At 45.9% G+C, this 72,089-nt stretch overlaps 1 protein-coding gene across 3 annotated transcripts; it reads right to left on the reverse strand.

The window, feature by feature from the left end:
• Positions 1-23,253: 23,253 nt before the first annotated feature.
• Positions 23,254-57,069, reverse strand: LOC138663280 (oocyte zinc finger protein XlCOF6-like). Of its 3 annotated transcripts, none has more exons than XM_069749454.1 (7): positions 57,020-57,069; positions 45,081-45,225; positions 44,772-44,951; positions 44,565-44,688; positions 44,384-44,481; positions 44,098-44,188; positions 23,254-25,137 (listed from the first exon to the last, which is right to left on the reverse strand). In XM_069749454.1, the coding sequence occupies exons 2-7, from the start codon at positions 45,156-45,158 to the stop codon at positions 23,678-23,680; spliced, it is 2,031 nt and encodes a 676-aa protein (XP_069605555.1). In that variant the 5' UTR covers positions 45,159-45,225; positions 57,020-57,069; the 3' UTR covers positions 23,254-23,677. The 3 variants fall into 3 exon arrangements, with proteins under 3 accessions (XP_069605555.1, XP_069605553.1, XP_069605554.1); XM_069749452.1 differs by having other exon boundaries at positions 44,369-44,481; positions 57,020-57,066; XM_069749453.1 differs by lacking the exon at positions 57,020-57,069 and adding an exon at positions 53,233-53,941 and having other exon boundaries at positions 44,369-44,481.
• Between the last annotated feature and the right edge of the window lie 15,020 nt (positions 57,070-72,089).

Here is a 72,089-nt window from a genome sequence, read left to right on the forward strand (position 1 = left end):
AGTGTAGGCAGAGGTTTCGGCTGGCTCCCACCTTCACCAAACCTTTGGAATCTCTGGTCCTGGTCCCTGAGTCACATGAGGCCATGGAGGTGTCACAAGCGAGATCTAAGTCCCGGACCGCTCGTACACTCAAGGTCTGTCATGTTTGCCAGCAGTCAGGACATCTTGCCACCAGATGTCTAGTGGTAGTAGGTGGAGGTACACTAGACACAGTGACGTTTGCCTCCAAATTGTCCTTTAAGGGGACAATTACTATAGGCTCATTCTCCCACTCGGTAGAGCTCTGCGTGGATTCTGGGGTGGAGGGCAATTTTATGTCTTCTGCCTTCGCCCAACGTCACGCAATTCCCCTGGTAATGTTAGCTCAACCAGTTACCGTACGAGTGGTGAATGGGTCGACACTGCCCTCACAGATTACACACCAGACCATCCCTTTCACTCTGTCCATGTCGCCATCTCATCAGGAGATTATATCTCTGCTCGTCATTCTTGAGGTCCTGTTAGGGATACCTTGGCTACGGTACCACTCTCTTCATATTGAGTGGTCCACAGGCAGAATTCAGGTTGCTTCTACTGAGGTACCCGCAGATCTATCCTCTCTCCCCAAGCAATATTGGCCCTATGCAGACGTGTTCTCCAAAAGGGCTGCAGAGACCCTTCCGCCTCACCGCCCCTATGACTGTCCTATTGACCTCTTGCCTGGGGCTGAGCCTCCACAGGGTCGAGTCTATCCGTTATCTCTCCCGGAGACGGAGGCAATGTCACAGTACATCCAGGAAAATCTGGCAAGGGGATTTATTAAGAAGTCAGTGTCACCAGCAGGGGCCAGGTTCTTCTTCGTGCAGAAGAACGGGGAACTACATCCATGTATAGACTACAAGGGTCTTAACGCCATCACCAAGGGTATTTACTAAACTAGATCTGCGGGTTGCTTACAACCTGATTCGCATCCGTGAGGGGGATGAATGGAAGACGGCTTTTAACACCAGAGATAGGCACTATGAATATCTAGTGATACCCTTGGGCTCTGTAATGCCCCAGCCATTTTCCAAGACTTTGTAAACAATATCTTCCGGGATATGCTCTCCACCTCGGTCATAGTCTATCTGGATGATATTCTCATCTACTCTCCAGATATTGACTCCCACCAGAGATGTTTGCAAAGTCTTCGACCTCTTACGAGCTAATTCCCTCTACGCCGAGTTGGAGAAATGTGTGTTTGAGCAGGAGTCCTTACCTTTCCTGGGCTATATCATCTAAGCCCAGGGATTGGCTATGGATCCTACCAAAGTACAGGCTTTGATGGACTGGCAAGAACCCCATTCTCTTAAAGCGGTGCAGCACTTTATGGGGTTCATTAACTATTATCGCCAGTTCATTCCTCATTTCTCAACTTTCGTAAATCAAGTTTATTAAGTGGCAAATGAAAACATAGTTGAAATCAGATGTTCATATGCAATTATAGGCACATACAAGAATGTAAAAATGATACAATATATGGATAACTGTATAATAAAATGCTTTAACACTTAAGCATTAATCAACAAGTTAGCATAGTTGTAACTTTGAGAACAAATTACATCTAACTGAGTCAGAGGTCTATTGATTTTGATAAGATTTGTTTATGATGTAAGTATCAGATGCTCCCACTATTCAGCCGACAAATAGACCGAAGTGAAACTAAGTTGTCAGATGAAAGTAAGAATGTCTAGGTTCATCATAGCTCTCAATGTCAACTAAAGAATCTAGAAAAAGCCTAGAACAAGCAGAGAGCAGAGAAGTAGAAAAGAGAGGTAGAGAGAGAGAGAAGAAAAAGAGAAAGAAAGAAGAGAAGAAAAGAAAAAAAAGAGGGGGGAGGGGGGAAAGGAATCTGGTGTTCTGTCCCAACTGATTTGAAGCTGTTATTCTTTTATACAAAGCTATGGATGTTATATTGATGTTTGCTTTCTAAGGAAGTTATGGATATGGGCCTCAGGGGGTCAAATAAGATCGATCAATGTAGCCAAGTATTCAGCTCCTCAGTTTCTCTGAAAGCAATCCAAGGAGACCAAGTGTTAAACACTTTGTCTGCAGTTCCAGTATCCTGGCTGATCAATTGTTCCATTCTATTAATATGGTTTAATTCTATGATAAAATCAACACGTGAGGGGGATATTGACTGTTTCCAGAACCGAGGGATCACGTTACGCGCTGCTGTTAGGAAATGTTGTAGTAAGCTTTTTTTGAATTTGGCGATGGAGAGGTCACATACAGACAGCAGGGCCAGTCCCATAGTAGGCTGGACTTTTTGGAGAGATAATTTATTGTAGAGTGCAAAGATGCTCACCCAGAAATTGTGTATGGGCGGGCAGGACCACCAGATGTGGGGGTATGTACCCCTATCTCTCCAGCACCTCCAACAAGTATCGGGGGTAGTGGGGAACATAAGATGAATACTAGATGGACATCTGTACCACCTGGTCAAGAGTTTATAGCTTCTTTCTTGGTAATCTGAGCAAAGTGAAGATCTGAAGGTAAATAACAGACTCTTGAGGCGTTCCTCTGGAGTCAATTGTTTGCTCAGTTCATTTTCCCATTTTAAGAAAAATGTAGGAGGATCAAGTGAGGTTGTTTGATGTCCCAGAAACATTTTATATAGCAGTGATATCGTGTGAGTCAGAGGGCCTCCACCCAGGCACGTGGACTCAAAGGGGGTCAGCTGTCTAAAGATGTCAGCCCGCCCAGACAACTCCATGAGATAGCTTTTGATTTGCTCATAAAAAAACACGAACCCGGTGGCGGCTCCGTATCGGCAAAGATAGTTCCCAGGGGCTTAATTGAGGTTTGATCTACGTAGTCATGGACCACTGGACAGCTATCTCTATGTTTGTGTAAGAACATAACCTTATCCTGGCCTGCTGGAAAATCTGGATTATCAAAAATTGGAGTCAGGGGTGTTATGATCCGGTGACCTTGGAGCCACATGAAACTTTCTCTGGAGTAGGTGGTAACTGTACTGACCGCAAATCCTGAACTAACACCGCAACTAGAAGTAGCCGTGGGGTGTGCCTAACAAACCCTAGACACCTCGACACAGCCGGAGGACTAAATACCCCTATAGATGAAAATAGGAATTCTACCTTGCCTCAGAGCAGAACCCCAAAGGATAGGCAACCCCCCACGAATATTGACTGTGAGTAGGAGAGGAAAGACACACGCAGACAGAAAACAGGATTTAGCAAAAGAGGCCACTCTAGCTAAAATAGGAAAGGATAGGACAGAATACTAAGCGGTTAGTATTAAAACCCTTCCAAAAATATCCGCAGCAGAAAATACAAAAAATTCCACCATCTAACTAAAGACGTGGAACGTATATCTGCAACTCCTGAGAATCCAACTAGACTGAGTAAATACTGACACAATCTAAGCTGGACAAGAAAAAACCAATGAATAGCACTGAATTATAAAGCACACAGAATGTGTGCCACAGAAACAAAACCAGACACTTATCTTTGCAGATTTGGCAGCAAGGCAAGAGGAACCAGATAGAGGTCCAACACCTCCCAGGACCATGGACAACTGGCAAGGACTAATGAATCCTGCACACCTAAATACCCCAGTCAGAACTGCAATCAGCAGATACACCTGACCAGGACTGCAACCCAGGGACAACTGCATTACCACCTACAACCACTGGAGGGAGCCCAAAGGCAGAATTCACAACACAGGGGGCCTGGTATGGAGGAGAAATTTAATTTTTGAATGCCATGCTTAACGAACTGAATTAAAGGGACTCTGTCACCTGAATTTGGAGGGAACAATCTTCAGCCATAGAGGCGGGGTTTTCGGGTGTTTGATTCACCCTTTCCTTACCCACCGGCTGCATGCTGGCTGCAATATTGGATTGAAGTTCATTCTCTGTCCTCCATAGTACATGCCTGCACAAGGTGCAATCTTGCCTTGCGCAGGCATGTGCATCGCCCCCAGACACAGGGCCACAGGTTACTCAGTACCGGTCCTTTCTTCTCGGTGCTGGGGTTGTCACGGTGGCTGGACCCGGTCGTGACCCTGCTAAGGGGCGTCCAATAAAGGTGATAGTACAGTCTTTCAGGGGTTCGTGACGCCACCTGTGGTGTTCGTTCAGGGTGACCGACGCTGCTGTGGGGTCTGCTGGGGTGATGGAATGGCAGCTGGATGGTATAACTTCCCACAGGTGAAGTATGTCCCCAGGGCTTCCCAGTAAGGTGGATGGTGATGGTGTGAGGTGCAGGCAATAACGAGGACACAAGGTTGCAGTCTCTTTACCTCTTTACTGAAGGCTTCAAGATCCTCAGTCCAGAGCACGTTCAACCAGGCTATCGGAGACCGGCCGGTCCAATGGGCACATCCAGAGTTTCCTTCGCAGATGGAAATCGTTGCCTACCAATAGCGCCTGTGTGTTGTAGTCCTACCCTGCTGAGCATTCGGAATAGTCCTCACAACTGCTGTTCTCGTTCGTTCGTTCTCTACAGCTTTCGTTCTCTCTCTCTCATTCTTTGGTTCCAGATGTTACTAGTTTCTAACGTCCCCCAGATATATTATGGCTAGGACGCCACCCGTTTGACAGGAAGGCTTGGAGGTCTTCCGGGACCCTAGAGACGCCCCTCTCCCAATGTTGCCCCCTATGTCTTCGTAGGTGTAGTAGGTAGACAGCCAACCTATAATTAACTGTCCAGCGGAATTTGAAGTAAGGCCTTGAGTCAGTTACTCCTACGGTGATCCGGCCACCAACTACGCGCCTCAGTAAGATGTTGCCTCTCTCTCTCGGCACGACTCTTACTGGCTCTCCTTTGTGCTGATCTCGTTTACACTGTTCCACAATATCCTTCCCTTCGTGTCTCTCTTTTAAGATACCGCTGCAGGGTGTGCAGGCGCGGTTCCGTTACGTTCTGTTCGCTAGGCACCTGCCAGGTTCCCACGCCTGACAGGGACCCCCTTGTGCCTTCTCCCTGCAACACCCCCTGCCACGGGATGTTGCCTGGTTCCAACCCAGTCAGCTTCTAACTAACTTCCTCCCCAGCCCCTAGTTTTACCAGTGTGAGGAGTGGCCCAATAAATAAAGCCTTTTTCTCCCCCTAGTGGCCGGAGTGTGAAGTGTAATGTGTTCTGGTGATACCTGGTCAGGAGAACTCCTTAGTGCCATCAGACGTACCGCCACTCTCCTTAGCGGCAGAGTGCCATACTGCAACGACCAGGTCTCTGGGGCGCTGCACTCCCCCCCCGGTTAAATCCAGTACTCCTGGGCTGGGAAGAAGAACAACAATATAATACAGTGAAAGACATACAAAATTTTAGAATGCTAAGAACAAGTAAATAGAAAAGGTGCTTCCCTTTTTGGGAGGTGAGGACGCTTGAACGTTACAAACAATAACAGGATTAAATATTTTTAAATAACATTTAGACTATAAATTACTTTCAGTACCCAGCCGGGTATTCTACTAAGTGCAATTTTTGAACAATAACTAACTCTTCCTTTGAGGGCGTATACGCTGACCCACTAAAGGCCTACCATAGAATGCTACATAACTCAACTTTTCTTTCCGTTCCAACTTCCCCAATGCAGGACCGCCTAGCTCCTTGGCTGGGCCTACTGTCATTGTGTCGACCATCTTTCTACATCTCTCAGGAGGACTCTCTCTCTAACACCTATGGGTTCACTTCCAGGCTTTCCTGTCCTCAATCTTTGTCAACATTATTAAACTGTCTAAATTCTTCAACATTATTAACGTTTTAACCTTTATTAAAGCGATCATCAAACATTCCCTTTAAGAGGGACCCAAGTCTCTGGTGCAGATTCTCTTTCAGCAAGCAAGTCCTTCTGCATCATGTCTTCGCAAAGTCTTCTTTGGCTTATAAAATCAGTAGGGAGCACCTTTAAGAATGTGCAAACTATATACAAGGCAGTTCTGAATCATTCACCGTCCATGATCCGGCAGTCTTTTAAACAATGATAAACGTGGTGCAACATTAGAAAAACAGTAGAAACAATAGGGACCCCGGGTAAACAAAGGGATCCCTAGGAGTTAACCCTGGACGGGTTGAAAGTAGCAGCAGGAAACAGTGAACTATGTACAAATCAGGTCTCCGAGGTTTATTTCCTCGGCGTTAGTGACGGTGACATCTCCACTGGCAGCATTGGGCGGGGCCACCCACCCGGGTACTGGTGGACACTCGGTGTGGTCACAGGAGATTCTGAGCTCCAATCCGGGGTCTGAGTGGCGACGGTTCTGAAGCCCGCAACAACTGAGGAACTGAACACCCCAGAGGCGGAGCTTTCGGTCACCACCGCGACAGTGTCCACAGTGCAAGTAGTAGTTTCCACAACAGTACATGTGGGGATCACCACCGTGGTTTTGGTGACAGTCGTGGTCCGGTCACAAGGGGGCACCCTCGCTATGGGGGACGACTTCTCCGCCGCCTTGATGGATGATGTCATGGGGGCTGGCCGCTTGCGCACATTCAGGGCGAACCAACCCCTCTCCCCGAAGTGCCGGGTGTAGGTGACCTCGTCCCCCTTGTATAGATCCCGATCCGGGTGGCCCTCTTTGAGATGGGACTCTACATCCCTTTGGTTTACGAAAACCTCGGAATATAGGTCTGGCTCCTTGATGAAGCCCCATCCTCCACAGAGCCGGAACTCGACAACGGTGCCCTGCCTGCGCGGGGCCTGGTGGGTGGTACGGTCTTTGCGGGCCCGGTCCTTCACCTCAAGGTCTCGCCGGTAGTGGGCCTCCCGCTGGGCCTGGTGATGCCTCTCCGACTCCTTCCACCGCTGATCCAGCTGGGCCTGGTACTGCTCCCAGCTAAGGGCCTCGACCAGCTCTCCCTCCTGCGTCTGCACCCGGGAAACCCCATGATGTTCGTCCCCGGGTTCACCCAGCGGCACACCATACGCTCTGCGTAGACCTCGCCTGGCGTGGTAAGTGGCGAGATCGGGGCCTTAAGGAAGTGCTCCATGCCCGTGGGTTGGTCCCATTGTGGGAGACGCTGAAGTCTATGGGTCCCAGGGAGAGGGGGCGCTTCAATGGGGCCGATTAACAGGTCCTTCGCCTGTGGGATGGGGTCAGCAGACTCACCAGTCGAGGCGACTTCCTCCATTGCGGTCGGCTCCGGTGATGGCAGAGGATCCGGGGTCGGGAGTTCCTCCGACGGCGTCTCCTGGCACGGGGCCTTGGTCTCCAGCCGCCACTGGAGAAGCTGTTCCATGAGATCCTCCATCTCACTCTGCAGGAGACTGGTCCCAGTGGTGGAGGTTTGGCTGCTGGGCTCGTCCGGGTAGCTGGGGGAGCCCTCTGCTTCAACCCCGCAGTCTGGGTCTGAGCTACTGGCCATGGCGTCCTCCACGTGGGTCGCTTCCTGGTCTTTCCCTCTCTCTTCTTCGTGGGCGGTTTCGTTTCTTGTTCCTCCGCCCCCATTGAGGATCAGGAGGTGGATCTCGGCTGCTGACGGACACGTCCTCAAGGTGCAGAAATATTTAGACTGGGCAGCCATTATCGTTCGCGCTCTTCAGTTCTTCTACACCCACTTCCACGCCTTTCTTCTTCTCCTGTGCTCCTCGTGGCGCGGCAATGGCGGCAGTTTTGGCGGAATCTTGCGTCAGATAGCAATACACAGTCTTTGCAATAAGTCACAGTCCAACACGTTTCAATCACAGTTCCAAGGCACACATGACCCAATTCTTTAGGCTTAAGTACAATCCTGTTCGTGACGCCAAGTTGCATCGCCCCCAGACACAGGACCACAGGTTACTCAGTACCGGTCCTTTCTTCTCGGTTCTGGGGTTGTCACGGTGGCTGGACCCGGTCGTGACCCTGCTAAGGGGCGTCCAATAAAGGTGATAGTACAGTCTTTCAGGGGTTCGTGACGCCACCTGTGGTGTTCGTTCAGGGTGACCGACGCTGCTGTGGGGTCCGCTGGGGTGATGGAATGGCAGCTGTATGGTATAACTTCCCACAGGTGAAGTATGTCCCCAGGGCTTCCCAGTAAGGTGGATGGTGATGGTGTGAGGTGCAGGCAATAACGTGGACACAAGGTTGCAGTCTCTTTACCTCTTTACTGAAGGATTCAAGATCCTCAGTCCAGAGCACGTTCAACCAGGCTATCGGAGACCGGCCGGTCCGATGGGCACATCCAGAGTTTCCTTCGCAGATGCAAATCATTGCCTACCAATAGCGCCTGTGTGTTGTAGTCCTACCCTGTCAAGCATTCGGAATAGTCCTCACAACTGCTGTTCTCGTTCGTTCTCTACAGCTTTCGTTCTCTCTCTCTCGTTCTTTGGTTCCAGATGTTACTAGTTTCTAACGTCCCCCAGATATGTTATGGCTAGGACGCCACCCGTTTGACGGGAAGGCTTGGAGGTCTTCCGGGACCCTAGAGACGCCCCTCTCCCAATGTTGCCCCCTATGTCTTCGTAGGTGTAGTAGGTAGACAGCCAACCTATAATTAACTGTCCAGCGGAATTTGAAGTAAGGCCTGAAGTCAGTTACTCCTACGGTGATCCGGCCACCAACTACGCGCCTCAGTAAGATGTTGCCTCTCTCTCGGCACGACTCTTACTGGCTCTCCTTTGTGCTGATCTCGTTTACACTATTCCACAATATCCTTCCCTTCGTGTCTCTCTCTTAAGATGCCGCCGCAGGGTGTGCAGGCGCGGTTCCGTTACGTTCTGTTCTGTTCGCTAGGCACCTGCCAGGTTCCCACGCCTGACAGGGACCCCCCTGTGCCTTCTCCCTGCAACACCCCCTGCCACGGGATGTTGCCTGGTTCCAACCCAGTCAGCTTCTAACTAACTTCCTCCTCAGCCCCTAGTTTTACCAGTGTGAGGAGTGGCCCAATAAATAAAGCCTTTTTCTCCCCCTAGTGGCCGGAGTGTGAAGTGTAATGTGTTCTGGTGATACCTGGTCAGGAGAACTCCTTAGTGCCATCAGACGTACCGCCACTCTCCTTAGCGGCAGAGTGCCATACTGCAATGACCAGGTCTCTGGGGCGCTGCACATGTACTATGGAGGACAGAGAATGAACTTCAATCCAAAATTGCAGCCATCATGCAGCCAGCGGGTAAGGAAAGGGTGAATCAAACACCCGAAAACCCCGCCTCTATGGCTGAAGATTGTTCCCTCCAAATTCAGGTGACAGAGTCCCTTTAAGGCTCCATAGCTGTTCAATTCCGATAAAATATTAGGTAGGCTGGTGATAGAAGTGACATACATGAGTATGTCATCAGCGAATAGTGCTAGTTTGTGTTCTTCTGATTGGAACTTCATTCCTGCTATGGAAGGGTTGTTACGAATTGCGACTGCCAAGTGTTCTATGGTTAAAACATAGAGCAAAGGGGACAGTGGACACCCTTGTCTTGTGCCGTTTCGTATGCAGAAAGGGTTGGACAATGAACCGTTTACCTTGACCCGGGCCGAAGGGGACTCATAAAGGGCTTTAATACTCCACATTGCTTTTTTTTTTGTAGTCCAATGCCTTTAAGCATTTGACACATGAATTCCCAATCGACGCTATCGAATGCTTTTTCTGCATCTATCGATAGTATACACAAAGGATCACCTTTTTTGTTGGCTCTGTCAATCAGAGAGATAGATCTAATAGTATTGTCCCTTGCCTCCCTTCCGGGTATAATGCCCACCTGGTCCTGGTTAATTAGAAGGGGCAAGAGGCAATTAAGTCTCTTTGATATCATTTTGGCGTAGATTTTAACATTGATGTTTATAAGTGAGATGGGGCGATAGTTGCTACATAGTGATGGGTCTTTACCCGGTTTTGGGATAACTGTAATATGAGCAATTAGGGCCTGGGGGGGGGGGGAAGGAGCCACCTGAAAGAATAAAATTACACGTTGATAGGAAAGAAGGGCACAGCAGATCTGAGAACTGCTTATAGAAACCTGCTGTATAACCATCCGGGCCAGGACTTTTGCCCAATTTCGGGTCTCGAATCACAGAGGTGACCTCATCCAGAGAAAAGTCTTTCTCAAGATCAGCTAAGCACTCTGCAGAAATTGTGGGTAATTTGTTTAGTTGGATATATGAATTAATTTTCTCTTGGAATGAGTGGGTAGGAAGATCTTTGAACAGGCCCTTCAGTGTTATAGAGGGAGCTATAGTAATCAGAAAAGCTAGACAAAATTTCCTTGGGGCTGTGGACTATTTTACCTTTAGCGTTTTTAATGTGTGGGATAAATGTTTGTGGGCCCCGTGGGTGTAGAGCTCTCGCTAGGTATTTACCGCTCTTGTTCCCTAGATGGTAAAATCTGCTTCTAATTCGTTCTCTAAGACAGTGCGACCTCTGGTCTAGGATTGTAAGTAGTTTCTGTCTAGCTGTGGACAAGCTCGATAGGGTAAGCGGGGACAGGTCCTGCTTGTGTTGCGTCTCCAGTTTGTGAATCTGTGAGGAGAGATCAGCTATGTTAGTCAGGCGTTCTTTTTTAAGACAAGCTCCCTGAGAAATAAATATTCCTCGTAGGACGCTCTTCAGGGCCTTCCATTGCATTGAAGGGGGCACTGGATCCCCTGTATGGTTCGCCACAAAACCTTCAATTGAACTTTTCACCGCCGACACACAAATCGGGTCCTGCAACAGACTTTCGTTTAGCCGCCAGGAAAAGCTAGATCTTGTGGAAGGATCCAGCTGTATTGAAAAGTATATGGGTGCGTTGTCGGACCATAGCACAGACCCTATATCTGCCCTCACCTCAAAATCCAACAAACACTGAGAGACAAAAAAATAGTCAATTCTACTGTATATGGAATGTATATGAGAGTAGAAACTGTAGTCTTTTGTGCCCGGGTGGAGGGCCCTCCACACATCCACCAATCGTAAATCGTATATTTGTTTCTTCACTTTTTTAATTGAAGATGGTGGGTAAGAGATCCTGCCCGACGAAACGTCAACCAGAGGGTCCATTGGGAGGTTAAAGTCACCCCCGAGGATTATCGGAAGGGCGCCTGCAAATTTCTCTAAGAGTTGTCTGCATGTGCCCCCGAATCTTTGCTGGCCCTGATTGGGAAAGTATACATTTGCCAGGATGAGTGTACGTGATCCCCATGCCACCTTCAAGAAAACATATCGACCCTCCGTGTCAATTGATGAATCGAGAATCTCAGGGAGAAAGGATTTATGGAAACCTATAGACACTCCTTTAGATTTAGAATGTGGGTTCGTGCTATGGAACCACCTTGGGTAGTAGTAAATAGTGTTGAGCGATACCGTCCGATACTTGAAAGTATCGGTATCGGATAGTATCGGCCGATACCCGAAAAATATTGGATATCGCCGATACCGATATCCGATACCAATACAAGTCAATGGGACATCAAGTATCGGAAGGTATTCTCATGGTTCCCAGGGTCTGAAGGAGAGGAAACTCTCCTTCAGGCCCTGGGATCCATAGGGATGTGTAAAATAAAGAATTAAAATAAAAAATATTGATATATTTACCTCTCCGGCGGCCCCTGAACTCAGCGCGGGTAACCGGCAGGCTTCTTTGTTCAAAATCAGCGCTTTTAGGACCTGAGAATCACGTCCCGGCTTCTGATTGGTCGCGGGCCGCCCATGTGACCGCCACGCGACCAATCACAAGCCGCGACGTCACCGCAAGCTATTAGCGCGTTCATTTTTGAAAAATGAGCGCGTTAATGACTTTCAAAGACGTAGCGGCTTGTGATTGGTCGCGGCCACGCGACCAATCACAAGCCGCGACGTCACCGCAAGCTATTAACGCGCTCATTTTTAAAAATGAGCGCGTTAATAGCTTGCGGTGACGTCGCGGCTTGTGATTGGTCGCGGCCGCGACCAATCACAACCCGCTACGTCTTTGAAAGCCATTAACGCGCTCATTTTTAAAAATGAGCGCGTTAATAGCTTGCGGTGACGTCGCGGCTTGTGATTGGTCGCGGCCACGCGACCAATCACAAGCCGCTACGTCTTTGAAAGCCATTAACGCGCTCATTTTTAAAAATGAGCGCGTTAATAGCTTGCGGTGACGTCGCGGCTTGTGATTGGTCGCGTGGCGGTCACATGGGCGGCCCGCGACCAATCAGAAGCCGGGACGTGATTCTCAGGTCCTAAAAGCGCTGATTTTGAACAAAGAAGCCTGCCGGTTACCCGCGCTGAGTCCAGGGGCCGCCGGAGAGGTAAATATATCAATATTTTTTATTTTAATTCTTTATTTTACACATCTCTATGTATCCGATACCGATACCCGATACCACAAAAGTATCGGATCTCGGTATCGGAATTCCGATACCGCAAGTATCGGCCGATACCCGATACTTGCGGTATCGGAATGCTCAACACTAGTAGTAAAATGTACAGTTAGGAGTCACACCAGTCTTGAAGTGTGTTTCCTGGAGCATTAGGATTGATATGTGTTGTTTATGGTTAGAATACATGAGTTGTCTCCTTTTCTAGGGAATTTTTAACCCTTTAACGTTGTGAGAGCAGAATTTAATTCCAGCCATGTTGAGGGTGAATTTCGAGGGCATGGTAGTGTGGGCCTTGGGACCAGATCCTAGGGGATTTTAGGTGTGGATGTTGAATTGGGTGTAGGACAGGGAGTCAGAAGGAGAGGTGAATGGAAGTGGGAAAGGAAAGGGAAAAAGAGAAGAAATAGTAAGGAAACTGAAAATAGAAGAAAAAAGCTGAATGTGTGGTGAGTGGGCACCTAAGGTGAGAAATCATAGTGCGCATATTTGGTGGGAAGCCACCAAAAAACTACCGGTGGGGTGGGAAGAAGCCGCAGGAGAGAATCTGCCCCTGACCGCCACCCCCGCAACCTGAGCAATAACAAATTATAGCAAACTTTGGTAACTGACATCTGAGCCTGTTCAGACTATATTCAGGTTCACCTTGAACGTATGAAAAAAGAAAAAGGAAGATTAATAAGTTAACCAACTATTCTATAACACTATCCCAGAGTCAAGTAGCCAGGACTGTAAACTAATAGGAAATTGTTCACGACTAAGCGTGCATAGTTCATAACCAAATCAGTGTAAGAATCAGTGTAACTTATGACAATTTATGAGCGTAAAGTAGAAAACTTCACAGGAGGAGATAGCGTGCGACGAAGACTCCTCTCATGTTGGATCTGGAGGGGAGCCAGTCTTCTTGCGCTGCTTAGAATGCTGTGCTTTCAGCCATCTTGGAGGGATGTCTGGGAGTTGGGGAGAATGTGGCCAATCCAGAAGGTTGGTCATTGGCAGCTCAAAAGTTCCTAACAGGTTGGCCAGATCACTCAGATTGCGGAAAATGGCTGTTTTCCCGCCTTTTAAGGCAATCAGCTGGAATGGGAATCCCCATCTATACGTAATGTCTCTTTCCTTGAGGAGAGATAATAAGGGACGTAATGCTCTCCTGAGCTGTAACGTACGTCTGGATAAGTCTGAAAGTTATAAAATCCGTGTTCCACAATAGTTAATAGTGCCCCTCTGCCTGGCAGCTAGCATGATGGCCTCCTTGGTTTTATAATAGTGTACTCTGCAGATAACGTCCCTAGGTCTCGATTCTGATGACGGCTTGGGTCCCAGGGATGTGAATACGGTCGAACTCAATTGAGCCTCCATCCTCATCATTTAGGAGTTCAAGGAATATTTTCTGTACAGTAGAGTCCAGGTCAGCGGGATTTATAGTTTCAGGAAGGCCACGGATTCTGATGTTGTAACGTCTATTGCGGTTTTCTAAGTCCTCCATTCCTGTCGCAAACTCCTCCAATCTCTGAGCATGGCTAGCTATAACCTCTGTGAGTTTGTAATTCTTGTAGTATAATTTCCTGGGACTTCTCCACTTCTTCCACCCGGGATGTGAATTCTGATTTGAGAGCGTGGAGCTCTTTTTTGTAGGAGTTTTCAATACGGCAGGCGAAGACTTCCAGGTCTGTTTTAGTAGGGAGAGATCTAATGAATTTGCTAAGCTCATTTACAGACACATCATCTGGGAGTTCATTGTTATCATCCCTTTCATCATTCTATCAGGGGAGCCCGGGTGGGCTGGTGGATCATGTGAGTTAGAGCTATCACCTGAGGTCTAAAGCTTTAGTCACACTAAACGACTTACCAACGATCACGACTAGAGATACGACCTGGCCGTGATCATTGGTAAGTCGTTGTGTGGTCGCTGGGGAGCGGTCACACAGACAGCTCTCTCCAGCGACCAACGATCAGGGGAAAGACTTCGGCATCGTTGAAACTGTCTTCAACGATGCCGAAGTCCCCCTGCAGCACCTGGGTAACCAGGGTAAACATCGGGTTACTAAGTGCAGGGCCGCGCTTAGTAACCCGATATTTACCCTGGTTACCATTGTAAAAGTAAAAAAAAACAAAACTACATACTCACATTCTGATGTCTGTCACGTCCCCCGCCGGCGTCCACAGGGTTAAAACTGCTTTCGGCAAGGGTGCTGCTAATGCACGCACTGCTGCCGAGAGCTTCCCTGCACTTACTGCGTCAGCGCCGGCAGTAACAGCGGTGACGTCACCGCTGTGCTCTGCTTTACGGCCGGCGCTGACACATTAGCAGCGCTCCTGCCGAAAGCAGTTTTAACCCTGTGGACGCCGGGGGACGTGACAGACATCAGAATGTGAGTATGTACTGTTTTTTTTTTTAACTTTTACAATGGTAACCAGGGTAAATATCAGGTTACTAAGCGCGGCCCTGCGCTTAGTAACCCGATATTTACCCTGGTTAAAAGTGAACACATCGCTGGATCGGCGTCACACACGCTGATCCAGCGATGACAGCGGGTGATCAGCGACCAAAAAATGGTCCTGATCATTCCCCAACGATCAACGATCTCCCAGCAGGGGCCTGATCGTTGTTCGCTGTCACACATAACGAGATCGTTAGTGGGATCGTTGCTACGTCACCAAAAGCGTGACATTGCAACGATATTGTTAAAGATATCGTTATGTGTGACTCCCCCTTTAGTGGAAGATTTGGATCTTGTTCCTGTGTTGGCTATTTGTATTAAGAAAACGATCCATGTCGCCAGAGAGTGGATCAGAATCTGGAGGCAGTCTAGTGCATTTTTTGGTTTTGCCCATATACACCTATGAGTCTTTAATAGCAAATAAATGGTTGCGGGGGGGATCTGCAAGGCATGTGTGCCTACATCAGGCAGACAGGTTCCCCAGCAGCGAGTGCCTTTCCCCTATATGAATTTTGGGCTCAGTGGGGGATATGGTTTGGGGTTTTATGGACTGTGAGCAAGTCAATATAAGCAGCCTTGTCTGTAGTTAGGAGTCTGCTCTCTTGTGGAGTCCCTGCGTGTGGCGCCAAAAATAGGGGGGAATCCAGGGGGGGGGAGGAAAAGCCCGAGGAAGGCCACCCAAGTTCCAAACAGGCACCGCACTGCGCCCTCCACCCGAATCAAGTGAAGCAGCGGGATGCGAGGGGACGACAGAGGTAGGTATCAGGGGTGAGCTGAGCGCAGCCGATGCCGAGAGCTGGCGGCTTCCAGCGAGGTGGTAAGATGGCCGCCACCATGAGCGGCGTCTTCCCCTATACCTCCGGCACTCCCACACACCGGAGCCTTCCGTGCTGTGCCACGGTCTCCCTCCCTGCCTCGCCCTCGACACCTGCTGTGTAGACTCGTCCTCCGTGCTCCATCTGCCTCTGGAGTCCTGCAGAGAGGCAGTAATGGCGTCTCCTCTCCTGGCTGCTGTAAATGCTGTCCAGCGTCCTTCTGCCTCGGAATTTCTCCAGCCGCAGGGAAGGCAGGGAGAGAAATCTTATGCTTCCCTATCTCGTAGGGGTATTTTCTTGGGGTCAGATGCCAGTTAGGGGTCTCAGAACGGGAAAGTCTAGGGAGCTAAAGCTAGACACGTCCGCTCTGCTCAGTGTCCAGGCCACGCCCCTTATTTCTCAACTTTGATAGCTCCCTTGATAGCACTCACCAAGAAAGGAGCAAATCCCAAATTGTGGTCTGAGGAGGTCTCCAAGGCCTTCACTTCTAATAAGTCGCATTTTGCTAGCACTCCCATCCTACATCGCCCCGATGTAGATAAGCTTTTTATCATGGAGGTGGATGCCTCTTCCGTTGGTGCTGGAGCAGTCCTCTTTCAAATGGATGCTCAAGGTCAGAAGCATCCTTGCTTCTTCTTTTCCAAGACCTTCACACCAGAGGAGAGGACTTATTCCATCAAGGAAAGGGAGTTGCTAGCAATGAAGTTGGCTTTCTCTGAGTGGAGACATCTTTTGGAGCGGGCTCGCTTTCCTTTCCAAGTATTCACAGACCACCAGAATTTGGTTTACCTACAGACAGCCCAGTGGCTAAATTCTCACCAGGCCAGATGGTCCTTGTTCTTCTCCCGGTTCCATTTTAGCCTCCATTTCTTTTCCGGGGAGAACATTTGTGCCGAAGCTCTCTCTCGCTCCCTTGTATCATGTGGAGGAAGATGAGCCTCGATTTATTGTTCCTACCGAGAGTCTGAGAACTGTGGCCCCGGTTCCGCGAGAGTCTGTGCCTCTGGGCAAGACTTTTGTACCATCCAGTCTGCGTCTGGAGGTTCTCTCTTGGGCTCACTCATCCAGGGTGGGTGGACATTTTGGGTCCAAAAGGACATCTGAGCTACTGGTGAGGATATACTGGTGGCTGCATATGCCCGTGACATCGCAGACTATGTTCGGGCGTGTGTCTCCTGCACCAAGAACAAGTCTCCTCGTCAATGGCCAGCTGGGTTGCTTTACCCCTTGCCGGTGGTGGACAGGCCCTGGGAGATGGTCGGGATGGATTTTGTGGTGGGCTTACCCAAGACTCGTAGCTGCACCATTATTTGGGTGATCACCAACCATTTTTCCAAAATTCTGCACTTGGTGCCTCTTCCACGGCTACCTACTGCACAGGCGCTGGCAGCGTTGTTTATCAAACATATCTTTCGGCCACACGGTATGCCAGACAAAATTGTAAGTGACCGGGGTCCCCAGTTTGCGTCTCGATTCTGCAGAGCTTTGTTGCCTACTCAGCATTGAGTGGAATCTCTCCTCGGCATATCATCCTGAGACGAATGGGTTGGTAGAGAGGGCCAACCAGACTCTGGTCACATATCTTCATTTTGTTTCTGGCAGGCAGGATGACTGGGCATCGTTGCTACCATGGGTGGAGTTTGCGCCTAATGCCGTAGCCGACTCCACCGGTCAGACTCCATTCCTCCTTAATTATGGCCAGCATCCGTGTGTCCCTGTGCCCATGCCCGTGTTTTCCGCCGACTCCAGGGTGGCAGACTGGGCTGTGGAGGCACGGGACATATGGGACTGCACTCAGGATGCCATTCGGGCCTCCAAGGAGAGAATGAGGTCCTCCGCCAAAGCTCATCGGTGCCCCGCCCTGACCTTTGCTTTTGGCGACTTAGTGTGACTCTCCGCCCATAACATCAGGCTGCGTGTTGAGTCCGCTAAGTTTGCACCTCGCTACTTGGGTCCCTTCAAGGTCCTCAAACAGGTTAATCCTGTGGTCTACAGTCTGGCCCTTCATCCACGCCTAGGTATCACCGACACCTTTCATGTGTCCCTCTTGAAGCCCATATACATGTCCCCGTTTTCCGAGTCATCTGCCGGGACATCGGGTTCGTCTACGGACTATTACGAGGTGAACGCTATTTTGGGATGCAAGGTGGTACGTGGCAAGAAATTTTATTTGGTGGAATGGAAGGGTTATGGCCCAGAGAACAGGTCTTGGGAGCCTGCTGAGCACATTCGAGCTCCGCAGCTCATTGCGGCCTTTGAGCGAGGTCCAAGGAGGGGGGCCCAAGAGATGGGTAATGTTAGGGGTCAAATTCCCACCTCTGCACAGGGGGAATCTCAAGCCATCTGAACTGCGGTCTCCCATTCTTCTCCAGCCGCAGTGGAGCCTGCTCAGCGGAGACGTCGGTCCCAGCGTCTGGCTCACCCTAATATGGTGCGGATGGTTACTGCTGCCTTTCCAGGCTCAGCCATTGTAGCCAGTGCTGGTCAGCGGCGAGCAGACGTGTCTGGGACTAAGTCCTGCTTTTCCCCTCTGAGCATGCCCAAGGTAAGACTTCTCATTGGAGGTCAGGGGTCACATGCTCAGGTACTGCAGCAGCTCCCATTGGTCCTCTAGGAAGGTCCTGAAGTTGCTCAGATACTGTAGCAGCTCCCATTGGTCTTCTAGGAATGTCGTGAAGTTGCTCCAGCTATAAAAGGTTTGCATGGCCACACGGCCATGCGCTAGTATCAACTAAGTTGTGTGTTCAGCGCCAGTGTGGTCTTATGCATGTGGTTTCAGGGTTCGGCTGAAATAAGCCCCTAGAATACCGGCACCTCTGGTGAGGTGTTTTGTGTGAGTGATTCAGGGCCTAGTTGAAATAAGCCCCTAGAATACCGGCACCTCCGGTGAGTTTTGCGTGTGCTATTCTGACTGCATGACCACTGTTCGCTCTATTTGGTAGCTGTGCTCCTCTGTGAGGTTAACAGGGCACAGCGTTCTCTTGTCTTAAGAGACTCTGTGAAGTAAGAGTTCACTTATACCGCCATATAGCACGTCACGTACTAGCAGCAGGTTATTACTCCTGCACGGTGGACCCTGGGTTGCGAACGCACCTATTACTTTATAAATATTTGGCGCATTCCGCCAAACCCTAACAGCGTCTTGGTGCGCAGCGTATCATCTGCATGTGCAAATGCATGCCAAAACGCATTCAAATGCATGGCTACCCTGCGTTTTTTATCCACATCAGCTCCCGCATGGCACCCAAAAAACACTGCGTGTGCATGCATTAGTATGAGTTTTTGCATGCGTTTCTTTTTTCAGCGCATTCATTCGAAGTTTCAAATGCTGTTCCACGGGAATATCCTTGACAAAAGCCACACCCACTGGGCATGTCTCATGGGGATTCTGTATATGTAGACCCTACACAGATGAAATCCTCACCTTTTGCTGCTGTATACAGCTACAAGATGGATCTTGGAATAGAGAGCTTCTATCGTAATCTGGATTTGAAATTGGTTTTTGCCTTTGCTGTGGCTTGTGAAGAAAGATGAGCAAGACTGAGAAGATGCTGTTGTCGCTACTGTCAACACCCCATCGTTGAATTCATAGAGAGCCGTGGAGCCTACCACTCGTTGAACACCGAGCTGCGTGCAAACCCAGAGAAGTTTTTCCACTACACAAGGATGTCTGAACAGAGCTTTGATGAATTGCTGCAATGTGTGCGAGGATTCACCACCATGCAGGACACGCAACTCCGTAGAGCAATCCCTGCTGAGAAACATCTGTTAGTGACCCTGAGGTACGTAATTTTGAAAAATAAACAAGTCATTTGTATTATTGATAGAAAAGCCATGCACTGATTTTTTCCCTATTTTCTGTTTGTCAGATTCCTTGCTTCCAGAGAGACCTTAAGATCTCTACATTTCTAATTCCGGATTGGAGTGTCCACCCTTTTTGGGATTGTTGGAGAAACCTGCCGTGCTTTATGTGACGTTACTCATGCAGAATTCCTCCCCCAACCCACAACTGAACTCTGGCTGAAAAATGCAGAAAAATTCAATGACATTTGTAGTTTTCCTAACTGTGTGGGGGCTGTGGACGGCAAACATATTCGGTTTCTGAAACCTGCTGGAAGTGGCTCTGAATATTTCAAGAACAAAAAATACTTTTCGATTGTTCTCATGGCGATTGCAGATGCTGAGTGTCGATTTGTCGCTTTTAACATTGTGAGTCATTTCCTCATCCAAATAAGCCAGTCTTTCAAAAACTCTGACATGGGACGTTTTTATGGTAATAATTTTAATTTTCCACCGCCACAACATCTTCCGAACACAGAAGGACTGCCAATGCCGTTTGTTGCGGTTAGGGATGAGTCATTTCAAATGTGTGCCAACCTTGTAAAACCCTACTCGAGTCGGGACTCAACTACCAACTGACAAAGGCACGAAGAACAGTGGAGTGTGCCTTTGGTTTGCTGGCATCAAAATGGTGTGTTTTGGTAACACCAATCTAAAAACTGAGACAATTGATGATGTGGTCGAAGCATGTATAGGCTGAACTGGATGGACAAATGTCTTTTTTCGGCCTTACTAACTATGTTACTATGTTACTATGTCTTGATATGCACAATTTCATCCTAGAAGAAGAGCGACTACAATTAAAACTTGACAAACCCGTTGATACCACTTTGCGGGATTACCGTGATCACCCTCTGAGGACTACAGTGGAAGTTGCCCACATGAGGGACAAGTTTGCATCACCGCTTCTGTAACGACCCGACCTATAAAACTGTCCCACTAGTTAACCCCTTCAGCTTAGGCTGGTTTCACATTTGTGTTTAAATCCGCAGCGTTTAAAACACATCTGCAAGTGGTGGAAAAAACGCATATAAACGCAGCGTTTTTTAGACGCATGCGTTGTCGCATGCGGTTAAAAAAACGCCGCGTTTGTACGCGTTTTCATGTGTTTTTTCCTGCGTTTGCGTTTTTGTTGCGCATGATGAGAAATTTCACAAGAGAAAAATCAAGATAACCAGACACCGCCAATGGGACTACAGAGGGCATGTATGATGGGATCTCTATATATAGACCCGAGGGCTACCGAAATTTTAACAGTTTGCTACTGTATCCTGTGTCATGATGGATCTTCGCATGGAGAGCTTTTATTTCAACATGGATTTCAGCTTCAAGCTGTTTCTTGCCTGTGCTTTTGCTTGGGAGCAAGACAGAAATCGCGAAAGATGGAGGAGACAACGTAGACGTTTTTGGAGGCACCCCATTATCGAACTACGTGAGAGCCGTGGAGCCTATCACACGCTCTATGCCGAGCTTAATGCCAACCCGGAGAAATTCCAGGAATACACACGAATGTTGCAAGACTCGTTCTGGGATTTCATTTCTCGTGTCCAAGAAGCCATACGGCGACAGGACACCCAGCTCCGTAGAGCGATTCCACCCGAGGAACGTCTGCTGGTTACATTAAGGTACGTTCAAAATCTAAACCAATGACATGTATTTTCCTTTCTTTTTTATCGTAACGACACCATAAAAAGAATAGATTGTAATTTTTTTTGTGTTTTTCTTCCAGATTTCTGGCCACCGGAGAGAGCTTATCATCCCTCCACTTCCAATACCGGCTTGGAATATCCACCCTGTCCGGAATAGTTACGGACACCTGCCGGGCTTTGTGGAATGTACTCCGGGATGAGTTTATACCCCTACCCACCTTGGACATGTGGCTTGAAATTGCGGAAAAATTGTGGAATGTGTGATTTCCCCAACTGTTTAGGAGCGGTGGATGGAAAGCACATTCGCATTATCAAACCAGCCAGGACAGGATCAGAGTACTTCAATTACAAAAAATATTTTTATGTGGTGCTCATGGCAATAGCCGATGCGAACTGTCGCTTCATCGCCATGGACATTGGAGCTTTTGGCCGTGGCAACGATTCCCAGACTTTCAAGAACTCGGATATGGGCCGCCGTGTGTATGGCAACAATTTCAATTTTCCACCACCACAACCTCTCCCCAACACTCAAGGTCCACCGATGCCATTTGTTATGGTTGGGGATGAGGCCTTCCAGATGTGTGAAAACCTACTGAAGCCCTATTCCAATCAGGACTTGAACCACACTAGAAGGATCTTTAACTACAGACTGACCAGGGCCCGAAGAACAGTAGAGTGTACCTTTGGCATTCTGGTTGCTAAATGGCGCATTCTTGCATCAGCCATAAATCTAAAAGTGGAAACAGTCGACGAGGTGGTCAAAGCCTGTGTGGTTTTCCACAATTACATAATGACTAAGGAGCGACCCAACATTGAACTAGATGAACCAGTTGCACACCCACTGCCCGATTTCCAGCATCACCCGCTGCGGTCAACTGCAGCCGTTGGTCACATGCGGGACCAATTTGCTGCCTTTTTTGATTCAGATATTGGACGTGTGTTGTTGTGTAAATGTCCTGTTGTAATTATATCTGTACCAGTAATTTTCTACAATGATAATATTTCTCATTAATAAACTTTAGTTTTGGTTGTGTTGACCATCTCTCCTATCTTTTTCCTCTCCAAACCAAGGTTGTCCTAAAACTGGCAGTATTTGATCTGTATTTAATATCAGTTTTTGTAATCCAAAACCAGGAGTGGGTGATAAAGGCAGAGGTGCTAGTTATTATGTTAATATCATAATTTACCTCTAATTGTTCCACTCCTTGTTTTGGTTTACAAATACTGATATAAAACACTGGCTTGTTGACATCATTGCGTCATGATTGTCTTCTCATGTATCCATTGGACACAAACTGAAGAGAATCACTGTCACCGCGTGCTCTCTCCACTCATCAGGCTGACAGCGCATACCTCCCTCTTAGCCCACAGCAGCGGCGACTCCGCGTGGTTTCATTTCTACTGGGGGCGCTACCTGTGATACACCACCCTGCATCTGCAGATTGTTCTCACCTGCTGGGATCTATATACCTTCAGGCTTCTTTTCTGATAGCACCATCTGGGCCATATTCCCCTGTGTCCATGGACCGATACTATCACCTGAATTTCATATAGCTCCAGGCTTTTTTCTGATGCAATTTAGTTTCAACTATTGGGGCTCCTTCAACATACTAGTCATCTAGCACACTGATGAAGGTCCAGTTACGACCAAAACGTTTGTGTTACTGTATGTATAATAAACCCCAATTTTGCATCACAACTCGTCCGGAGTGTGCCAGTCACTTATTATCTATGCACTAAATTGATGTCTCGAAAAATGCAACATGGTGCGTTTACCACACACCTTGAAACGACGGATGCGTACACATCCACATGCGAACGCATGTCCCTTCATACAGAATGTTAAAAATATGTACGCAAGATGCATGCGGATCGGTACGCAGGGATACGCTTCGCACACATACGCTAATGTGAACCCAGCCTTACTCAAACCTCTCATGCCTGCCCAATCAGCGCTGGCATTACTATCCCCACATCTGCACACATCGAATAATAAGAGGAAGTCAGAAAGCATATATCAGAAGGCAGGGACAGTGAAGCTGGTGCTGACTAGGTGCAGGGCTTGTGTGATGCAACAACCTCTCATGAATCCCGGGAAAGCGATTGCTGACACCACTGGAAAGGCACTGGCTCGGAAGGTGAGTATGAGTGTTTTTTCTAACAATGCCAAACATGAGGTATGATAAAAATATGTCCTACTAGTGGACAACCCCTTTTCAAAGATAAAATTTTTGGTTAAAAAATGTTCAACATTCTGAACATGAAAAAGGCTTCTCTGATGTTTATTTAAAGTTGATTTATTTGTAACACATTTCCCATATTAAGAACATGAAAAAGGTTTGACTTCTCTGGTGGCTAAGAAGAGATGATTTCTTCACAAAATATTTTCCACATTCTGTACATGAAACAGGCTTCTCTTGTGTGGGTTCTCTGATGTTTAATAAGCACTGATTTTTCTGCAAAACATATCTCACATTCTGCACATGAAAAAAAGCTTCTCACCTGTGTGGCATATCTGATTTCTATTAAAATGCGATTTCTGGTTAAAACCTTTCCCACATTCTGAACATGAAAAGGCTTCTCCCCTGTGTGAGTTCTTTGGTGCTTAACAAAATCTGATTTCTGGTTAAAAATTTTTCCAAATTCTGAAGATGAAAAATGCTTCTCTTCTGTGTGAGTTCTTTGGTGATTAACAAGATTTCCTTTCAGTTTAAAATATTTCCCACATTCTGAACATAAAGGCCTCTCCCTGTGTGGGTTCTCCGATGCATAACCAAATCTGATTTCTTGTTAAAACACTTCAGACATTCTGAGCATGAAAAAGGCTTCTCCCCTGTGTGGGTTCTCCGATGCTTAACCAAATATGATTTCTTGCTAAAACACTTCAGACATTCTGAGCATGAAAAAGGCTTCTCCCCTGTGTGGGTTCTGTGGTGACTTTCAAGATGTGCTTTCCGGTTAAAACATTTCCCACATTCTGAACATGAAAAAGGCTTCTCTCCTGTGTGAGTTCTTTGGTGTTCAACAAGATGTCCTTTTAGTTTAAAATATTTCCCACATTCTGAACATAAAAAAGGCCTCTCCCCTGTGTGGATTCTCCGATGCTTAACCAAATCTGATTTATGGTTAAAACGCTTCAGACATTCTGAACATGAAAAAGGCTTCTCCCCTGTGTGAGTTCTGTGGTGGATTTCAAGATTCACTTTTCGGTTAAAACATTTCCCACATTCTGAACATGAAAAAGGCTTCTCCGCTGTGTGGGTTCTCTGATGCTTAACAAAATCTGATTTCTGCTTAAAACATTTTCCACATTCTGAACATGAAAAAGGCTTCTCTTCCATGTGGGTTCTCTGGTGGCTTTCAAGATTCGATTTCCGGTTAAAACATTTCCCACATTCTGAACATGAAAAAGGCTTCTCTCCTGTGTGAGTTCTTTGGTGTTCAACAAGATGTCCTTTTAGTTTAAAATATTTCCCACATTCTGAACATAAAAAAGGCTTCTCCCCTGTGTGAGTTCTCTGATGCTTAACCAAATCTGATTTCTTGCTAAAACGCTTCAGACATTCTGAGCATGAAAAAGGCTTCTCCCCTGTGTGGGTTCTGTAGTGGCTTTCAAGATGTGCTTTCCGGTTAAAACATTTCCCACACTCTGAACATGAAAAAGGTTTCTCACCTGTGTGAATTATTTGGTGATTAACCAAAAATGATTTATAAATAAAACATTTCCCACATTCTGAACATGAATATGGCTTCTCCCTTGTGTGATATCTCTGGTGACTGACAAGATTTGATTTCTGATTAAAACATTTCCCACACTTGGAACAAGAAAATCCATTCTCTGCTCTGTGAATTTTTTGATACTTAAGAAAATAATTTTTGAGACGAAGACTATTGCCATATTGTAAACCTGAAAATGGATTCTTTGCTTTAAGAGCATTTTGTTTTTTAATGCTTATTTTGTGACTTTGATTTTCCTTACTAGTCGGTAATGAATCAGAAGACAGGACCTGTCTCAACCGATAAGATGAGAGATCTTTGCTGTAAAGAGATGATGGTATATCTGGAGCAATGGCATTCACTTCAATTGTATCCTGTGTGATCTCAAGATTATCTGATTTAAATATTGAAGTTGTCAGCTGTCCCTCTGATCTTGTGGTACAGTTATCTGCCAAAAATAAAACCAATTATTATTATTTTGGATAAAATACCCTAGATTTTTTTTTTTAACATTTCTACTTAAATTGTCCATAAAAATGACAAGTTGCGTAAAAAAAGACAATGCCAGATAACAGTCTAATAGAAAACTGTACACCAACATAAATTAAACTACCCAAATTATCAATAAAAATAATCAAACAATAATAAAAATAATAAACAAATATTTTAATCTTTATTACCGGTAAATATATCATAACAAAACATACAGTTAAAAATCTGGAATAAAGGGGGTCAATTTATACAGCGACAGAAGTGGTAATCAATCATATATGCATCTCAGTTAATACAATATGTCACAAAATTGGTATCCATGTGTTTCATGAAGAGACACAGTGCAAAAAGGAGCAAATATGTTGGGGTTTTGTCTATTCTTAAAACTCACATGTGCTGCACTATAATAGAAAAATGCATAGCATGACCCAGTGGAGCATGGCGTTCAACTGTTTCTCCATTCTGCCTCCAAAATATGGAATAAAGAGTCACCAAACAATGTTATGAAGGTGAAAAATCTAAGCTACTTACCGTTAACGGGATTTTATAGCGCCCATGACAGCACATTAGAGAGGGTACACCCACCAAGACAGGAAACCTACTGAATAAAAAGGCGGTACCTCTCCTCCATATCAGATTGGTTTCAGGGCACGAAAAGACATCCAGACAGTTAGTATGTATAACCATCACCAAATACATTTCTCTTAACGCCCTTAATAGTGCACACCACAAGTGAAAAAGCAGGGGAGGGAATATAATGGTGCTGTCGTGGGCCCTGTAAAATCCCATTAATGGTAGGTAACTTTGATTTTTTCCCTTCTCCCATGACAGCACTACGTGAGAGATTTATATAGATTAAAGCACACTAGGGAGGGATCACCGCTTGCAATACCTTCCTCCCGAAGAACTGGTCAACAGAGGAGGACAGTTTGAGACAATAGTGTCTGTAGAAGGTAGAAGACCATGTGGTCGTCTTACATATTTCGTCGATGGACATCTCCACTCTCTCAGCCCAGGAGGTCACCACATCCCTGGTGGAATGGGCTTTCAGATCTCCAGGAACTGGTCTACTGCTAGAAGTGTAGGCTAATCTAATGCTGTTCCTTATCCATCTAGCTATGGTCCCCCTTGTGACACTACACCCCTTCCAGTTTTCCTGGAATGATACAAATAAGGTCTCATCCTTTCTACATTGCCTAGTTCTGTCTAGGTACTGTATCAAGGACCTCCTGATGTCTAATTTGTGAAGCCTGTGTTCTTCTGAAGTCTTTGGTTCACTATAGAAGGAGGGAAGAACTCCCTCCTGACTCCTATGAAACTTGGAGACCAACTTGGGGAGATAGACTGGATCTGGCCTCAACACTACCCTATCTTCTAACACCTGCATGAAAGGATGATTAATGGATAGGGCCTGCAAATCACTAACCCTATGTGCCAATGTTAGGGCTACTAGAATTACTGTTTTTAGTTCTAGTATCTTATCTGGCACCTCATGTATGGGTTCAAAGGGGAATTTTGTTAAGGCTTCCAGGACCAAGTTCTACTCCCACGGAGGCATCTTTGGGGCTGGCACCAGTTTAGAACTCCGGCATGCTTTAATGAACCTGACCACCCACCTGTCTGCCACCAGATTATAAATATAAAGGGCTCCTAAGGCAGATACCTGCACCTTAAGGATGCTGTGGCCAGGGCCATCTCCATACCCCTCTGAAGGAATTCTAGGATATCCCTGATTGGGACCGTACCCCCAACAGACTGCCCTGAGAAAGCCCAAAATATTTCCCATATTGTACCATAAATCCTAGTTGTTATAGGCTTTCTACTCTGCAATAAAATAGCTACCAAGGCCTGAGAAAATCCCCTCTGTATTAGCAGCATCTTCTCAAAATCCAGGCCGTCAAATGAAGACATGACTTCTGTGGGTGTAACAATGGGCCCTGCCTGAGGAGACCTGGACCATCCAGGAGAACCTAGAGATCTTCCAAGGACATTTTCCTCATCCAAGAGAACCATGGTCTCTTGGGTCAGAAGGGAGCAATGAGGATGACATCCGCCGTATCCTCCCGAATCTTCATCAGCACTGCCGGGATCAACATGATTGGGGAAATACGTAGGCCAGATGGAAATCCCAAGGGAGAATCTCCTGAGTTAGCTGCATTAGGGGCCGTGATCTTTTGCCCCCTTGGTGATTGATATAGGCTACAGATATTCGATTGTCCGACAATATTTGAACATGGCTCCCTTCTAAACGGGGAAGGAACTTGTTACAGAACCCCCAGCACCAAGAATATGTTATGCAGTATATATTATGTATAATAGGTTCCACGTGAAATGCATCAGTCCACAGGCTGCATCCCTGGGCAGAGGGGACAAGATATTCTCCTTCTGACCTCCCCCACCTTTGTAATTCCCACAGTAAATACCAGCAGGCTCCGTCCCCCTGCGGCTATTGTAATATATGTCTGGCCTGTTTTTTCTATTGGCCTGCCCTGTGTATCTGTGTTATATATTCTGTGTGCTGTGAATAAAGTGTGTTCTTTTAGACTGGAAATACGTGGAGTAGCAGTCAGCTTTTATATGCTCTCGCGTAATCAAGGAATTCCAGCCAGCGTCCTTCATTCAGAATCCAGCAAAAGCAGAGTGGACCTCCTGAAACACAGGGGGTGCTGAAAGAGGTACTACAGCACAGTAGACCCCGTTACAGAACTCTATTACTGCATTTTTTTATCGCTAGTAGATCCCTGTTATTTGAGGAACTGTCTGCTTGTCTCTGACCAGATTTCTTGCATTATATGGTCTCTGAGATGCACACCCCATCCTTCCGCGCTTGCGTCCATCACTATCACATCTGATATTGGGAGGTACCCTGGGACCCCGCACGATAGATTCCCTGGATCCAGCCACCAGACCATAGAGTCTACTGCTTCCTGGGAAAGTGTAACCCTCCCTTCCCAATGACCATTCAGCCTTTTTTACCCTTTTAGGATATCCTGCTGCAAAGCCCTGGAATGACATTGGGCCAACGGTACTGCTGGAATAAATTAAGTTATTGATCCTAGAAGAGACATGGCTTTTCTGCAGCATCGACTTTTCTATATTTATCATCCAGCCAAGACAGAACATAGCGTTTTGGATGTAATTTAGCTGAGCACTGCATTTGCTTTCTGTCCTGCCAATCACTAAAAAATTGTCCAGATATGGCCCTACCAGAACATTCTTTTCTCGTAAGTATGGTGTCACCTCCAAAATAATCTTGGTGAAGTTTCTTGGGGCCATGGACTGACCGAACGGTAGAGCTCTTTAAGGAAAATATCTGAGTTGTCCTCTTACATACACCACTACTCTTAGGAATTCTATTCTATAATTAATATTGTTCACTGACCTTTTGAATGCATGATATTCATTGGTTTTAAGTTTGTATTTTTGTACTGGTAAAAGATTTTTAATGTTTGTGGGTGTAAAAAATTTGAAACGTGAGGGGGCAGGGTTTTTAATTGAATCCTTGGCCATTATAAAATCCTGACTCACTGGTATAACAATGAATTATGACTAAGGGGAATATTTGTCCCTGAAACGCGTAAACCGGTGTCTGGGACCTCTGCTATTTTTGCCATTTTTCCTATTGTTGGCTGTCTTTTGGTGCTGGACTTTTTCACTATGTACTCTTAGGAATTGCTGGTCTACCTGGTGAATGGGGACATGGTAATATGCATCTTTTAGGGCTAAGACACTCATATTGTTATGGAGAGACTATATGGCATATGAAGATATACTGAAATCAAACTTATATGGACGCTTTGCTGAATATATATATATTAGATTCATGTAGCTTTAAGGTTTTCTGATTCTCTATTATAAGACTAAATTCTGTTGATCACTCTGTACCAGGATGTACCAGGATACACCCAGTATCCAGATGGACTTTAAGAAAGGCTGTGTAAATCCCCTACCCTTATCTAGAGTAAATGTATCTGCACGAAGGTGAATCGATCGCCAATAAACCAAAGATAAGTAGAATACGTGCAGAGACAGATGTCAGCTTGACCCAAAAGGCGCCATTAGGGCGATAATGGTACAGGAATAGATTAAAAGTAATAATCATTAGAATAATGATACTATAGTAATAAAGATAATAACATAGAACATGTAAAGATCAAAAGAGTTTTCTGATAAGTGTTAAGTTGGAAAAACCCAATGATGTAATGTGCTTTACTCCTATAAAAGGAGGCAATCTACAACCATTAAACCAGGGCGAGAACCATTTGAGACACGATCCACTGTGTTCTGTGATTCTTTCCTCCGTGCACGTACTTTCTCTCCTAGAGAACCAATTTGACCACAGACAATTAAGATGGGTCGCACCCTAGTGTGACAGAATTAACAATATAACAGCCCAGGAATAAGATCTTGATTGCTGACTTTATGGACTCCATCTTGAATGGTCTGTAGACCAGTAATCTGTTACGGCCTCTCAGATTGATGAGTCCTGTATGACAGGTCTGGTTTCTTTATCAGAAACAGGGGAAAATAAAATCCCCTCCCCTGCTCCTGAATGGGCACCTCCACTAGCCCCCTCTTTTGGAGAAAGAGCAGCACCTCTGTTTCCAGGGCCTGTTGTTCCTTCCAGGATCTGGGGGATGAGATCCTGAAGCTGTGCCTGGGGATATATGCAAACTCTAGTTTCAGTCCTGATTTTAGTATACTGAGCACCCAGACATTGGCCGAGATCTTCTCCCAGGCAGTTCAGAAGTGGGACAGCCTTCCTCCCACCTTGGACGGCCCATCACTTGGAGGATTTTCGGTTCCTTGACGAGGAACCCCCCAAACATGAAACCTTTGGTGAGCTTTTGAGCCATAGAGCTCTACGAGCAGTGTTAGAGAGGTTTGCTGATCTTGCTGCTAATCTGAGTCCGCCAAGGAATCGGCTAGAAAGGAAGCTGCTTCCTGCAACAGAGGAAGATCTGCCAGGATCTCTACCTTTGGGGTATTGTCTCTCAGACGGTCATTTAGCTGCTGTAGCCACACTCTCAATGATCTTGCCGTGCCGGTTGCTGCTATTGCCGCATTTAATGTACCTACCGAATACTCCCATGCCTGCTTTAGGAAGGTCTCGGCCTTTTTGTCTAAAGGATCTCTTAGCCTCCCCAGATCTTCAAAGGGCAATGTTGATTTCTTAGCTGATTTAACCACCGCAACGTCAATTTTTGGGTTTTTCTCCCATAAGACTGCCTCCTCTTCTTCAAAAGGGTATCTCTTTTTCAAGAAGATGGTAATGGCCCTTTCCTCTCTGGCTTCTTCCATTCCTTGTTGATGAGCATTTTGACGTTCTCATTAACTGGAAAAGAATGTCTCTTCCTCTGACCCAAGCCCCCAAACATAATGTCCTGAACTCACTTGGTTGACTTAGGATCCGAGATGCCCAAAGTCGACCTTATGGCTCTAACCAGTTTGTCAGTATCTTCTGCTGGGAAGAAGGGCCTATCCCCTGTATCTTCCTCCTCAGAGGAAGTGGAGGATGAATCCAGGTCCGAACTCTCCCCAAGCTGCACTGATCCCTCAGACTCTTGAATACAGTGTCTCTGGCTTCCCTTTTTGCCCCATCTGGTCCTTTAAGAACTCCTGGACCTCTGATCTGATGATGGACTTAAGATCCATTAAAAACCCAGGTGTCTAATCTGAGATTGTCTGCTAAATACACCCCGGGCAAAGCCTCTTATGACAAGAGCTAGGTAGATCTACCTTGCCCAGGCCACATTCACTATTATTTTGTTTGGAAGTGCGCTTCAGGGGTATTCCTTATAAAGGAAATAAAGAGAAGGGGGCTGTTTTAGTATAATGTACATTCATGTGGAACACTCACCATCCAGCTGATCAATCTACGGTACCGGAGACGGAGGTTGAGCTGGTTGCGAAGAAGGTGTTCCCCTGGCAGTGGGCTCATGACCTGTCTTACTCTTCAGGCTGGTCCTGCTGCCTGTTCAACTGCTATTGCGCCCTCTATGCTGCTGACGGCACTGGAGGGGCTCCTGTGTTGCTTGCAGTAGAGAAGATGGTGGTATTGGTGGTGGCTGCTGCTGCTGCGGAGGCGTCGGGTGACACTGCTGATGTGGCTCCTCTATGCTTGGAAGCTGCAGGAAATGCCATCATATTCCTGGGCAGTCCCCTTTAAATATTGGTTGGACCTGCCTCCTCTGTCTATTGCCGTTTTCAAGCTGGCGCGCTGTGCACAGGGGATTCCCAAGCTCTGTACATGTGCAGACTCGGATGGCCGCTGACATCTCCGGCGCGCTATGTCAGCGGGACACACTGGATCCCCTCCTATGCGCATACCCGGAAGTGACGTCCCCGGCACGGTACGTCAGTGGGAGGCGCCGGACCTCTTCCTGCATCCAACATGTGCATTGACCCGGGCGACCCGCTTTCCGACGCACTCAGCTTCAGACCATGCCGCCTCCCCCAGCGCTCCCTGCCATGCGCAGCCCAGAAGCGCGTCTCGCCGCACATCGGTGGGACGCTCCTATAATCCTCAGCATGCGCAGACCCGAGACTCGTGCAGGCAGGCGACATTTACCCAAGAGGTCTCCTCCTGCATGGCGCTGCGCCAACCTCCTGGTTGGTGTTACCTCACCCGCGGATGGCATCCTGAATTCCCGGACACCCTTCTAGATTAAGTGTACCACTTGCTTCTGTAGGCTCCCATGAGGACAGGACACCGAACTGATGCAGAGGAGAGGTATCACCTTTTTATTCAGTAGGTTTCCTGTCCTGGTGGGCAGATACCCTCTCTCAGATGGTGCTATCATGGGAGAGGGAAAAAATACTAATATAAACTTCTATCCATCTCAAAAAACAGGTCCCCATTCAGGTTCATCATCTGTCAGTGGAAAAATAATGTCAAGCAATTCCTAGGAACTGTGGGTGCTAACCAGGTCACTAGAACTAGGTGCACCCTAGTCTGTCATTACTCCAGAAGGTGGAGATGCCAAGATCACGTACCTTACTAAGCACCTAAATTAACCGCTTGTGCACCTTCTATCCCACAGGGAGGGTGGAAACTGAAGTGTATAGGAATGCACTAACCAGACAACCAAGGGGTAAATGGACAGGGATAAATGAAAATAACAGTCATACAGCTTTGGCAAAAATTAAGAGACAATCACATCAAAACCCTGTCATAGGCATCCCAATCTCCAGACCTGAACCCCATTGAAAACCTCTGGAATGTAATCAAGAGGATGATAGATAGTCACAAGCCATCAAACAAAGAAGAACTGCTTAAATTCTTGCGCCAGAAGCAGTGTGAAAGACTGGTGGAAAGCATGCCAAGACGCATGAAAGCCGTGATTAAAAATCATGGTTATTCCACAATATATTGATTTCTGAACTCTTCCCGAGTTAAAACATTAGTATTGTTGTTTCGAAATGATTATGAACTTGTTTTCTTTGCATTACTTGAGGTCTGAAAGCACTGTTTGTTTTTAATTTTGACCATTTTTCTTTGTCAGAAAAAAAATACAAAATTTATTGCTTGGAAATTCGGAGATATGTTGTAAGAAGTTTATAGACTAAAAGAACAATTTACATTTTACTCAAAAATATACCTATAAAGAGAAAAATCAGACAAACTGAACATTTTGCAGTGGTCTCTTAATTTTTGCCAGCATAATTTTTGCATAAAATACACTCACAAAACAACAGAAGGGAACATAGAACAGCTAACGGAAACCTGTCATCAGTTTTGGTTGATATAAGTTACGGCCACCATCTTTCAGGGATGATATGCAGCATTTTATGATACTGATATCTGCCTCCAACCTGACCTGAAAGAGAATAAAAATAACTTATTATACTCCTCTGCGGGATGGTCTGGTCCGAGGGGTGTCACTGGTCTTAGTTCGGCGCCTCCCATCTTCATGTGATGCCATCCTCCTTCTTGCTTCTTGTGGAGGACGCGGCCCTGCGTCATCCACACAATCTCCTCGGCATCATGCTCATGCGTACTTCTTTGCCCTGTTGAGGGAGAACAAAGTACTCCAGTTCGCAGGCATCAGAGCTCTTTGACCTTTCCCAGCACCTGGACACTGCACTACTTTGCTCTGCCCTCAACAGAGCAGAAAAGTAAGCATGCACAGGAGCACGACACAAAGCAAGCAGGAGGACGGTATCACATGAAGATGAGAGGCGCCAGACCAAGAAAAGCAACACCCCTCAGACCGGACCGCCGCACAGGTGAGCACAATAAAAGTTATTTTTCTGCTCTTACAGGTTGGGTTGGGCTCTATATACACCCTGAAAGGTGATGGTCATAACTTATATCGGCCAAAACTGATGACATGTCCCCTATATAAAGAAAGGAGAAACCAAATAGGAGAAGATGGGGGATGTGCACGCAAAGAAAACTACAAGCAACGATCTTCTGATCAAATCTCCAAATGCCAACTCCAACCACATCTGCAACTCCACCCCAGGTAGTAAAAGCTAACACTGACACTCCTAAAGGTACCGTCACACTTAGCGACGCTGCAGCGATACCGACAACGATCCGGATCGCTGCAGCGTCGCTGTTTGGTCGCTGGAGAGCTGTCACACAGACCGCTCTCCAGCGACCAACGATCCCGAGGTCCCCGGTAACCAGGGTAAACATCGGGTAACTAAGCGCAGGGCCGCGCTTAGTAACCCGATGTTTACCCTGGATACCATCCTAAAAGTAAAAAAACAAACGCTACATACTTACCTACCGCTGTCTGTCCTCGGCGCTCTGCTTCTCTGGTCTGGCTGTGAGCGCTGGGCAGCCGGAAAGCAGAGCGGTGACGTCACCGCTCTGCTTTCCGGCCGCTGTGCTCACAGCCAGACCAGAGAAGCAGAGCGACGAAATAAAGTTCTGGACTTTCTTCCCCGACCAGCGACAGCACAGCAGGGGCCTGATCGCTGCTGCCTGTCACACTGGACAATATCGCTAGCGAGGACGCTGCAACGTCACGGATCGCTAGCGATATCGTCTAGTGTGACGGTACCTTTAGTGCCAGAGGTGAGCATACATAGTAGAGGGAGGTGGCAGAAACTGAACAGCTGATACATTCCAGATAGGAAAGCTGAAGGAGCTTCAACTGAATATATTAACCCCTTTCTGACATCGGACGTACTATCCCGTCCATGTGGGGTGGGCCCCTATGACCATGGACGGGATAGTACGTCCAGCGCGATCGGCGGCGCTCACGGGGGGAGCGCCGCCGATCGCGGCCGGGTGTCAGCTGCCTATCGCAGCTGACATCCGGCACTATGTGCCAGGAGCGGTCACGGACCGCCCCCGGCATATTAACCCCCGGCACACCGCGATCAAAGATGATCGCGATGTGCCGGCGGTACAGGGAAGCTTCCCGCAGGGAGGGGGCTCCCTGCGGGCTTCCCTGAGCCCCCCGCAGCAACGCGATGTGATCGCGTTGCTGCGAGGGTCTCACCTCCCTCCCTGCTCCCTCCAGCCCCGGATCCAAGATGGCCGCGGATCCGGGTCCTGCAGGGAGGGAGGTGGCTTCACAGAGCCTGCTTAGAGCAGGCACTGTGAAGGCTGCAGCGCTGCATGTCAGATCAGTGATCTGACAGAGTGCTGTGCAAACTGTCAGATCACTGATCTGTGATGTCCCCCCCTGGGACAAAGTAGAAAAATAAAAAAATTTCAAATGTGTAAAAAAAAAATAAAAAAAAATATTCCTAAATAATGAAAAAAAAAAAATATATATTATTCCCATAAATACATTTCTTTATCTAAATAAAAAAAAACAAAACAATAAAAGTACACATATTTAGTATCGCCGCGTCCGTAACGGCCCGACCTATAAAACTGGCCCACTAGTTAACCCCTTCAGTAAACACCGTAAGAAAAAAAAAAAACGAGGCAAAAAACGCTTTATTATCATACCGCCGAACAAAAAGTGGAATAACACGCGATCAAAAAGACAGATATAAATAACCATGGTACCGCTGAAAACGTCATCTTGTCCCGCAAAAAACGAGCCACCATACAGCATCATCAGCAAAAAAATAAAAAAGTTATAGTCCTGAGAATAAAGTGATGCCAAAATAATTATTTTTTCTATAAAATAGTTTTTATCGTATAAAAGCGCCAAAACATAAAAAAATGATATAAATGAGGTGTCGCTGTAATCGTACTGACCCGAAGAATAAAACTGCTTTATCAATTTTACCAAACGCGGAACGGTATAAACGCCTCCCCCAAAAGAAATTCATGAATAGCTGGTTTTTGGTCATTCTGCCTCACAAAAATCGGAATAAAAAGCGATCAAAAAATGTCACGTGCCCGAAAATGTTACCAATAAAAACGTCAACTCGTCCCGCAAAAAACAAGACCTCACATGACTCTGTGGACCAAAATATAGAAAAATTATAGCTCTCAAAATGTGGGAACGCAAAAAATATTTTTTGCAATAAAAAGCGTCTTTCAGTGTGTGACGGCTGCCAATCATAAAAATCCGCTAAAAAACCCGCTATAAAAGTAAATCAAACCCCCCTTCATCACCCCCTTAGTTAGGGAAAAATTAAAAAAAATGTATTTATTTCCATTTTCCCATTAGAGCTAGGGTTAGAGTTAGGGCTAGGGTTAGGGCTAGGGTTAGGGCTAGGGTTAGGATTAGGGTTAGGGCTAGGGTTAGGGCTAGGGCTACAGTTTGGGTTGGGGCTAAAGTTACAGTTAGGGTTTAGATTACATTTACGGTTGGGAATAGGGTTGGGATTAGGGTTAGGGGTGTGTCAGGGTTAGAGGTGTGGTTAGGGTTACTGTTGCGATTAGGGTTAGGGATGTGTTTGGATTAGGGTTTCAGTTATAATTGTGGGGTTTCCACTGTTTAGGCACATCAGGGGCTCTCCAAACGCGACATGGCGTCCGATCTCAATTCCAGCCAATTCTGCGTTGAAAAAGTAAAACAGTGCTTCTTCCCTTCCGAGCTCTCCCGTGTGCCCAAATAGGGGTTTACCCCAACATATGGGGTATCAGCGTACTCAGGACAAATAGGACAACAACTTTTGGGGTCCAATTTCTCCTGTTACCCTTGGGAAAATACAAAACTCGGGGCTAAAACATATTTTTTGTGGGAAAAAAAAAGATTTTTTATTTTCACGGCTCTGCGTTATAAACTGTAGTGAAACACTTGGGGGTTCAAAGTTCTCACAACACATCTAGATTAGTTCCCTGGGGGGTCTAGTTTCCAATATGGGGTCACTTGTGGGGGGTTTCTACTGTTTAGGTACATTAGGGGTTCTGCAAACGCAATGTGACGTCTGCAGACCATTCCATCCAAGTCTGCATTCCAAATGGCGCTCCTTCCCTTCCGAGCTCTGCCATGCGCTCAAACGGTGGTTTCCCCCAACATACGGGGTATCAGCGTACTCAGGACAAATTGGACAACAACTTTTGGGGTCGAATTTCTCCTCTTACCCTTGGGAAAATACAAAACTGGGGGCTAAAAAATAATTTTGGGGGGAAAGATTTTTTTTTTTAATTTTCACGGCTCTGCGTTACAAACTGTAGTGAAACACTTGGGGGTTCAAAGCTATCACAACACATCTAGATGAGTTCCTTAGGGGGTCTAGTTTCCAATATGGGGTCACTTGTGGGAGGTTTCTACTGTTTAGGTACATTAGAGGCTCTGCAAATGCAATGTGACACCTGCAGACCATTCCATCTAAGTCCTCATTCCAAATGGAGCTCCTTCCCTTCTGAGCCCTCCCATGTGCCCAAACAGTGGTTCCCCCCACATATGGTGTATCATCGCACTCAGGACAAATTGGGCAACAAATTTTGGGGTCCAATTTCTCCTGTTACCCTCAGGAAAATACAAAACTGGGGGCTAAAAAAATAATTTTTGTGGGAAAAAAATGTTTTATTTTTACGGCTCTGCATTATAAACTTCTGTGAAGCACTTGGTGGGTCAAAGTGCTCACCACACCTCTAGATAAGTTCCTTAGGGGGTCTACTTTCCAAAATGGTGTCATTTGTGGGGGGTTTCAATGTTTAGGCACATCAGTGGCTCTTCAAACGCAACATGGCGTCCCATCTCAATTCCTGTCAATTTTGCATTGAAAAGTCAAACGGCGCTCCTTCCCTTCCGAGCTCTCCCATCAGCCCAAACAGTGGTTTACCCCCACATATGGGGTATCAGCGTACTCAGGACAAATTGTACAACAACTTTTGGGGTCCAATTTCTTCTCTTACCCTTGGGAAAATAAAAAATTGGGGGCAAAAAGATAATTTTTGTGAAAAAATATGATTTTTTATTTTTACGGTTCTACATTATAAACTTCTGTGAAGCACTTGGTGGGTCAAAGTGCTCACCACACCTCTAGATAAATTCCTTAGGGGGTCTACTTTCCAAAATGGTGTCACTTGTGGGGGGTTTCAATGTTTAGCCACATCAGGGGCTCTCCAAAAGAAACATGGCGTCCCATGTCAATTCCAGTCAATTTTGCATTGAAAAGTCAAATGGCACTCCTTCGCTTCCGAGCTCTGCCATGCGCCCAAACAGTGGTTTACCCCCACATGTGGGGTATTGGCATACTCAGGACAAATTGTACAACAATGTTTGGGGTCCATTTTATCCTGTTACCCTTGGTAAAATAAAACAAATTGGAGCTGAATTACATTTTTTGTGAAAAAAAGTTAAATGTTCATTTTTATTTAAACATTCCAAAAATTCCTGTGAAACACCAGAAGGGTTAATAAACTTCTTGAATATGGTTTTGAGCACCTTGAGGGGTGTAGTTTTTAGAATGGTGTCACACTTGGGTATTTTCTATCATATAGACCCCTCAAAATGACTTCAAATGAGATGTGGTCCCTAAAATAAAATGGTGTTGTAGAAATGAGAAATTGCTGGTCAACTTTTAACCCTTATAACTCCCTAACAAAAAAAAATTTGGGTTCCAAAATTGTGCTGATGTAAAGTAGACATGTGGGAAATGTTACTTATTAAGTATTTTGTGTGACATATCTCTGTGATTTAATTGCATAAAAATTCAAAGTTGGAAAATTGCGAAATTTTCATAATTTTCGCCAAATTTCCATTTTTTTCACAAATAAACGCAGGTACTATCAAAGAATTTTTACCATTGTCATGAAGTACAATATGTCACGAGAAAACAATGTCAGAATCACCAGGATCCATTGAAGCGTTCCAGAGTTATAACCTCATAAAGGGACAGTGGTCAGAATTGTAAAAATTGGCCCGGTCATTAACGTGCAAACCACCCTTGGGGGTAAAGGGGTTAAGCAATGAAACTGATAGCAATGAAAAAACTGCATGATTTAATAAGATGGTGATGTACTTTTAACCAGTGCAGGAGTTTGTGAAACCAGAAGCCATGATCATTTGGCCCCTCTTTGTCGCGGTATCCATGTGACACAGAGGTTTCCACATTAGTGGCTCAAAGGCTCTTGAAAAGTAACATGGTTTCCATAAACCAATCCAGCAATATCCCCTCTCCCAAAGTCAAATCTTCCCCTTGCAATGGGCTCAAACCACATTTAGCATCCATGTATTTGGCATTACAATAGTAAGAAGAACCCACTTAAATTACATTGTGGGTGTCTCTTGGAGCACAATCTGGGCACTGTGTGTTGGGTAATAAAATGGTACATTTTAAATTTTTACTTTCCAACATTCACCGCCTGCTAATTTCCAGAATATGCCTGTGGAGTCAAAATAGTCCTATAGATTAATTCACTGAGGGTTATCATCTCCAAAATGGAGTCACTTTACGGGGATTTCTACTGCTCTGGTTTTCTGCCATTGTGTAATATTAAGGCTTCGGCAAATGTTGTGTCCCATATTCTCTGGGATATGCTCCCACTATGTCTGCTTCTGTCATCAGGCTCAGACATAGGGTGGCACAGCTTCTGTCCAGTCACTAAAACACCCTACTAAAGCTCAAAGCATATTGCCGGAATTTGCTAGATACAGCCTTGTTCTCCTCTGATTCAGTCCTCTGTGCTCAGCTCCCGGCTTGTGTATTTGTTTCCTGTTGTGACCCCGGCCCGTTACTGAATTACTCTTGTATATATTGATTTTGTATTTTCTCTGCCCTGTTAGTTGTGAGTCGACTACCTGATCATTCTTATTCCCATCTCATTTCACAGAATAGCTGGTAACACCATGGTCTAAGCATAGGGGTCTCTCTTTTAGTCCAAATCTATGTAGAGTAGTTAAAGGATGATGGACAAAACTGTGACTATAGACAATAACATATCTACTGAAATGACCAAACAACAATTTTCTTTAAAAAAAAAAAAGAAAAGAGTAACTTATGTTTATGATGTTATTTAAATGAGAAAATTTTTCAAAAATAAACAGTTTAAAATTTTTAAAAAAAAGAGTAACCAGTGGTGGCAAGTACGTGGCTCGCTGGCTCTTGGCAATTAAATTACCGTAGGGGACAATATTTTCTATCAGATGAGTTTCAAGGAGAAATATTAGACATTCGAAGAACTTTTTAGAATAGTACCCAACTGAGGTTTCTTAAATTTAGATCCTGGGGATTTGCAAGATGCAATGGAGACCTTTTTTTAATGACTACCAGGGAGTTACTGACATAAGTGAAGCAGGCCAATCCCACCACAATCAAACTGTCATAAAGAATGAACCTGTAAAAAAAGATATAGAATAAAAAATGTTACATCCCCAACAACAAAATACAGTGGGGCAAAAAAGTATTTAGTCAGTCAGCAATAGTGCAAGTTCCACCACTTAAAAAGATGAGAGGCGTCTGTAATTTACATCATAGGTAGACCTCAACTATGGGAGACAAACTGAGAAAAAAAAATCCAGAAAATCACATTGTCTGTTTTTTTATCATTTTATTTGCATATTATGGTGGAAAATAAGTATTTGGTCAGAAACAAAATTTCATCTCAATACTTTGTAATATATCCTTTGTTGGCAATGACAGAGGTTAAACGTTTTCTGTAAGTCTTCACAAGGTTGCCACACACTGTTGTTGGTATGTTGGCCCATTCCTCCATGCAGATCTCCTCTAGAGCAGTGATGTTTTTGGCTTTTCGCTTGGCAACACGGACTTTCAACTCCCTCCAAAGGTTTTCTATAGGGTTGAGATCTGGAGACTGGCTAGGCCACTCCAGGACCTTGAAATGCTTCTTACGAAGCCACTCCTTCGTTGCCCTGGCGGTGTGCTTTGGATCATTGTCATGTTGAAAGACCCAGCCACGTTTCATCTTCAATGAAGATGATGGAAGGAGGTTTGCACTCAAAATCTCACGATACATAGCCCCATTCATTCTTTCATGTACCCGGATCAGTCGTCCTGGCCCCTTTGCAGAGAAACAGCCCCAAAGCATGATGTTTCCACCACCATGCTTTACATAGTAACATAGTAACATAGTTAGTAAGGCCGAAAAAAGACATTTGTCCATCCAGTTCAGCCTATATTCCATCATAATAAATCCCCAGATCTACGTCCTTCTACAGAACCTAATTGTATGATACAATATTGTTCTGCTCCAGGAAGACATCCAGGCCTCTCTTGAACCCCTCGACTGAGTTCGCCATCACCAGCTCCTCAGGCAAGCAATTCCAGATTCTCACTGCCCTAACAGTAAAGAATCCTCTTCTATGTTGGTGGAAAAACCTTCTCTCCTCCAGACGCAAAGAATGCCCCCTTGTGCCCGTCACCTTCCTTGGTATAAACAGATCCTCAGCGAGATATTTGTATTGTCCCCTTATATACTTATACATGGTTATTAGATCGCCCCTCAGTCGTCTTTTTTCTAGACTAAATAATCCTAATTTCGCTAATCTATCTGGGTATTGTAGTTCTCCCATCCCCTTTATTAATTTTGTTGCCCTCCTTTGTACTCTCTCTAGTTCCATTATATCCTTCCTGAGCACCTTTGCCCAAAACTGGACACAGTACTCCATGTGCGGTCTAACTAGGGATTTGTACAGAGGCAGTATAATGCTCTCATCATGTGTATCCAGACCTCTTTTAATGCACCCCATGATCCTGTTTGCCTTGGCAGCTGCTGCCTGGCACTGGCTGCTCCAGGTAAGTTTATCATTAACTAGGATCCCCAAGTCCTTCTCCCTGTCAGATTTACCCAGTGGTTTCCCATTCAGTGTGTAATGGTGACATTGATTCCTTCTTCCCATGTGTATAACCTTACATTTATCATTGTTAAACCTCATCTGCCACCTTTCAGCCCAAGTTTCCAACTTATCCAGATCCATCTGTAGCAGAATACTATCTTCTCTTGTATTAACTGCTTTACATAGTTTTGTATCATCTGCAAATATCGATATTTTACTGTGTAATCCTTCTACCAGATCATTAATGAATATGTTGAAGAGAACAGGTCCCAATACTGACCCCTGCGGTACCCCACTGGTCACAGCGACCCAGTTAGAGACTATACCATTTATAACCACCCTCTGCTTTCTATCACTAAGCCAGTTACTAACCCATTTACACACAATTTCCCCCAGACCAAGCATTCTCATTTTGTGTACCAACCTCTTGTGCGGCACGGTATCAAACGCTTTGGAAAAATCGAGATATACCACGTCCAATGACTCACCGTGGTCCAGCCTATAGCTTACCTCTTCATAAAAACTGATTAGATTGGTTTGACAGGAGCGATTTCTCATAAACCCATGCTGATATGGAGTTAAACAGTTATTCTCATTGAGATAATCCAGAATAACATCCCTCAAAAACCCTTCAAATATTTTACCAACAATAGAGGTTAGACTTACTGGCCTATAATTTCCAGGTTCATTTTTAGAGCCCTTTTTGAATATTGGCACCACATTTGCTATGCGCCAATCCTGCGGAACAGACCCTGTCGCTATAGAGTCCCTAAAAATAAGAAATAATGGTTTATCTATTACATTACTTAGTTCTCTTAGTACTCGTGGGTGTATGCCATCCGGACCCGGAGATTTATCTATTTTAATCTTATTTAGCCGGTTTCGCACCTCTTCTTGGGTTAGATTGGTGACCCTTACAGTATGGTGTATGGTGTATGGTCACAGATTGGTGACCCTTTACAGTAGGTATGGTGTTTGATGGATGCAACTCAGTATTCTTTTTCCTCCAAACACGACAAGTTGTGTTTCTACCAAACAGTTCCAGTTTGGTTTCATCAGACCATAGGACATTCTCCCAAAACTCCTCAGGATCATCCAAATGCTCTCTAGCAAACTTCAGACGGGCCCGGACATGTAGTGGCTTAAGCAGTGGGACACGTCTGGCACTGCAGGATCTGAGTCCATGGTGACGTAGTGTGTTTCTTATGGTAGGCCTTGTTACATTGGTCCCAGCTCTCTGCAGTTCATTCCCAAGGTCCCCCCGCGTGGTTCTGGGATTTTTGCTCACCGTTCTTGTGATCATTCTGACCCCACGGGGTGGGATTTTGCGTGGAGCCCCAGATCGAGGGAGATTATCAGTGGTCTTGTATGTCTTCCATTTTCTAATTATTGCTCCCACTGTTGATTTCTTCACTCCAAGCTGGTTGGCTATTGCAGATTCAGTCTTCCCAGCCTGGTGCAGGGCTACAATTTTGTTTCTGGTGTCCTTTGACAGCTCTTTGGTCTTCACCATAGTGGAGTTTGGAGTCAGACTGTTTGAGGGTGTGCACAGGTGTCTTTTTATACTGATAACACGTTTAAACAGGTGCCATTACTACAGGTAATGAGTGGAGGAAAGAGGAGACTCTTAAAGAAGAAGTTACAGGTCTGTGAGAGCCAGAAATCTTGATTGTTTGTTTCTGACCAAATACTTATTTTCCACCATAATATGCAAATAAAATGATAAAAAAACAGACAATGTGATTTTCTGGATTTTTTTTTCTCAGTTTGTCTCCCATAGTTGAGGTCTACCTATGATGTAAATTACAGACGCCTCTCATCTTTTTAAGTGGTGGAACTTGCACTATTGCTGACTGACTAAATACTTTTTTGCCCCACTGTATCTATGAGAGGAGAACTACAACACTAAACTGGAATTGCACTCATTTATGGTGGACCATTTGCGCTACTATGAGTCCTGACCAGAAGAGTAGAGAATGTATTAGTGCCCCCATTTATGGAGAGATTGTGCAGCAATCTGAATTCCTTATGATTGAAAATATAATGGAATTTATGTCGTGGAGTGAATCCATGAAACCAGGGCTTGAGTCACGCCAACACATCTCCTGCAGGCGGGAATAATATTACAGCCATCAGCCATGCTCAGCTTAGAGATATATCATGGCACAGGTATAATGTTTTATATGTAGTTTATCACAATCCTGTTTGCAGTTAGTCAGTTTTAAAAGAAATTGAAAAGTCAGGATAAAGGGAAACTCTGTTGTTATTGTACAGAAACTCACACTTGGCCTCATTGCACATTTAATGTTGTCGATCATAAAAGCGAAGTTTGGCCAGAAAGACCGGACCTGGTCTTGTAGGGACCATATGATCACATTCAGCAGCACCGAAGGGAGACAAGGTAGATTCATCCAATAAGATACCAGGGATCTAGGAAGCCAAAAGCATCGTTATCCTCCGCTTTCTCTTACAGGCCCAGCATAATATTGTTCTTCAAGTGATTTTCTAACTTGTCAGCACATTCTATGTACATTCATTTGGCTTTGTAGTTTACAGATCTGGGCAGGTGACGGTCAGCGTCTCCTAATCCCAGAAGGCTGATGGATCTTCCAGGTGGTAAGTTCTATAGAAAAGGGCTTTCAATGACCAAAATTATTTGAATAGTTCCGAGTGGAAGAAAATGTTATGGTGTAGTGACAAAATGGTGATCACACGATTGTGATATGGATTACACCACCGATAAAGCAGCCACAGCCAGTGCCTGAGAAGAATCTATAACTTCTCTGCATTTAGTGGTCTCTACTCACCTGGGTAGTCATATGTGGGAATCTCCTCTTTACATCGCTCATCACCCCTCACATATGTCTCTGTAGTATTAACTTGGGTCAGATCTTCACCCTGAAACAAATATTGTAAAAGTCACAGACAGATGGAGAAGTCACATCTATGATCAGCTCTAATCCTGCCATCTCCACCGTTCTCATTACACAAGTATAAAACATATAATACTGGTGGATAAAACAAGACTGAATGCAAGACCTTCACAGCCGTCTACACATTGTAAATATTTTATGACACCTTCTCTCCATCAACCTGATGATCCTGAGGAACATTGGGATCTTCCCGTTTACAGTCCTGTGGAAGAAGAGGACGGGGACATCTCTCTGGTGTTGTCCTCTTACTGGATTGATCTGGAGGAAACACATACAGGGACTGAATTCATTCTTTACATACAGATAATTATAGGCCGTGTGTATTTAGTCCTGTCTATTACCTGGTGATGTGAGGGGCTGGGGAACCTCCATCTTGACGTCCTTGAATACATCTTTGTGTTCTTCTAAATACTCCCACTCCTCCATGGAGAAATAGACTGCGACATCCTGACACCTTATAGGAACCTGACACATACAATAATACAGTCATCCCCCCGATCCCTTCATAGTGTTACTGTATAATGTCCCAGCATTCCCAGCAGTGTCACCTCTCCAGTCAGCAGCTCAATCATCTTGTAGGTGAGTTCTAGGATCTTCTGGTCATTAATGTCCTCATTTATTAAGGGGTGAGGAGGAGGACCTATGATTGTCTGAGGAATGGGGAGGACCCCTGAGTCCAAAGGGTCCTGACAGCACTCTATAGAGGTCTTCTTCACTACTGTGTAATCCTGGTTATGGAGAGACACATTAATAAATCTCACTACAGACATTTCCAGAGTCCTCACCTCTCCAGTTCTGTCCATCTGTTATTTCCATAGATGAGAATGATGTAATGTGACGTCATCAGAATCTCTCACCTCTCCAGTAAGCCGGAAGAGGATCTCTAGGGTGAGGTGTAATATCCTCTCCACCATCTTTTCTCTGTCCATATCCATCTTTAATGGGTAAATCAAGAAAATTTTCTTCTATAGAATATCTGAGAGGATCCGATATTGTAGATACCTGAATGAGAAGATGAGCCTATGTAACATCAAAAAACCCTGTGTAACAATACAATTACTGGAGAAAGTAAGGGAAACATATCAGGAGATAGAACGTGTAGATGTTCTATTTTCTAGTCTTGTATGGATTGGAGCATAATTGGAATTGCTGACTAAGACATTGCCATTTTCCCAATCACTGGCTATGTTACTCACTGCTTTGTCAACTGATTGGCTGTAGGAAACACAAGATCGTTGGGACTGACCAGAAAATACTGAGACTGGTGGGGATCCAAGCAGCAGTCGTATTTTTATTATTTTACAGTATTTAGTTTTCTTTATTTCATCTACTAATAAAACCTATATATTTTAGGCCACAGTCAACAAGCAGTTACTCAGTCGGAGTCGGCAGCTGAATAAGTTCCTCATTGACTCATTGTCATGTCGGATGCTATTCACACTAGGGCGTCAGACAGACAGCGGTAATTCCACATTTGTCCACTATACGCTCAGTGGCGCCGGCTAGATTTTATACAGGTTATCCGGGGTTAATCTAGTTGGTAATCTAGTTGGAGGCTGGGTCACGCCCATGGCCTTTAAATAGTCATTCTGGACTTTGGGTGTCGCCGATTATAGCTTGTGTCTTGTGCCTGGTGATCTCAGTCTGGAGTGGAGGTGGTGGTCTAGGAGAAGAAATATCGTATCTGGTGGTGTATTATCCTTTGTCATATTTCTCCTTCCTATATTTCTGTTTGTTTTGCCCTGTGGACATTATAGTGTTTTCCTGTGTGTCTGCGGCGTGGAGCGTTTTTTAGTTTTCCCTGTCTGTGCTTTCTGTGGAGGTTGGTGTGTGGTCTTATCACTGGGTGGCGGGTGGAGGTTTCAGCATAGGGCTAAAACAGGAGTTAGGGTCAGGCCTGGCGGCCCAGACAAGCTCACCATCAGTGTAAATTCTGGGAGAGGGACAGACAGGGTTTTCCCTAGTCTGAGGGATATTGCAGGGGCCCGGGTAATCAGCTGTAGTCTACCCAGTACCCCCGTGACATTATAATTGGCCTAAATAAATTTTGGATGTCATGGATCCCATGACTTCCATAACCCGCCAGTTGAAGGTGCTGCCCTTACAGGTCACTGAGTTGAAGGGGGCAGTTCAGCAACAGGGTCTTGTAGTATCTAATGTGCAAGCTGAAAGTGCAGGTAGAGTTGCAGAGCCAGAGATCCATTTACCTGAGGTTTGCTGGGAAACGCAGTAAATTTGTTGCTTTTCGTGAAGCTTGCAAATTGTATTTTCGTATGCACCCGGTTTCCTCAGGTAATGAGGCTCAGCGTGTGGGCCTGGTATTGTCATTACTGAACGGAGACCCCCAAGCATGGGCATTTTCATTACCATCTGATTCAGCTGCATTTAACTCAGTGGAGATTTTTTTTCTGCTCTTGGACTCATATATGATGATCCTGACAGTTTGACTCTAGCAGAGTCTAAAATATGCGCTGCCAGGGGGAGTGAATGGCGGAGAATTATTGTTCTGAATTTCGCCACTGGGTGGTGGACACACAATGGAATGACCCTGAGCTGCGGAGTCAGTTTGTACATGGGGTTTTGGGAAGGGTTAAACAAGCCCTCCTGATGTATGAGACTCCTGCTTCTCTAGAGTCTGCCATGAGTCTTGTTGTCTGCATTGATCGCCATTTGCGTCAGGGGGTTGTAAGACTCATGCTGGTGTGGTAGTTGGAGGCAGGTATATCTCGCCCAGGTGTTTGTCCTATGTGAATTAGGCCACTCAGTATCTTCAGGGTGCTAATGGGTTAATAAGTGCAGGAATAAAAGATGACCAGCTGGGGGTTTCCGTCGTCAGCCTGGGGCACACAGATTGCCTGCCTGTGTGAGACAAACGTGAGTGAAAGAGCTGTGCTCAAGATCTGTGTGATGTTAGCTGGGCGGGAGAAGCCCCCCAGTTGTTGAGATAGCAACGTATTTGTTTAGTTAGTGCCGGACAGGCTAGGATTTATTTTTATGTTTTGTTTATGTTGCTTTCAAGTTAATAAATCTGACCTGAGGTCAGCCTGCTCAGAAACCTGCTGTACGCCTCAGATTCAATGCACAAACCACGTGACCTTTGACCCCAGCAAAGGCGATCCCAGAGTGTTTTGTCACAGGGTGTAAGAGACGCCGCTTATGGGGAGGGCGTAGGTGCACGTGAGGTTGCTGCAGGTGAGCCCACGGAGCCTATGCAAATCGCAGGGGGTGTCACATCATCTAGCCCCCTCACTCAGGAAGCAAGGAGCCTGTTTTTGCTGTGGTAAAAAAGGGCATTATGTTAATGCTTGTCCTCTGTTTTCTAAGAAAAGCGCAACGGCGGAAAACTTCTAAGCTCAGAGGGTGTGGAGGAGGCCAATCTGAGCTTATGCATATCCTCCATGGGGGTCTCTCAATGTATTCTCCCTGCCAGAGTTATGGTCGCTGGCAGAGAGCTGCCAATCACTGTTTTTGTGGATAGTGGGTCGGCCACTAATCTCATTGATGAGGAGTTTGCGCGCACGGCCGGGTTCACGGTCAAAAAACTGCCTCATCCTATCCGGGTGGTCACCATCAATGCTACTCCACTCCCACAGGGGGAGATTACTGAGTTTGTGGCTGAGGTTAAACTCCACATTGGGGTCCTGCATTCTGAGCAAGTTACATGTAGGGTGCTCGGTAATCTTCCTGCACAAATGGTTCTGGGTTTTCCATGGTTGTCTGGGCACAACCCGGTGATTGACTGGAAAACTCAGGATATAATTCAGTGGAGCGGATTCTGCCAGGAGAATTGCCTGGCCACATGTGTGTCCGCTGTGACTCCTTGCATTCCTGAGTCACTGGCTCAGTGTTTTCCTGTGTGTCTGCGGCGTGGAGCATTTTTAGTTTTCCGTCTGTGCTTTCTGTGGAGGTTGGTGTGTGGTCTTATCACTGGGTGGCGGGTGGAGGTTTCAGCATAGGGCTGAAACAGGAGTCAGGGTCAGGCCTGGCGGCCCAGACAAGCACACCATCAATGTAAATTCTGGGAGAGGGATAGACAGGGTTTTCCCTAGTCTGAGGGATATCGCAGGGGCCCGGGTAATCAGCTGTAGTCTACCCAGTACCCCCGTGACACTCATCTTCCATAACGCTAATTCTCGTCTCATTTACCGACACTGGAATCGACATTAGCAATACTGCAGGAGATATTCATTACACGTGACAGGAGAAATAACTACTTTATGATGAGGACGACATCTTCATCTTCTAAGGCTCTAGAAACATATTTGGCCAGAGTCGGTCACTGACTCCATCACCACCGGCCGTCTATATGAAGGTTTCCCGTCTTCCCCGCACTGTAATCTTCTATCACGTTAGATCTCAGGTCTGATTCACACACAGAAGTTTGAGGCTTTTAAAGTACCGTCACACTCAGCGACGCTGCAGCGATATAGACAACGATCTGACCTAAACTAGATCGCTGGAGCGTCGCTGTTTAGGTCACTGTAGAGACGCCAAACACAGCAACTCCACAACGATGCAGGAGCGATCCAGTGATGTAATGGCGACTCACTTATCGTTCTCGCTGGTTGTTAGGTCCATGTAAAACGTTGCTGGCGTCGTTGCTTTTGATGTCAAACATGACGATACACGCCGACCTGACGACCAAATAAAGTTCTGGACTTCTAGCTCCGACCAGCGATGGCACAGCGGGATCCAGATCGCTGCTATGAGATCGCTGCTATGCAATGAGATCGCTATCCAGGACGCTGCAACGTCACAGATTGTTGTCATTCTCGTTGCAAAGTTGCTGAGTGTGACGGTACCTTTAGAAGAGCTTTTTTGTTTGCACAAATTATCTCATCCCAAAGTCTCCATGTACAGTGTTTTATGGGGATTATTTCTGGCCTTAGGCTTTCCTATATTACAAGAAAAATACCAGAAAAGCAGATATTAAAAAGTTTCAAAAGAAAATTGGCTCCAACAATTCTTGTAAAAATTAAAAAAATGAAGAAGAAAATGTTATTATTTTTTAACAAGTGAAAATTTTTTTTTGTTTACAAATTAAATATTTTGGTCACCAGAACATAGGTGTACACGGCAGAGACGGCACAAGTGCGGCTACAACAAAAACCCTGACAGTTTAACAATTTTGCTGCTGTGAAAAGCAAACATGGCATCTAAGGTGAGACAGAGTTTGGCTGAATGCCCTCCTCCCCCAAGTACTCGATAGTATGAGGGGCCTAGTTACTACGATACTTACAGGCCTAATAATGGTGTCTGGGCTGCAATGTATGAAGGTCTATTAGGCCGGGCCAGAGGCAGCGTCCAATAAGTTACCTTTTAACCCCCCCATACACCTTAGAGTAAAGTTCCATGAAATCGCTGATTTAGGAGTTTAGGTGGCTATATAATAAATTTGGGGGCCTCTCGATAGATGATGTCAGGGCAGAGAAGGATCTGGCATCCTGAATTTCAGAGGATAATCCGTTTGTTCTTCCTGTAGATAATCCTCCACTAGAGGAGTCTGGGGGCGACTCTCTCATACAGACCACAGGAAAGCTGTAAGATTAGTGTGCATGGGGGAGTCAGGAGAGATAGGCGTCTGCCAAATGACCGTTCAGCCAACTCTTATCTCATGTGTATGGGGCCGTTAGTATTACACTGACAGCAGTGATGATACACGGCACTACAGTAGTACAGGGCATCATCGGAGCCATCAGAGGCTTGGATGTTGTGTGATCGCACTAATCAGAGGTGTTTAAAAAATGGTTAAACGTGAAAAAAAAAAAATCACAGTTTTAGCAACAAGAAATATCCGTTACTATAGGGAAAACAGAATGAACATCCTCCAAGGCCGGTGATTACATAATTTTTGCCAGGGGTTGTATATACTGTATATGGCTTGAGAAAGGCAGAGAAATCTGACAGAACGTTGCTGCTAATGGACCAGTAAAGCCACAGTTTTTCACTTTGATTTTTGGAGTGCTGCCTGTATTTTTCTGATTTTATATATAAAATTATATATACACTGCTCAAAAAATAAAGGAAACACTAAAATCCCACATCCTAGATATCACAGAATGAAATATCCCAGTTGTAAATCTTTATTCATTATATAGTGGAATGCGTTGAGAACAGTAAAACCGAAAAATGATCAATGTAAATCACAACTAATATCCCATGGAGGTCTGGAGTTGGAATGATGCTCAAAATCAAAGTGGAAAATCAAATTGCAGGCTGATCCAACTTCAGTGGAAATGCCTCAAGACGAGGAAATGATGCTCAGTAGTGTGTGTGGCCTCCACGTGCCTTTATGACCTCCCTACAACGCCTGGGCATGCTCCTGATGAGACGGCGGATGGTCTCCTGAGGGATCTCCTCCCAGACCTGCACTAAAGCATCCACCAACACCTGGACAGTCTGTGGTGCAACGTCATGGATGGAGCGAGACATGATGTCCCAGATGTGTTCAATCGGATTCAGGTCTGGAGAATGGGCGGGCCAGTTAATAGCTTTAATGCCTTCATCTTGCAGGAACTGCTGAAACACTCCAGCCATGTCTGGCATTGTTCTGCATTAGGAGGAACCCAGGGCCAACTGCACCAGCATATCATCTCACAAGGGGTCTGAGGATCTCATCTCGGTACCTAATGGCAGTCAAGCTACCTCTGGCGAGCACATGGAGGGCTCCAAAGAAATGCCACCCCACACCATTACTGACCCACTGCCAAACAGGTCATGCTGAAGGAAGTTGCAGGCAGATCGCTCTCCATGGCGTCTCTAGACTCTGTCACGTCTGTCACATGTGCTCAGTGTGAACCTGCTTTCATCTGTGAAGAGCACAGGGCACCAGTGGCGAATTTGCCAATCCTGGTGTTCTGGGGCAAATGTCAAATGTCCTGCATGGTGTTGGGCAGTAAGTACAACCCCCATCTGTGGACGTCGGGCACTCAGACCATCCACATGGAGTCGGTTTCTAACCTTTTGTGCAGACACATGCATGTTTGTGGCCTGCTGGAGGTTAGTTTGCAGGGCTCTGGCAGTTCTCCTCCTGTTCCTCCTTGCACAAAGGCTGAGAAAGAGGTTCTGCTGGGTTGTTGCTCTCCCACGGCCCCCTCCACGTCTCCTGGTGTACTGGCCTATCTCCTGGTAGCACCTCCAGCCTCTGGACACTACACTGTCAGACACAGAAAACCTTCTTGCCACAGCTCACATTGATGTGTCATCCTTGATGAGCTGCAATACTTTGGGTTGTAGAGTCAGTCTCATGCTACAACAAGTGTGAAAGCACAACCAACATTTAAAAGTGACCAAAACATTAGCCGGTAAGCATTGGTACTGAGATGTGGTACTGTGAGTGTGTCTTTATAATTACCAATAATTTCCATCTGTTGTCTATTCCATTTGCACAACAGCATGTGAAATTATGCCGCAGTGTAACGCACTCCCTTAACGCTGCTATTAACCCTGTGTGACCAACTTTTTACTATTGAGGCTGCCTATTCACCGTCTGTCGGCCCCGCATCCAGAACCAGCCTTTACCGCACCTCGCGATGCTCTGGTGACCGGTCCATGCATTGCGGTCTTGCGAGATGATGACATGGCGGTCTCGTGAGACCACTACATCATCACCTCGCGAGACCGCAATACACCGCGAGACCGCAATACACCGCACGACCAATCAGCGACATTGCTGCGGGATTTAAATCCCGCTTCGCTGATTGGTCTCGCCCAGCCGACATTGGCGTGGGATTTAAATCCCGCTTCGCTGATTGGTAGCGCCAAGCCGGCGCGACCAATCAGCGACATTGCTGCGGGATTTAAATCCCGCTTTGCTGATTACTCTCTCCCAGCCCGCGTGTCCAATCAGTGACATTGGCGCGGGATTTAAATCCCGCTTTGCTGATTGGTCGCGCCCAATCAGCGACATTGCCGTGGGACTTTTTACTATTGAGGCTGCCTATGCAGCCTCAATAGTAAACAGATGTAATGTTCAAAATAATAAAAAAACAAAAAACCTGCTATTCTCACCTTCCGTAGTCCGACGATGCGCTTGCGCCGGCCGCCATCTGCCGTTCCCAGAGATGCATTGCGAAATTACCCAGAAGAGTTAGCGGTCTCGCGAGACCGCTAAGTCATCTGGGTAATTTCGTAATGCACCCTGGGAACGGAAGATGGCGGCAGCCGCGCCTCTCGGCACATCTTCGATGGATCTCAGGGGGTGAGTATATAACTATTTGTTATTTTTATTTTTTTATTTAACAGGGATATGGTACCCACACTGCTAAATACTGCGTGGGCTGCGTTATATACTACATGGCTGCTATATACTACATGGGCAGTGTTATATACTCCGTGGGCTGTGTGATATACTGCGTGGGCAGTGTTATATACCGCGTGGCTGCTATATACTACATGGGCAGTGTTATATACTCCGTGGGCTGTGCTATATACTACTTATCCTGTGTTATATACTGCGTGGGCTGTGCTATATACTACTTATCCTGTGTTATATACTGCGTGGGCTGTGTTATACACTGCGTGGCTGCTATATACTACATGGGCAGTGTTATATACTCCGTGGGCTGTGCTATATACTACGTGCCCTGTGTTTTATACTACGTCGCCTGTTATATACTGCGTGGGCTGTGTTATATACTGCGTGGGCTGTGTTATATACTGCGTGGGTTGTGTTATATACTGCGTGGGTTGTGTTATATAGTACGTGGGCTGTGTTATATACTGCGTGGGCTGTGCTACAGTCATGGCCAAAACTATTTACACCCCTGCAATTCTGTCAGATAATACTCATTTTCTTCCTGAAAATGATTGCAAACGCAAATTATTTGGTATTATTATCTTTATTTAATTTGTATTAAATGAAAAAACACAAAAAGTATTGTCCTAAAGCCAAACTGGATATAATTCCACACCAAACATAAAAAAGGGGGTGGACAAAAGTATTGGCACTGTTCGAAAAATCATGTGATGCTTCTCTAATTTGTGTAATTAACAGCACCTGTAACTTACCTGTGGCACCTAACAGCTGTTGGCAATAACTAAAATCGCACTTGCAGCCAGTTGACATGGATTAAAGTTGACTCAACCTCTGTCCTGTGTCCTTGTGTGTACCACATTGAGCATGGAGAAAAGAAAGAAGACAAAAGAACAGTCTGAGGACTTGAGAAACCAAATTGTGAGGAAGCATGAGCAATCTCAAGGCTACAAGTCCATCTCCAAAGACCTGAATGTTTCTGTGTCTACCGTGCGTAGTGAGTGTCATCAAGAAGTTTAAAGCCCATGGCACTGTGGCTAGCCTCCCTAGATGTGGACAGAAATGAAAAATTGACAAGAGATTTCAACGCAAGATTGTGCGGATGTTGGATAAAGAACCTCGACTAACATCCAAATAAGTTCAAGCTGCCCTGCAGTCCGAGGGTACAACAGTGTCAACCCGTACTATCCGTCGGCATCTGAATGAAAAGGGACTGTGTGGTACGAGACCCAGGAATACCCCACTTCTTAACCCGAGACATAAAAAAGCCAGGCTGGATTTTGCCAAGACTTACCTGAGAAAGCCTAAAACGTTTTGGAAGAATGTTCTCTGGTCAGATGAGACAAAAGTAGAGCTTTTTGGGCAAAGGCATCAACATAGAGTTTACAGGAGAAAAAAAGAGGCATTCAAAGAAAAGAACACGGTCCCTACAGTCAAACATGGCAGAGTTTCCCTGATGTTTTGGGGTTGCTTTGCTGCCTCTGGCACTGGACTGCTTGACCGTGTGCATGGCATTATGAAGTCTGAAGACTACCAACAAATTTTTCAGCATAATGTAGGGCCCAGTGTGAGAAAGCTGGGTCTCCCTCAGAGGTCATGGGTCTTCCAGCAGGACAATGACCCAAAACACACTTCAAAAAGCACTAGAAAATGGTTTGAAAGAAAGCACTGGAGACTTCTAAGGTGGCCAGCAATGAGTCCAGACCTGAATCCCATAGAACACCTGTGGAGAGATCTAAAAATGGCAGTTTGGAGCAGGCACTCTTTAAATATCAGGGACCTGGAGCAGTTTGCCAAAGAAGAATGGTCTAAAATTCCAGCAGAGCATTGTAAGAAACTCATTGATGGTTACCGGAAGCGGTTGGTCGCAATTATTTTGGCTAAACGTTGTGCAACCAAGTATTATGCTGAGGGTGCCAATACTTTTGTCTAGCCCATTTTTGGAGTTTTGTGTGAAATGATCAATGTTTTGCTTTTTGCTTCATTCTCTTTTGTGTTTTTTCATTTAAGACAAATTAAATGAAGATAATAATACCAAATAATTTGTGTTTGCAATCATTTTCAGGAAGAAAATGAGTATTATCTGACAGAATTGCAGGGGTGTCAATACTTTTGGCCATCACTGTATATACTACGTGGGCTGTGTTATATACTGCGTCGCCTGTGTTATATACTGCGTGGCTGCTATATACTGCATGGGCTGTGTTATATAGTATGTGGGCTGTATTATATACTATGTGGGCTGTGCTATATACTCCGTGGGCTGTGTTATATACTCCGTGGGCTGTGTGATATACTACGTGACCTGTGTTATATACTGCGTGGCTGCTATATACTGCTTGGCTGTGTTATATAGTATGTGGGCTGTGTTATATACTACGTGGGCTGTGTTATATACTTTGTGGGCTGTGTTATATACTCCGTGGGCTGTGTTATATACTGCGTGGACTGTGTGATATACTACGTAACCTGTGTTATATACTGCGTGGCTGTTATATACCGCATGGCCTGTGTTATATACTGTTTGGGCTGTGTTATATACTGTTTGGGCTGTGTTATATACTGCGTGGCCTGTATTAACGCATCGGGTATTCTACAATATATATGTATGTATATAGCAGCCACATAGTATAAAGCACAGGCCACGTAATATTTGCTATATACTACGTGGCCTGTGCTATATACTATGTGGCTGCTATATACATACATACATATTCTAGAATACCCGATGCGTTAGAATCGGGCCACAACCTAGTATATTTATATTTGGCTGAGTCATATCTCCCGACTCTGCAGATCGCATGCTGCTGATGTACTTGGCAAGCCCTGACTAAATGGTATGGAGATCAGTGAGGGAGGCCAAAAGTTCAAAAATTAACTTTCCTTTACTTAACAAGAACTTGATGAGAAGTATATACATCATATAGCAGGCACAACACTTAATGAATGCTTCTTCTGCAGTATGCAGAGTCAGGAACTTTCCGGTTACATGTGGTGGTACATAATTTTTGTTACAAGCCACAACAGTCCAGCAAACCTGAGCTATGGACCTCGTCCTACTCTTTGTCTCTGCTAGGCTACCTGCCTAGAATCCGAATTCCTGTTGCCATTATATCTTTGCTTTCCTTCAGAACGTACTATCTGATGTCTCCCTGCTGGCACACAACACCATATCAATTCAGGGCTGCAATCAGATAGACCAATGTTCACACATCACAAGGAATTTGCTCTCCTGTGTGCCCATGTAGCTAAGTATGAGGGCTCCCACACAGTATGGTGGCCCCCACAGACCCCACGCAGTATGACTGCCCCCACAGCACCTCACACAGTATGATGGCCCCCACAGCACCTCACACAGTATTATGGCCACCACAACCTGCTACAGAAAATAAGAACCCCCAGTCAGTATGAAGGCCTACAGTCCACCACAACCCCTTACTCAGTATAATGGCCCCTACCATCCACACATTTAGTATGAGAGTCCCAACAGCTCTTCTCTTAATATTAAGCCACCACAATTCCTGATATTTAAAAAAAAAAAAAAAAACACACTACCCACCCAACCCTGTTACCAAGGTGTGCTGCTCCAGTCTATGAAGTGAGTACTGAAGCTCCACAGGTGTGATGTAGTGACGTCATTGTGCCTGCACGGAGTCTCAGACTCACAGGCGAAGGCTGAATGGTGGATCAGGAGCTTTTGACTCCGATTCACTTTTCTATTCAATGATATCACTGTCATAGGAATGTGGATATCTCTGAAATTGTGATGATGGGAAAGAGAGGGTGACCAATACTAAACTCCACCAGCCCTCTCAATTTCATGAGCATAATAGCGACCGAGTGGGCTACCTTTATGGATGATGCACTCCTGCCTATACAACTATTGCATGGTAAATATCTCATAAACCCTGGGTTCATTAGTATCTGCATTAAGAATGAGGCTAAGTGAGAATTTCTTAATTACCTGTGAGGTTGTCAGTGGGGTAGATGGTACCATATTGTGCAAGTAGGGGGCAGTACTGTGTGAACATTAGAAAGTGGGGGAAGGCAGTGTTGTGGGAATATTATACTGTGTGCGAGGGGGATGCCAGTCCTGGGGAAACATTATCCTGTGTGTATGGCAAGCTGCTAGTGTGGGAACATTATACTATGTACGGGGGATGGTGATTCACTGTTGCCATAGTGATCACAATTCCCATTATCAGGAAATAAATAATTATATTGGTTACTTCCGGTTTGTCTGTGTGTTGTATCCGGTCACCTGCTTACAGGGGCATAATGGGGGCATCATATATACTGCATAAGGGGCATATTGGGGGCATTACACTGTGTGGGGCCAAGAAAGGGGCCCTGTACTGTGAGAACAATACATTTCCTCACTTCCTATCTTCCATAGTTGGGTTGTATGTATCTATTACAGGAAACAGAACAAAAACGCAATAATTCCTATAAAGTGGCAACAAAAACCCCAAGAGTCTCAGTGCTGAAGGGGTTAATCCCCCTCCCCCCCTCGCTCAGTAATGGAGAATCTCCAGCACCTACCTCCACCCTCAGAGCCGCACTCCACATATATGGCTGTTCCGTGTGCACACAGGACCTGTGATGAGGTCACATGAGGGGAGGAGTCAGGGGTCACATGATCAGGGGCCTCAGGGAATGATATCCGCAGTGAAGACGCTACATGGAAACTTCTCCTCAGTCAGTGACATTTCCGCCATTATTCGCCCCTCACTACTGGCACAATTACCTCACGCCGCCTTTTCTACACAGTGTTATGTGTGGAATGTAACGTGTGATTTCTCTGGAGACAAATAGACCCCACACATGAGGGAATTATCACCAGTTACCGGACGTCTACTATATGGCCGGTATACTAAAATTCAGCCCTGGCATTTGACGGTACACAGGCCCACTTGTCACATGGTGACTGTATAATATCTTTGTGTACCTGTAGGTCACAAGAAGTGAGGGGAGTGTAACACGATTATATAACATATAATCACAGCTGTATCCAGCATTACAGCACAGTGCTTTTATTGCTAAGGCTACTTTCACACTAGCGTTAACTGCAATACGTCGCAATGCGTCGTTTATGGGAAAAAATGCATCCTGCAAAGTTGTTTGCAGGATGCGTTTTTGCCCCATAGATTAACATTAGCGACGCATTGCCACACGTCGCATCCGTCGTGCGATGGTTGCGCCGTGTTGTGGCGGACCGTCGGGAGCAAAAAACGCTACATGTAACGTTTTTTGCTGCCGACGGACCGCTTTTTCCGACCGCGCATGCGCGCCCGGAACTCCTCCCCCACCTCCCCGCGCCTCACAATGGGGCAGCCGATGCGATGAAAATCTGCATCCGCTGCACCCGTTGTGCGGCGCAAACAACGCTAGCATCGGTAACCTCAGCCCGACGCACTGCGACGGGCCGAGCCCGACGCTAGTGTGAAAGTAGCCTTAGGTGGAGGATCAGGAAAAGCTGCTATTTTACACACAGAGCTGGGTCTCATAGATAATGAAGATGATGCTGCGCTCTACATAGTGCTGCTGCGGCATCTTCATATAGCTGATAGACAGTGATGCAAATAGTCATATACCCACTAAGCTAATATTTATCTATTTATTTTACTCACTGATATAACGCCATTAATTCCACAGCACTTTACAGATGTTATCTTTACTGTCCCCATTGGGGCTCACAATCTACATTCCCTATGAGTCATAGGAGTGTGGGCGAAAACCAGCGTACCCGGAAGAAACGCAGGCAAACATGGGGAGAACATACAAACTCCTTGCAGATGTTATCCTTAGTAGGGTTTGAACTCAGGACCCCAGTGATGCAAAGCAACAGTGCTAACCACTAAGCCACCAAAAATCTCTACAAAGGCCAAGATCTGTGTTACCGCCATATCGTGACCATATACTGGTAGATATAATAATAATAATTTTATTTATATAGCGCCAACATATTCCGCAGCGCTTTACAAATTATAGAGGGGACTTGATACAGGAAAGAAATATATCTTGGTACCGTGTTAGGGGACTTGTACAGACAATAGACATTACAGCATAACAGAAATCACAGTTCAAAACAGATATCAAGAGGAATGAGGGCCCTGCTCGCAGGCTTACAAGCTATGAGGAAAAGGGGAGACACGAGAGGTGGATGGTAACAATTGCTTTAGTTATTCGGAGCAGCCATAGTGTAAAGGTACCTTCACACATAACGATATTGTTAACGATATCGTTGCTATTTGTGACGTAGCAACGATATCGTTAATGAAATCGTTCTGTGTGACAGCGACCAACGATCAGGCCCCTGCTGGGAGATCGTTGGTCGCTGAACAAAGTCCAGAACTTTATTTAGTCGCTGGACTCCCTGGAGACATCGCTGGATCGGCATGTGTGACACCGATCCAGCGATGTCTTCACTGGTAACCAGGGTAAACATCGGGTAACTAAGCGCAGGGCCGCGCTTAGTAACCCGATGTTTACCCTGGTTACCATGCTAAAAGTAAAAAAAAACAAACACTAGATACTTACCTACCGCTGTCTGTCCTCCAGCGCTGTGCTCTGCACTCCTCCTGTACTGTCTGTGAGCCGGAAAGCAGAGCGGTGACGTCACCGCTCTGCTTTCCGGCTCACAGACAGTACAGGAGGAGTGCAGAGCGCAGCGCTGGAGGACAGACAGCGGTAGGTAAGTATCTAGTGTTTGTTTTTTTTTTACTTTTAGCATGGTATCCAGGGTAAACATCGCGTTACTAAGCGCGGCCCTGCGCTTAGTTACCCGATGTTTACCCTGGTTACCGGCATCGTTGGTCGCTGGAGAGCTGTCTGTGTGACAGCTCTCCAGCGACCAAACAGCGACGCTGCAGCGATCCGGATCGTTGTCGGTATCGCTGCAGCGTCGCTTAATGTGAAGGGGCCTTAAGGCTAGGGTCACATTGCGTTAGTGCAATCCGTTTAGCGCTAGCGCTAGCGGATTGCGCTAACGCAATGTTTTCTATGGGGCAGCGGTCGGGGTCGCGGTAACGTCCCCGCTCTCGCAGATCCCCGATCTGCGAGAGCGGGGAACGGACCGCGGGCGCGCCTCGGACGCTGCAAGCAGCGTCCGCGGCGCGCCAGGAATCACCGGCGCGTCGCTAGCGCGTGCCATGCTAGTGAAGCGCATTCCCATTGCCTTCAATGGGCGCGTTAACGGCCGCGTTGCACGGCGTTAATTTCGCCGTGCAACACTGTCCGTTTAACGCGGTCCCGTAACGCAATGGGAACCCAGCCTAAGGCTCGGGTGTTCATGTAAAGCTGCATGAACCAGTTAACTGCCTAAGTATGTAACAGTACAGACACAGAGGGCTATTAACTGCATAAAGTGTATGAGAACATGATACGAGGAACTTTTTTTTTTTTTTTATGATAGGCCACACAGGGATCGTTAGGTCAATGTGTTGAGGCGGTAGGCCAATCTGAACAAATGAGTTTTTAGGGCACGCTTAAAACTGTGTGGATTGGGGATTAATCGTATTAACCTGGGTAGTGCATTCCAAAGAATCGGCGCAGCACGTGTAAAGTCTTGGAGACGGGAGTGGGAGGTTCTGATTATTGAGGATGCTAACCTGAGGTCATTAGCGGAGCGGAGGGCACGGGTAGGGTGGTAGACTGAGACCAGAGAGGAGATGTAGGGTGGTGCTGAGCCATGGAGTGCTTTGTGGATAAGGGTAGTAGTTTTGTACTGGATTCTGGAGTGGATGGGTAGCCAGTGTAATGACTGGCACAAGGTAGAGGCATCGGTGTAACGGTTGGTGAGGAATATGATCCTGGCTGCAGCATTCAGGACAGATTGGAGTGGGGAGAGTTTGGTAAAAGGGAGGCCGATTAGTAGAGAGTTACAATAGTCCAGACGAGAATGAATGAGTGAAACAGTAAGAGTTTTTGCAGAGTCGAAAGTAAGAAAAGGGCAAATTCTAGAAATGTTTTTGAGGTGCAGATAAGAAGAGCGAGCCAGTGATCGGATGTGGGGAGTGAATGAAAGCTCGGAATCAAGTATGACCCCAAGGCAGCGGGCATGTTGCTTTGGAGTAATGGTGGAACCACACACGGAGATGGCAATGTCAGGCAAAGGTAGGTTAGTAGAGGGAGAAAACATGAGGAGTTCAGTTTTTGACAGATTCAGTTTCAGATAGAGGGAAGAAATGATGTTAGAGACAGCGGTAAGACAATCACTGGTGTTTTCTAAAAAGGTCGGCGTGATAACAGGAGAAGAGGTTTATAATTGGGTGTCGTCAGCATAGAGATGGTACTGGAAACCAAATCCACTGATTGTTTGTCCAATAGGGGCAGTATACAAAGAGAAGAGGAGGGGGCCTAGGACTGATCCTTGAGGAACCCCAACAGTAAGGGGAAGGTGAGAGGAGGAGGAACCAGCAAAACATACAGTGAAGGATCGGTCAGAGAGATAGGAGGAGAACCAGGAGAGAACAGTGTCCTTGAGGCCGATGGAGCGGAGCATATTGAGGAGGAGCTGATGATCCACAGTATCGAATCCTGCGGAGAGATCCAAGAGAATTAGCATGGAGTAGTGACCATTAGATTTAGCTGTTAGTAGGTCATTAGAGACTTTAGTGAGGGCAGTTTCAGTAGAGTGTAAAGAGCAGAAACCAGATTGAAGAGGGTCTAGAAGAGAGTTATCTGAGAGATAGTGGGTAAGACGGGAGTGGACCAGGCGTTCGAGGAGTTTAGAGATGAAGGGAAGATTAGACACAGGTCTATAGTTAGCGGCACAGTTTTGGTCGAGGGATGGTTTTTTAAGTAATGGATGTATGATGGCATGCTTAAATGAGGAGGGAAAAATATCGGAAATGAGAGAGGTTGAATATTTTTGTTAGGTGAGAGGTGACAGCCGGGGAAAGGGGACTGGAGGAGATGTGACGGAATGGAGTCACTGGTGCAAGTGGTTGGGTGAGAAGTTGCAAGGAGCCTGATTACTTCTTCTGTAACTGGTTCAAAGTCAGAGAGTGAACTAGATGCAGTGGGGGAGGGAGGACAGTGCATGGTATGAAGAGATTGGGAGATGATTTCCTGTCGAATATGGTCAATGTTTTCTTTGAAGTAATTGGCCAGATCGTCAGCGCGGAGATCCGTGGTTACGATACGATACGATACGATACACTTTATTGATCCCGTGGGAAATTATGGATTATGGTTGGGGCCTGCACTCTTGGGTTGAGTAGGGACTGGAAAGTATCAAAGAGACATTTAGGTTTATTTGACAATGAGGTGATGAGGGTGTTGAAATAGGTTTGTTTGGAGAGGTGAAGGGCAGATTTGTATGTTTTTAGCATGAACTTATAATGGATGAAATCTTCGGGTAGATTAGATTTTCTCCACAGACGTTCGGCGCACCTGGAGCACCTCTGCAGGAAACGTGTTTGCAGCGTGTGACACGGTTGTCGCCGTCTGTGCTGAGTTGTTTTATGTATAGGAGGTGCAGCTTCATCCAGGGCACTTTGCAGGGTTTCATTGTAATGCTTCAGAGCAGAATCAGGACATGAGATGGAGAAGAATGGGGCCAATGATGACTGCAAGTTCTTCATAAGTTTCTGGGTGTTAATGGCCTGTATGTTTCTATAAGTGTGGAAAGTGGGAGTGACCTGAGCGGTATGGCAGTTCTTGATAGCGAATGAAAGAAGGTTGTGGTCAGAGAGCGGGAGAGGGGAGTTTGTGAAATCATCCACTGAGCAAAGCCGGGAGAAGACCAAGTCGAGGGAGTTTCCATCTTCATGTGTTGAAGAGTTAGTATGCTGCGAGAGGCCGAAAGAGGAGGTTAGAGATAAAAGATGAGAAGCAGATGGGGAGAGGGGAGAAGCAATGGGGATGTTGAAATGATAAGGGTGGGGGTGTCACAGGAGAGAAAATGTGGAAGCCAGGTGGCAAAGTGATCCAGGAACTGATGAGGGGCTGGGAGGACAATACACCACCGCCACTCGCATGGAGAAGGGGACGTAGAGTCTGACAGCATGGACCTCAAAGGAACGGAATACAAGTGAGGGTACTTGGGGGATAATTTGGAAGGTACATTTGGGTGAAAGGAGCAGACCAACGCCTCCACCTGCTCTGTTGTCTGATCTTGGGGTATGAGAAAAGTGTAGTCCACCATATGAAAGAGCAGCAGCAGTAGTGGTGTCTGACTACTGGATCCAGGTTTCAGTAAGGGCCAGGAGATTAAGACAGTTAGAAAGGAAGAAGTCATGAATGAAGGAGAGTTTATTACACACAGAGCGAGAATTCCAAAGGGCACAATTGAAAGATACAGAAGGCATGCATGGAATATTAATAAGGTTAGAGGGGTTTCTGAGTGTAGTAGGTGGGAGGTTTGACTGGCTATAACATGGGGGGCCGGGGTTGAGAGAGATGTCTCCAGCAACTAGGAGAAGGAGGATAGAAAGAGTGAGTAGGTGGTTAAGTCATTTGTGAGAGTGTCTCTTGTGTTGGATGGTGGGACTGAATGTATCTGCGCTGTTAAGCAATGTGAACAGAGCATGAGTGCTATACATAGGAGAGGGAAGGACAAAGGGGCTGATATGGATGTATTGTAAAGAGTTTATGCAAGGGCGGTGAATGTGAGTGAATGCGGCAGTCAGGATATAGAATATACAAATACATATGGTGATTATTTGTTTGTTGAGTATATCAGCTCTGCAGAACATATAAGAGATCACAGTACAGTTATATACACTGCTCAAAAAAATAAAGGTAACACTTAAACAACAGAATATAACTCCTAGTAAATCAAACTTCAGTGAAATGAAACTGTCCACTTAGGAAGCAACACTGATTGACAATCAATTTCACATGCTTTTGTGCAAATGGAATAGACAACAGATGGAAATTATTGGTAATTATCAAGACCCCCTCAATAAAGGAGTGGTTCTGCAAGTGGAGACCACAGACCACATCTCAGTACCAATGCTTTCTGGCTGATGTTTTGGTTACTTTTGAATGTTGGTTGTGCTTTCACACTCGTGGTAGCATGAGACGGACTCTACAACCCACACAAGTGGCTCAGGTAGTGCAGCTCATCTAGGATGGCACATCAATGCGAGCTGTGGCAAGAAGGTTTGCTGTGTCTGTCAGTGTAGTGTCCAGAAGCTGGAGGCGGTACCAGGAGACAGGCCAGTGCACCACGTGGAGAGACGTGGAGTGGGCCGTAGGAGGGCAACAACCCAGCAGCAGGACCATTACCTTTGCCTTTGTGCAAGGAGGAACAGGAGGAGCACTACCAGAGCCCTGCAAAATGACCTCCAGCAGGCCAAAAATGTGCATGTGTCTGCACAAATGGTTAGACACCGACTCCATGAGGATTGTCTGAGTGCCCGATGTCCACAGATGGGGGTTGTGCTCACAGCCCAACACCGTGCAGGATGCTTGGCATTTGCCACAGAACAGGATTGGCAAATTCACCACTGGCACCCTGTGCTCTTCACAGATGAAAGCAGGTTCACACTGAGCACATGTGACAGATTCTGGAGACGCCGTGGAGAGCGATCTGCTGCCTGCAACATCCTTCAGCATGACCGGTTTGGTAGTGGGTCAGTAATGGTGTGGTGTGGCATTTCTTTGGAGGGCCGCACAGCCCTCCATGTGCTCGCCAGAGGTAGCCTGACTGCCATTAGGTACCGAGATGAGATCCTCAAACCCCTTGTGAGACCATATGCTGGTGCGTTTGGCCCTGGGTTCCTCCTAATGCACGACAATACCAGACCTCATGTTGCTGGCGAATGGAGAGCGGGACGGCGAGTGGAGAGCGGGACGGCGAGTGGAGCAGGGCTGTGGATTAAGAGCTCCGGACGGCCATTGGAGAGCAGGACGGCGAGTGGAGAGGGGCTGTGGATGGGGAGCTCCGGACGGCCATTGGAGAGCGGGGCTGCTGAGGGAGAGAGCGTGACGGTAGATGGATAGCTGGGCTGCGGAGGGAGACAGCAGGGCTGCGGAGCTACTGAGGGAGAAAGCGGGACGGTGGGTGGAGAGTGGGGCTGCAGAGGGAGAGAGCGGGACGGCAGTTACTTACTATGCCCGGGCAACGCCGGGCTCCTCAGCTAGTGTTATATATTACACTATGTATATACAGGAAAGAAATATATCTTGGTACCGTGTTAGCCAGTAGATAGAGGATGTTTTAGTCTTTGCCGATGAAGACACGTATGTCTCGAAAGCTTGCAATTTGTTACCATCTTTTCAGTTAGCTATTAAAAGGTATCAACCACTGAGGACTCTCAATTCTAAATATTTTACTATGTATATAGACATCAGGTCTTATATCATCACAGATTATCCTGTATAAAAGATCAGATGTCTGAGCACACAGTATAGGATATGTCAGTGACCTATTCTCCTGTACACTGTGTATGCTAAGAAATATGCACTGACTGATTGCTCCTGGTCCTGGCTACAGGACATACATGATATAATATATGGTGGCTATATATATATATATATATACAGTGTATGATGTCCTGCAGCCAGGCTCAGGAGTGATCAGCCTATGGTCCTGTATACAGATCTCTGCTGTGAGTTATTGCTGCAGCTTGTTCTTACACATAGATCAGGCCACACTGGAGCTGATGACCCCACTGACAGCGCAACCAGATCTGTGTCAAGCTTCAAGCTGCGCAATAAATCTCACCTGCCCCAGGTCGACTGCAGATACCACAAGGCAAGATCCGACCCTGTCAGTGACCTCCAGCCCCGGCCCCCTGCTCTGCTGGCTGACCTCATCACAGAAGCTCCTCTGATCCCGGCGGCTCGCAGGTGACGTCCACCTTCCCATCATGTGTGTCTGCAATCCTGGAATGGCCGGCCAGTACTTGTACAACTCTATGGTACAGTATAGTGTCGGGAGGCCTACAACTTCTGCCCAGGGACACGCAGCAGAATTTAAATCAGCAGGGCCAAGGGAGGGGGCGGCACAGGACAGCACAGAGCCACCCCCCCCCCCCCCCTGGTCCTGCTGATTTCATCAGTGCAGTGTGATTCTGTGTGCACGGCAAGCTAATGCTGCCTGACGTGCACGCTGAAGAGGGAGGTGACTGAGCGGCCCATTAGAGGGACCGGCCCTTCTGGCATTTGCCAGAAGTGCCCAATGGCCAGTCTGACCCTGGTGGAGATAAGGGGAGGGGGAAAAAATAATATATTACTGATAGGGGTTTGTTATAAGTCTTCAAAAATAATGGAAGCAACGGAGAATATCCTCATAAAGCAAATAGATGAAGCTGCGACTCAAGGAGAAGTCATTATTATGGGGGACTTCAACTACCACAGAACAGAAATCTGCAGTTACAGCAAAGGTAATCGGTTTTTGACAACTATGAGAGACAATTACCTTTCGCAACTGGTTCAGGACCCAACAAGAAGGGGGGCACTGCTAGACCTAATATTAACCAACAGGCCAGACCGCATATCAAATATAAGGGTTGGGGGTCACTTGGGGAATAGTGATCACAAAATACTTAGTTTTCATGTATCCTTTAATAAGATGTGTAGTAGAGGGGTTACAAGGACACTAAACTTCAGGAGGGCAAATTTCCAACGGATGAGAGATGATCTTAGGCGAATTAACTGCGACGATATCCTGAGACATAAAAATACACAAAGAAAATGGGAGACGTTTATTAGCATCCTGGATAGGACCTGTGCACAGTGTATACCGTATGGGAATAAACATACTAGAAATAGGAGGAAACCAATATGGCTAAATAGAGCTGTAAGGGGTGCAATAAGTGACAAAAAGAAAGCATTTAGAGAATTAAAGGAAGTACGTAGTGATGAGGCATTAAATAAATACAGAAAATTAAATAAATTCTGTAAAAAACAAATCAAGGCAGCAAAGATTGAGAAAGAGAGACTCATTGCCAGAGAGAGTGAAAATAATCCCAAAATATTCTTTAATTACGTAAATAGTAAGAAACTAAAAAATGATAGTGTTGGCCCCCTTAAAAATAGTCTGGGTGAAATGGTGGATGAGGATGAGGAAAAAGCCAATATGCTAAATGACTTTTTTCATCAGTATTTACACAACAAAATTCCATGGCAGACAATATGATCAGTGATAACAAAAATTCCCCATTAAGTGTCACCTGCTTAACCCAGCAGGAAGTATGGTGGCATCTAAAAATCACTAAAATTGACAAATCACCCCCGAGTACAGCAGTGTTATGGCTGGTAATTCAGTACCACAAAGGACATAGATGTCAGTGCACATACAGTGACCTGGCAATAACCCAAAAAATAAGAACGAGCTCTGAGACATGGGAACTCTGTTGACCGCAATCCCTAATCCTCTCCAACACAACTAGAGGCAGCCGTGGATTGCGCCTAACGCTGCCTATGCAACTCGGCACGGCCTGAGAAACTAGCTAGCCTGAAGATAGAAAATAAGCCTACCTTGCCTCAGAGAAATACCCCAAAGGAAAAGGCAGCCCCCACATATAATGACTGTGAGTTAAGATGAAAAGACAAACGTAGAGATGAAATAGATTTAGCAAAGTGAGGCCCAACTTCCTGAACAGAGCGAGGATAGAAAAGGCAACTTTGCGGTCAACACAAAACCCTACAAAATCCACGCAAAGGGGGCAAAAAGACCCTCCGTACCGAACTAACGGCACGGAGGTACACCCTCTGCGTCCCAGAGCTTCCAGTTAGCAGAAAAAACAAATTGACAAGCTGGAATGGAAAAAACAGCAAACAAATAGCAAAGAGGAACTTAGCTATGCAGAGCAGCAGGCCACAGGAACGATCCAGGAGGAAACTGGTCCAACACTAGAACATTGACTGGAAGCAAGGATCCAAGCACCAGGTGGAGTTAAATAGGGTAGCACCTAACGACTTCACCATATCACCTGAGGAAGGGAACTCAGAAGCCGCAGTACCACTTTTCTCCACCAACGGAAGATCACAGAGAGAATCAGCCGAAGTACCACTTGTGACCACAAGAGGGAGCTCTGCCACAGAATTCACAACAGTACTCCCCCCTTGAGGAGGGGTCACCGAACCCTCACCAGAGCTCCCAGGACGACCAGGATGAGCCATATGAAAGGCACGAACAAGATCGGGAGCATGGACATCAGAGGCAAAGACCCAGGAATTATCTTCCTGAGCATAACCCTTCCACTTAACCAGATACTGGAGTTTCCGTCTAGAAACACGAGAATCCAAAATCTTCTCCACAATATACTCCAACTCCCCCTCCACCAAAACCGGGGCAGGAGGATCAACAGATGGAACCACGGGTGCCACGTATATCTCCGCAACAATGACCTATGGAATACGTTATGTATGGAAAAAGAATCTGGAAGGGTCAGACGAAAAGACACAGGATTAAGGACCTCAGAAATCCTATACGGACCAATAAAACGAGGTTTAAACTTAGGAGAGGAGACCTTCATAGGAATATGACGAGAAGATAACCAAACCAAGTCCCCAACCCGAAGTCGGGGACCCACACAGCGTCTGCGATTAGCGAAACGTTGAGCCTTCTCCTGGGACAAGGTCAAATTGTCCACTACATGAGTCCAAATCTGCTGCAACCTGTCCACCACAGTATCCACACCAGGACAGTTCGAAGACTCAACCTGCCCTGAAGAGAAACGAGGATGAAACCCAGAGTTGCAGAAAAACGGTGAAACCAAGGTAGCCGAGCTGGCCCGATTATTAAGGGCGAACTCAGCCAAAGGCAAAAAGGATACCCAGTCATCCTGATCAGCAGAAACAAAGCATCTCAGATATGTTTCCAAGGTCTGATTGGTTCGTTCGGTCTGGCCATTAGTCTGAGGATGGAAAGCCGAGGAAAAAGACAAGTCAATGCCCATCCTACCACAAAAGGCTCGCCAAAACCTCGAAACAAACTGGGAACCTCTGTCAGAAACGATATTCTCTGGAATGCCATGTAAACGAACCACATGCTGGAAAAACAATGGCACCAAATCAGAGGAGGAAGGCAATTTAGACAAGGGTACCAAATGGACCATCTTAGAGAAGCGATCACAGACCACCCAAATGACTGACATCTTTTGAGAGACGGGAAGATCTGAAATAAAATCCATAGAGATATGTGTCCAAGGCCTCTTCGGGACCGGCAAGGGTAAAAGCAACCCACTGGCACGAGAAGAGCAGGGCTTAGCCCGAGCACAAATGCCACAGGACTGCACAAAAGTACGCACATCCCGCGACAGAGATGGCCACCAAAAGGATCTAGCCACTAACTCTCTGGTACCAAAGATTCCAGGATGACCAGTGTTGTGAATTCTGTGGCTGAATTCACTCCTGTGGTCACAAGTGGTACTGCAGCTTCTGAGCTTCCTCTCTCAGGTGTTCTGGTGAGCTCGTTGGCTGCTTTGTTATTTAACTCCACCTGATTCTGTCTTCCTTGCTCCTTGTCAATGTTCCAGTGTTGGATCTGAGCTTCTGGATCTTTCCTGTGACCTGCTGCTCTGCTTAGATAAGTGCTTTTTGCTTTTGTTGCTACTTTTTCTGTCCAGCTTGTCTTTTCGTTTTGCTGGAAGATCTGAGACGCAAAGGGTGTACCGCCGTGCCGTTAGTTCGGCACGGTGGGTCTTTTTGCCCCCTTTGCGTGGTTTTTTGCTTTAGGGTTTTTGGTAGACTGCAAAGTTCTCTTTGCTATCCTCGCTCTATCTAGAATATCGGGCCTCACTTTGCTGAATCTATTTCATCCCTACGTTTGTCTTTTCATCTTGCTAACAGTCATTATATGTGGGGGGCTGCCTTTTCCTTTGGGGTATTTCTCTGAGGCAAGTCAGGCTTGTTTTTCTATCTTCAGGCTAGTCAGCTCCTCAGGCTGTGCTGAGTTGCATAGGTAGTTTCAGGCGCAATCCACAGCTGCCTTTAGTTGTGTTTAGGTTAGGTTCAGGTATTGCGGTCTACAGAGATTCCACGTCTCAGAGCTCGTTCTATTGTTTTTGGGTTATTGTCAGATCACTGTATGTGCTCAGATTGCTGGCACACTGTGTCACTGGATTGCCTACATAACAGTACAAGGAGCCAACCTAATAATTCTCAATAGAGGGAAAAAAGAAGTTCTGACATCATTTTTTTTTCTCAGCTCTGTGTTCAGTCTTTTTTTTCCCCTAGACATTTGGGTGTTTCAGGACACAGGTGTGGACATGGATATTCAGGGTCTGTGCTCTTCAATGGATAATCTCGTTACACATGTACAAAGGATTCAAGATACTATTGATCAGAAATCTATGTTAGAACCAAGAATTCCTATTCCTGATTTGTTTTTTGGTGATAGAACTAAGTTTCTTAATTTCAAAAATAATTGTAAGCTATTTCTGGCCTTGAAACCTCATTCTTCTGGTAATCCTATTCAACAGGTTTTGATTATTATTTCTTTTTTGCGCGGCGACCCTGAGGACTGGGCATTTTCTCTTGCGCCAGGAGACCCTGCATTGAGTAATGTCAATGCGTTTTTCCTGGCGCTCGGATTACTTTACGATGAGCCTAATTCAGTGGATCAGGCTGAGAAAAATTTGCTGGCTTTGTGCCAGGGTCAGGATGATATAGAAGTATATTGTCAGAAATTTAGGAAGTGGTCAGTACTCACTCTGTGGAATGAATCTGCGCTGGCAGCTTTGTTCAGAAAGGGTCTCTCTGAGGCTCTTAAGGATGTCAAGGTGGGTTTTCCTATGCCTGCTGGTTTGAATGAGTCTATGTCTTTGGCCATTCAGATCGGTCGATGCTTGCGATAGCGTAAATCTGTGCACCATTTGGCGGTATTGTCTAAGATTAAACCTGAGCCTATGCAGTGCGATAGGACTATGACCAGAGTTGAACGGCAAGAACACAGACGTCTGAATGGTCTGTGTTTCTACTGTGGTGATTCCACTCATGCTATTTCTGATTGTCCTAAGCGCACTAAGCGGTTCGATAGGTCTGCCGTTATTGGTACTGTACAATCCAAATTCCTTCTGTCCATTACCTTGATATGCTCTTTGTCATCGTATTCTGTCATGGCGTTTGTGGATTCAGGCGCTGCCCTGAATCTGATGGATTTGGATTATGCTAAACGTTGTGGGTTTTTCTTGGAGCTTTTGCGGTGTCCTATTCCGTTGAGAGGAATTGATGCTACACCTTTGGCCAAGAATAAACCTCAGTACTGGACCCAGCTGACCATGTGCATGGCTCCTGCACATCAGGAAGTTATTCGCTTTCTGGTGCTACATAATCTGCATGATGTGGTCGTGTTAGGGTTGCCATGGCTGCAAACCCATAATCCAGTATTGGATTGGAACTCTATGTCGGTATCCAGCTGGGGTTGTCAGGGGGTACATGGTGATGTTCCATTTTTGTCTATTCCGTCATCCACTCCTTCTGAGGTCCCAGAGTTCTTGTCTGATTATCAGGATGTATTTGAAGAGCCCAAGTCCGATGCCCTACCTCCGCATAGGGATTGTGATTGTGCTATCAATTTGATTCCTGGTAGTAAATTCCCTAAAGGTCGATTATTTAATTTTTCCGTGCCTGAACACGCCGCTATGCGCAGTTATGTGAAGGAATCCCTGGAGAAGGGACATATTCGCCCATCGTCATCACCACTGGGAGCAGGGTTCTTTTTTGTAGCCAAGAAGGATGGTTCGCTGAGACCGTGTATTGATTACCGCCTTCTTAATAAGATCACTGTGAAATTTCAGTATCCCTTGCCATTGTTATCTGACTTGTTTGCTCGGATTAAGGGGGCTAGTTGATTCACTAAGATAGATCTTCGTGGTGCGTATAATCTGGTGAGAATCAGGCAAGGAGATGAATGGAAAACTGCATTTAATACGCCCGAGGGTCATTTTGAGTATCTAGTGATGCCGTTCGGACTTGCCAATGCTCCATCTGTGTTTCAGTCTTTTATGCATGACATCTTCCGTGAGTATCTGGATAAATTACTGATTGTTTACTTGGATGACATTTTGATCTTCACTAATGATTGGGACTCTCATGTGAAGCAGGTCAGAATGGTTTTCCAGGTCCTGCGTGCTAATTCTTTGTTTGTGAAGGGATCAAAGTGTCTCTTCGGTGTGCAGAAAGTTTCATTTTTGGGGTTCATCTTTTCCCCTTCTACTATCGAGATGGATCCGGTTAAGGTACAGGCCATCCAGGATTGGACTCAGCCGACATCTCTGAAAAGTCTGCAAAAATTCCTGGGCTTTGCTAATTTTTATCGTCGCTTCATCTGTAATTTTTCTAGCATTGCCAAACCATTGACCGATTTGACCAAGAAGGGTGCTGATTTGGTTAATTGGTCTTCTGCTGCTGTGGAAGCTTTTCAGGAGTTGAAGCATCGTTTTTGTTCTGCCCCTGTGTTGTGTCAACCAGATGTTTCTCTTCCGTTCCAGGTCGAGGTTGATGCTTCTGAGATTGGAGCAGGGGCGGTTTTGTCACAGAGAGGTTCTGGTTGCTCAGTGTTGAAACCATGTGCTTTCTTTTCCAGGAAGTTTTCGGCTGCTGAGCGTAATTATGATGTGGGCAACCGAGAGTTGCTGGCCATGAAGTGGGCATTCGAGGAATGGCGTCATTGGCTTGAAGGAGCTAAGCATCGCGTGGTGGTATTGACTGA

Source organism: Ranitomeya imitator, chromosome 2 (assembly GCF_032444005.1).
Source record: "Ranitomeya imitator isolate aRanImi1 chromosome 2, aRanImi1.pri, whole genome shotgun sequence".
Lineage (NCBI taxonomy): Eukaryota > Metazoa > Chordata > Amphibia > Anura > Dendrobatidae > Ranitomeya > Ranitomeya imitator.

Coding starts and splice junctions, on each gene's coding strand:
- LOC138663280 (XM_069749452.1), bottom strand. CDS start 45,158: ATGGATATGGACAGAGAAAAGATGGTGGAGAGGATATTACACCTCACC. Junction 44,189..44,368: donor ATCAGGTTGATGGAGAGAAG/GTGTCATAAAAT, acceptor TATTTGTTTCAG/GGTGAAGATCTGACCCAAGT. Junction 25,138..44,097: donor TCCCACATATGACTACCCAG/GTGAGTAGAGAC, acceptor TATTTTTGGCAG/ATAACTGTACCACAAGATCA.